Source organism: Protopterus annectens, chromosome 2.part1 (assembly GCF_019279795.1).
Source record: "Protopterus annectens isolate FY-2018-M chromosome 2.part1, PAN1.0, whole genome shotgun sequence".
Classification (NCBI taxonomy): Eukaryota; Metazoa; Chordata; order Ceratodontiformes; family Protopteridae; genus Protopterus; species Protopterus annectens.
The window spans coordinates 736,657,979-736,730,067 of record NC_056729.1 but is presented as its reverse complement, the minus strand read 5'-3'; positions in this window follow the sequence as shown (position 1 = coordinate 736,730,067).

The following is a 72,089-nucleotide window of genomic DNA, read 5'->3' as shown; positions in this document are numbered from 1 at the left end:
AAAAAAAAAATGTACTTTCTGTCACTGTTGCTGATGTAAGACTGCCTTGAAATCACTATCAGCAAGGGATTTTCAGCTAGTTGTACTGTCTATGGTAACACTGCACTTGTTGGTCTCTTGAACTGTGCTTTTGTATTAGGAGGACTGGGTTTGTTCATCCTGTGGTAGGAGGTTCCTACCTGGTCTACCTCAGTTGGGAAACACACAAAAGGGTTCATGTAGTCATTTTATTTTTATTTATTTATTTTTATTTTACATTTGTTGACCGGGATAGTCCGACTGGATGCATGTCCATTTTCAGCGGAGGCCCGGGGAGAAAAGCTCCAAGGGTAAGCAGATACAGCATTACATAATACCAGCATTACATATTACAAACAGACTATTTACAGAGATTACATAAGTAGGCAAGTTAAACAAGTTCCACAGGTTACAGTTAATCCTGAGCGCAAGTCAGGATTAAATTAAATTACACAGTAAACTGGTTAGCAGATTTTTACACATTCTAGAAAGAGTTAGCCAGGCTTGATATATTGACATAGCCAGTTAAGTGACAAACGTTGTTTGAGTCTAGTTTTAAATTGACCTAAGGTGGAAAGTAAGGTAATATCAGCTGGAAGAGAGTTCCAGGATCTACTTACAGAGTTTGCAAAGAGAGAATCACCGGCTGTGTTATCAATTTTGCTAGTCTGAATTAGTAGTTTGTTAGAGGATCGAAGCGGTCTAGGATTGTTATGGGGGGGTGATAATATTTTTAAGTGCAGGAGTATTGTCCGGATTATAGAGGATTTTATAGGCCATAATCAGTTGGTTATACTCGATTAGGCTGGGTAGTTCAAGCCACCCAAGCTGATTTAGATTGATGCAATGATGTGTCTTAAAAGGCAGCCCAGTGGCAAACCTGGCAATGTTGTTGTAGCAAATTGAGAGTTTGTTAAGGACAGTCTTGTTTAAATTTGAGAGTAGAGGGGATGCATACAGAAGGGTTGAAAGAAGGTGAGAGCGAGCTATGGCAATTTTAGCTGGAGAGGTTAGGAAGGCTTTTATTCTGTAAAGTGACCCTAGTTTTTTATTGATGGTTTTGATAGTTTGGTTAACATGTAGGTCAAATTTTAGATTATTGTCTATGATGACACCTAATAGTTTTGTAGAGGGGTTAGGGGAGATTATTGTGCCATCATTTGATTTTATGGTAAAGGTGAAAGCGGTAGACCGACGTGTTGGTGAAAATAACAGCATTTTAGTTTTTTTGGGATTTAGGATCAGACGATGTTAAGAAAGCCAGATTTCTATCGTATTAAAGGTGGTCTGGGTAGCTGACCATAACTCTACTGGAGATGTGGCTGAGCAAATCAGAGTAGAGTCATCAGCATATTGGATACAGCTGACTTTTGGGATGACAGTATAAAGGTCGTTAATGAAGATGGAGAACAGCAAGGGCCCTACTATAGAGCCTTGTGGTACTCCAAGGGTGTTAGGTAGAAGGTTAGAGAGTTTGTTCTGCCAGAGGACAGCTTGCTGTCGACCATTCAGGTAGGATTGAAACCATTGAAGGGCTCTAGTATCTAGACAGAATGTTTGCAGGGTGTGGATTAAAAGTTGGTGATCAACCATATCGAATGCCTTGGAAAGATCCAAGAAGAGGGCTGAGGATATATAATTATTGTTGCAATTATGGTTTATGGTGTTGGTAAAGGCTAGGAGGGCTGAAGTAGTGCTGTGATGAGGACGGAAGCCATGCTGAGTGTCTGCCATAAGGTGATTCTGGATTAGATGGTGCATGAGTGTGATAAGTAGAGGGGAACACTGATCTCTATTTCCCTAGATGACACACCTTTTGTGATGATGTGTACCACGTAGTCAGAGTACATGACCAGTGTGGCAATGTGATTATCAAAGGGGAGGCTACTGTCCTCCTGTGTCCCATGTTCCCTTATCACACCTTCGGTGTTAAGTCGACTACCACCTATGTGGTAGTTAATGGGTACAGTGTTCTGGCAAGAAGGGATGGCAACTGCAGTGTCAACACTGAGCTTCAGTCCATACCTTGGTCACCAGGCACCTGCCGCTGTATGTATGCCCCATGTCTCTCTCCCTCTATATATATATATATCTGCATATCTATATATACATGTCTATATATTTGTATATATCTGTATATATTTATATATATCTATATTATATCTATATATATATATATATATATATATATATATATATATATATATATATATACACACTCACACACACATACATATACACATACATATAAACATCCATTATTGTACATATAGATGTACATATAGGCACATATACAGTCCACTATTCATGGTAGGAATAGCACTTATGCGACAGTTGTGAGATATACAGTTATGTAATAATATTGCACAGTATTGTGCAGACTGCATTAAAGGTGTCCTCAGCCCATGTAGCTTTAGCAGGCCTCACTGGCTACAACACTGCATAAATGACAGAGCATACCCACAGCGTTTAACCACCACATGTCATATACCAGCACTGCATGCTATTGTCTTTTCCACACACTACAACCTATATAGACATATGCACATAACAACCTTCAACAACGTATATATGTACACTCTTCACAAACAGTTGCAGTATGTCCCTTGCCCTATGCACATGTACAGATACATAGAGATACGTCCTGCTGCCACATATGGATGATTCACAGTATGATGAGTACTCTTCATAAATATCTACTACATGCCAGCAAACACATATGTGTTACATACCTTTTGTTTGTATTGCTGTCTTCAGTTTGTTTTTAAAGGTTATGTTTTTTTTTTTCTTTTTTTTTCCTTTTGCTTTTCTCTGTCTGTTACTCTTTATTTTTCTGTGTTTCTCTGTCTGTCTGTCTGTGTCTCTGTCTCTGCCTCTGTCTCTATCTCTATCTATCTCTCGCTCTCTCTTGCTCTGTCTCTCTCTTGCTGCAATGAGATTATTGCATGTGTAGACAGCAGGTACAGCCTGCTTTTCTAGGTATCTGCACATGTGCATGTGATGGCCTCTGCACCAATTGGTGCCCACCATTCAGTAATTGCATGCAGCCTGCTGTGTGGTAATTGTACTACTCACTGTCTTAGCAGCCCACTGCTATAAAATGCTAGGTTAGGTAGGCATAGCCCTTTCAGCTTTCCAAAGTGGGGCCCATGCTTGTTTGCTCTGGACACCGTTGTGTCATCAGAAGGTTGGTATACTTCTTATCTATGAAGCTAGTGTTGTAGCCAGTGATTTGTTGTACTCAAACCTGAATGTTGCTGCTTCTAGTACACACTTGTCAGTGTAGACTTTTACTCACCCCTCCACATGCTTACACAAGATACATGGGAGTATGTACTTTCTTTTCTAATTCAACAATTAACTGCCATACAAAAGTAGTTATTGCAATGTGTTTCTCTGGCACATGAACTGTTTGTGAACTACTATACTGTAAATATGAATTACCTCACTTCTGAACAGTTTGTTGTTTATTTGTGTTGACATTAGCACAGGCTGCTCAAGACAGCTGGACACATTTCAGTACTGAGTATGCCTACCTACATCCTTGGTAGAGCCTGAATACACAGGTATATTGTTCTTTTGGGTAGGGGTGCAGAAGTACAGAGAGCATTATATATTATTGTGTGATGTTTATCTTGCTGAACATACAGGGTTGCTGTGTATCTGTTAGCCTAACAAGGCAAGTAGACTATCTGCGTAGCTCCCACTTATGGACATATCCAGATGGTAGCCAGAGGTTGGCCTATTATTCTTTGTCTGTGCACCACACCATTCTTTTCTGCACTGGAACAGTGGCATTGTCACAGTTGGTTGCTAACAGTACATGGCTACATCCTTTGATATTTCTGTGTTGTACTCCTATATAAGGGTATGCTTGTGGGACTCATTCCAAAGCTATTTGCAGAGTGTGTAACAGCAGACAAGCTGTAATGCCTGTGTGTTTATGCCTCTGCCAGGCCTCTGATACACTCAGGTATATATTTGAACAGCCTCACAGAAAAGTACATATAAGTGGAGTACACCTGTAATATATTACAGACATTAAGTTGAGACTGTGAGAGAATCAGAGCATATGTATTAATACACCTTTTCTAATGTGCATGCAGTGTGTACTATTACTTATTGACATTATTCATTAAGTGTAATTCCCCACTGTTCAGCCTACCGTCAGTACTTTTCAGAGGGATTCTGTGGGACAAAGCTAACATTTGTTTAGGAATCAGGGACATCCCTGAAAAGCAGTCACAGTTGGGAAGTATGGTCTCTGCCCTATTCAAATATGCCAGTGTTTATCCTGCTCTGATACTTTGTGGGGTTTGTAAAGTGCTACTGTAACATTATTTCCTGCTAGAATGGCTGGTTCTCTATTCACAGTCATGTCATGCAATTCCACAACAACTGCTGGTAAAGATCCACAGAACAAGATTTGTGTTAAGACATTCCTATTTTCCCTTTACATTCACTCATTGTAATGCATGATATATTTATTACAGCACCAACTTACTATAAATCTACTGTGGCTTAGTGGTACTTCATGCAGTCTAATGTGTCTAACGTCCGGGGTTCGAGACTGACAGATGTATTTTATTTTGCTGCTCAGCAGAACAAGGGCCCTGCCATGCAGAGTGAGTAAGGCACTTTTAAGCAGTTGTAAGCGGGTTTGCGCGATGCTTAGCGATACTTAGCTAAGCGCACACATGCGCACACTCGCTCAAACCCACTAACTACTGCTTAAAAGTGCTTACTCCCGCTAACCCCCATGATAATTTCTTTGAAAGAAAAGAAAATGGGGAGATAGGAAAGTGGTGAAAAAGGGGGCACAAAGAGTGGAAGACAGTAGGGAAACAAGCTCGGGATATGCAGGATGGGTGTAGGGAAGGTCCATAGCTGCCCATTTCTTTACCAGCAACAGCTGTGCATATGCAATAAATTTGGAGTGAAATTTGAAACCTTCCACCCCTGGGAGAGGGGTGAGGACAACAAAGTATGTTGTACTGCCAATTATAATTATCAGTTTACATGTCAAGCGGACATGTGTGCGAAATGGACAGCTATGTATGGGGCGTAATTTTTTTGTGGGTACAGATTGCCCTTTTTTTTTTTTTTTTCAGGAGAGAGTGGAAAATGAGGTAGAGGAAGTAGGTATATTTGGGGAGGTAGGTTGGGGAGGTAAACAGACAAGACAAACAAGACACATACAGGGGCGGTGTATGACACATGGGGTGGGTGAACACAATTGACGGGGACGGATGTTTGGAAATCGCAAGCACATGAGCCCAGAGATGGTAACAGTGGAACTGAGATCCCCACCCATGGGCAGTCACCACTGTACCTTCACAGCCCCGTGGGTGGCTGTGCTGGGGGCTGCGTAGGACAGGCAGGCTCACCCGTGAGATGCGCCACTCTCGCCTCGAGCTGGCGTAGGGGATCAGCGACTGAACGCTGGATTTCCCTACGCACCACAACCCGGACCCTTCGAAGGGTGACAGGTGGCCCTTCTCCACTCATGCTTGCATGGGGGGGATGAGCCACATTCCCTGCAGCGCTTCCACCCGAAGGTGGCACAGGACCAACGGAGGAGGGGAGCCCGGGCTGGGCACCAGACCTGCTGGTGCCAGGTGCAATCGCCAGCTGAGGAGGGACAGGTGTGTCCACTGGGACCGGCCTTCCCATACGTTCTGTGATTAGGTGTGTTTAATTACAACATAAACAACAGCATTCCAAATTAGTTGTAACAGCATGCAGTAATATTCCCATTAACCCAACACACCAAGGTTCCAACAGTTGAACAGCAAGCATAACACATGCATATATTGAATGACAGTGGACATTCCAACAGCATACAGGGATGATTGGTGGCAACAGGCCACCATGACTGTGGTGTTTGAACAGGGCACATGCATCAAAGTTAATGCAGATATTTATAGAACAATAGGACATATGTCCCAACAAATGTTTTGAGATTACACATACCCATTGAGGTGTGGAATTGCATTGTTTATGCACATACAGTAGGGTGTAGAAAGAAACCTCAATTAACATCTTATAAGTACTTTTAATCTACACTACATTCCTATTGACTGCAGGTGTATATCCCCTACATGTATTATTACACTTGCCAACATGCATTAGGTTGTGGAATGGGTTTGGCTAGTTCATTATATACCTGACTTATATCTGACATACTAACTGTCCAAGATGCAGATGTTACTGCTACATAGTTATTGATTTTATTTATATTTCTTTATCTACATATCTTGATGTGTTCACATGACATTATCAGTTAAATTTGTACAGAACCCTACATTTTGTGTAGCACACTCACATTTCTGGGGAACAAATTAACAAGCTACTCGTGTGCCAGATTTACTTATGCATGCCAGCCATTAACTGACTGTTGAGGACTGTATATATGCTTCACAGCTACTGGCACTTCCATCAACCACTTTAGATGGGACTGCCCAACTGTGGGTTGCCAGCACTTATTAATACAGTACTATTTGTATAATGCAAGGGTACAACAACATTTCAAAGTAAGTGACACAGACACACTCCAGGTTTTATACCTTTATTAATTACATTATACACTTTTCCACAGGCTCTCCCCTTTATTTGATATTACAGTGCATATGGAAGACATATTCAAGACATATTATACCTTTATTAATAGGTTAGAACACTCTATTTCAGGCTCGCTCACTTATTTTATATGACAGTACATGCAGAGATATTATTCTGGACATATTTTACCTTTCTTAATGAGTTACTACACTCTTTTTCTGGCTCTCTGACTTATTTTATATAACAGTACATGCAGAGGAATTATTCAGGGCATTTTATGGCTGTATTATTGGGCTACAGCACTTTCTTTCAGGCTCTCTCACCTATTTTATATAACAATACATGCAGAATAATTACTAACCTGCCTGGTGGCACAGCCTTAGCAGCCTATCTGCATAGGCTTGCTGATTCGCAGCATGGACACCTGCAGCTGTGAAGTAAATGAAGGGATATTGAGACATACCTATTCATTATATCGAATAAATTAGCATGTATTACATACTGCATTCCATGACTACCTACTCAGTAGTGGGGCATCTTGTATCCATTGGTTCAGTAGGTCTTGCTTCCATCTCTTCAGGTCTGCATGGTGGTGACGGACCTGCTCACCAGTCCCAGGAACGCCTGTGGCACTGGTGAGATCATGAGCTAACCGGTCCCAAGCCTCTGCTTTGTACTCCGTCCCTTGGAACTGGCCCTGCAGGAGTCTTGACTCATGACAGTGGACAAGGAGCCAAACCATGTATTTTGACTCCTCGATGCCCCAGCGTTGTGCTCGAAAGTGAGTACCCTCTCCAGCACCAGCCGTTCTAACTGCAGATGGGAGCTGCAGTCAGTTATGGCGAGTATTCCCGCCTATGGGGCTTAAATATGCTGCATTTCCCGCACTTTTTTGTGATTGGCCATTTTTGAAAATTCTCGGCTGACTGCAGACCTGCTTAGAAATGGTTAATCTACCATTTATAAGTATATGTATGTTAACAGTGGATGCTTATCCTAAGCTGTCATGGCTTAGTGGTTCAGTACTTTGATTATGGTGCACAGTGTCTTGGGTTCAAACCTTGTCATGGCTTTTTATTTTACTACTGTCCAGACAGGCTAGGGGGTGTGGTTGTGTTTAGACAACTTTGCTCTATTTTGCCCTACCAATACTTTGCCTTTATTGCACGGCACGCACCTCCGTGCAAACTGATTGCACTGGGTAAAGCGCTATTTAGCTATGGTCACCTCTATTGCGCTGGGTAAAGCACTGCTTAACTACAGGCAACTATATTGTGCTGGCTAAAGTGCTGCTTAACTACGGGCAACTATTTTGCACTGGCTAAAGTGCTGCTAAACTACGGGCAACTATATTGCGCTGGGTAAAGCGTTGCTTAACTGCGGGCAATTATATGTCAGGATCCTTTATAAATATACATTTTGTTCACTGATACATATGCCATTTCAATGCTTTTTAGTAAAATTTTAATCATATATGTCAGGAATTATTTCATATACTAATTTAAAACATAAAATAGAAAGGGGAGTGGTGGGACTCGAACCGTGAACGCTTCTTCTTTGTGCAAAGGCTCTACCACTATGCTATTGCTATTTGGCATAATTTGTATAAACATTCCTTATTATGCTCTTCCATGTCGAGTTTGCTAACTGCAGCTAAGCAATGGGCACACCCGTGCACACACGTGCAAATACGGGCAGCTATATCGGGAATTAGAAAAAAAAAATTAAAGTTTTACTTTTTATAACTGTGCTGGGGGTTTACAATGTCAGTGAGTGTAGTGTTGGGTACCTGGACATTTGAGCGGACACGATCTTGTGTGTTGACATTTTACAATTCAGACACTTGCAGGGGCATGGACCTTTGGACTGCTCGGCAGTCGGACACGCCCACTGCTTTCCTGCATGGTCCGTGTTAGACTTGGAGTGGAGTCAGCATGCCCTCATGAATTTGCATGGCACGCTGATGTCATACCATTCAACTGCAGTCTCCGAGTAAGACTTATTTAGTCTTACATGGAGGATTCGTGAATCCGGGGCTATGAATGCACTATTATCACTGTAAATAATACTTCATACTGATAACATTGCTATTTGTATAGTTCTAATAGCTTTTATTGTTCACAAAATATTTGCATTTGTTTGTCTTATGTTTATTATTCAGAAAATGCTCAGAAATTCAAGATGTGTGTAGGTTGATAGATGTGTGACAGTCCACAACACACAGGTGTGAATGACTAAATTTATATTTCTAATTGTTTTTTTTGTCTCAGGTCACCATTGAAAGAGTCCCTTTAATTGAAAGAATCCCTTGACCAGTTCATCTGCCTGTTTAACAACAGTAAATAACTATTTGAAAGCTGCTCAAAGCTTTGCATCCCAGCTTGTGTACCAGAAGTGTTTTATTTTTATCCAGTGCCATCTCAGCACAGATAAGTACTTTTGATTGCAAAATTGCATTTGCCTAAGTTATTTTGAGTGATTTCTGCATTTCACTGTATTTTTGCAAAAAAAAAAAATGTACTTTCTGTCACTGTTGCTGATGTAAGACTGCCTTGAAATCACTATCAGCAAGGGATTTTCAGCTAGTTGTACTGTCTATGGTAACACTGCACTTGTTGGTCTCTTGAACTGTGTTTTTGTATTAGGAGGACTGGGTTTGTTCATCCTGTGGTAGGAGGTTCCTACCTGGTCTACCTCAGTTGGGAAACACACAAAAGGGTTCATGTAGTCATTTTATTTTTATTTATTTATTTTTATTTTACATTTGTTGACCGGGATAGTCCGACTGGATGCATGTCCATTTTCAGCGGAGGCCCGGGGAGAAAAGCTCCAAGGGTGAGCAGATACAGCATTATATAATACCAGCATTACATATTACAAACAGACTATTTACAGAGATTACATAAGTAGGCAAGTTAAACAAGTTCCACAGGTTACAGTTAATCCTGAGCACAAGTCAGGATTAAATTAAATTAAAATCACCTCTTCTCCACGACAAAAGATTAAACCACAAGATAATACACCTCCGCAAGCATGTACAATGAAGGGTCTCCTCCAATAAACTCCAAGTAATAGTCGTACCACAAAAATAACTGAATCACGAAGAAGATATAAGTTGATTTATTAAAACCAAACGATAAAACAAACACAGTAGGATTGAGCGCGCTTTCATCTATCACATTCAGACTTCATCAGAATCCATCAAATAACCAACACACTGTCCTTAAATACATTTCCACTTAATTGGATAATTAACATAATGTGTATCCAATTATGTATACAATAAACGTTGTATGCATAAATACCATACAAAAATAACCATAAGTGGTGTGTTAAAAAACATGAACAATACAGTATATAAAATAAACAATGAATACATATTGCTCAAACACAAAATATGTAATGAAATCTTGTATGAAAACATGGCCCATTTTGTAACCCCCACTTCTATATCTATTGGTGAGATCTCTACTTTGTTCCTGATATGAGGACTCATTGGAACAAATCCTTTTCATTCTGATAAATTGTGATTTGGGTATATTCTTGGCAATATGTGGTGGGTGGAAACTGGAAGCATGTAGAATCGTATTATATTCTGGAGTTACAAAATGGGCCATGTTTTCGATGCCAGTAATAAGGTTGGTAAAATGAGCAGGGATGAGTTATTGTCCTACAAGGAACAGGACAACATGGCTTCACAACCAATCAGGTTTACCACTACTTATGGTAGGAATTCTGACAACCTCATACAGAGTATATACAGGCATTGGAACATCTTGCAATATGATCATGAAATATCTGACATTATTCCTAACAAATGCCTTTTTTCTTTTAGAAAAGGCAGGAATTTAAGTAGTTGCTTTAATCATTATAAACATACGCATGAGCATGGCAATTTGGAACCGATTCAGACTACACTCACAGGTAGTATTCCTTTAGGCTGTTACCCCTGTTGTCATTGTGTTTACTGTAATAAAATATGCAAAACAAAGCCATTTTCTACCAAAATTCTCCTATAGTGTATGATATTAGGTTTTTTGCTAATTGCAGTACAGATTGGGTTATTTACCTGGCTACATGCACATGTGGGGCATTTTATGTGGGACAAACGTTCAGACCATTAAGACTTAGGATTTCAGAACACATCAGTAATATTAAGAAGGGCAGAGTACATAATGCTCTATTCAAACATCAGGTAGTTCATCCAACTGCTAACTTTTTATTCACCATAATTGACATTATTAAGGGTAATAAACAAAACAAAACTGGCTGGCATTCTCTACTTAGTTCCAAAGAGAAAAAATGGATCATTAAGTTAGGTGGTTTATTTCCACCAGGACTAAATGAGTAGTTTTAAGCATAACCAATCACATTCTTTTGTTGGGTATTTAAATGACAGTTTTGGATTTATTTGTTTTACATTGAAGAAGGCTGTGTGTATTAACCAGCCGAAACCGGTCTGTGTGCTTTTGCTGTCTTTACTGGATGGATTTCATTCTCCAATAAATGGATTTATTCACCAGGATTCTGTCTGCTGGCTGTCTTTGAATTTTTGCTTTATTATAAAAATAACACCATCACTATAGATCCCAGAATCTTATAAGGCAATAATATAAATCTTTTCGGGTTCAGTGAAATAATAACCACTCCTACTAGGATCAGCAAACCCAACAATAAAGAAAGTATTCTTGATTGTATTCTTATCAATAGTCATCCCCACTTGTATAAATCTGGAACCCTCTCTGATGACCTAAGTGATCACGCTCTAACTTACATTATTAAGCATAAGGGAGAGAACTCCCATCAAACAACCTATAAAACAATCAGAAATACCAAGAACTTCAATCCTGTAAATTTCCAAAATGAACTTAACTCAATCAACTGGTCAATCCTAAAAGATATACCACTGGAAGAGGCAGCAGCATACTTTAATACTAAATTCCTAAGCATCCTTGACTCTCATGCCCCTGCACATACTATTAAAACTAAAACAAATACAGTACCATGGCTCACAAAGGAAACCAAACTAAAAATCAAACTTAGAAATAAATCCTGGGCCAGCTGGTGAGCAACTAAAGCCCCTCTCGACCAGTTTAGGAATGATACAAAAAAATCTATTCTGCTAGACAAAAAAAGCTACTACCAGAACCTGCTGCAAAAACACCAAAACAATCCCCAAATGTTCTGGGCAGGTATAAACCGGCTTCTTCATCCAGGACAATCTACCACTCCAACCCCATCAAACTACACCCAAAAACTCCCTGAGACAATTGCTAGTGCCTTTAATAATTTCTTCACTGAAACAATCCAGTCTCTTGCTAACCAACTCACTTCCATACACTCTAACTCCACCGCTAACACACCCACTACTCATTCCCCCTTTAACTTCCAACCTGTCTCTACCACTCTTATCTGATCACTAATCAAAAAATTGAAGCCCATCACCCTATCTGTTGACCTTCTCCCAGCAGAGTCCTTACACAAAGCTGCTGATGCCATAGCATTCCCCATATCGATCCTGATCAATAGGTCTTAGCAGTTGGTGCTATGCCCCCATATGGAAAATATCCCATGTTATCCCACTCCACAAAGGTGGAAGTTCAGCAGAATTGTCCAGTTACAGACCCGTCACCATTCTTTCACCACTGACCAAAATAATGAAAAAGTGTGTCCACAAACAAATTATGCACCATCTCATTCCGAACCAAATGTCGGCTGTCTCTCAGCATGGCTTTAGGCCACATCACAGCACCACCTCCACCCTCCTTTCCTTCAACAATGCCATATATCAAAACAAAAATAATAATATGCTATAATCAGCCCTCTTTTTAGACCTCTTAAAGGTCTTTGATATGGTCAACCACCAATTACTAATCCACTCTCTGAAATCTATTTCCCTGGACAAGTATACTATACAGTGGTTCCAATCCTATCTGAGTGGTAGACAACAAGCTGTATTATGGCAGGGCAAACTATCCACCCTGTTACCTGTCCCCCTTGGAGTTACTTAGGGCTCTATTTTAGATCCTCTTCTCTTTTCTATCTTTATCAATAACCTACACGCTGCCATCTCAAAAGCAACCTGCATCCAATACACAGATGACTCCACCCTGATCTGCACAGCCTCCTCCCCAACAGCCCTGCAAACCTTAACCCAGAATACATTTAACACAGTTGAAAACTGACTCTCGAAGCACCATCTTCTGTTGAATCCTAAAAAGACTAAACTGCTACTCTTTACCCTCATATGTAGGTCTATCCCACTTTCCTTTTCTATAATATCAAACAATGGTACCTCTAGTTCCCCGGATAACCATACTAAGCTCTTAGGGGTAATAGTAAATAATAATCTCAAGTTTGATCTGCATGTCAACAAAACTATCAAAACTATTGATAAGAAGCTTAGGTCATTATATATAGATAAACTTTTCTAACCCCAATAGCTAGGACCACAATTGCCCGCTCTCATCTTATCTCTACCCTTCTATATGCTTCCCCTATACTCTCTGACCTAAACAAATCAGAGCTTACTAAGCTCTCTCACTGTTACAACCATATTGCCAGATTCACCACCAGGTCCACATATAGGACACATCACTGCCAAAACCACAATCTCCTAGGGTGGCTAGAACTGCCAAGCTTACTTTGGTTCAATCAGCTAATAGTAGCACATAATATTCTCAACCAACCGAAAAACATCACTGCACTTAAAAATATCATAAAGCCATATAGTAACTCCAGACCATTACGCTCATCCAATAAGCTGTTAGTCCAAACACACAAAGCTAATAACTCAGCTGTAGACAGCATGTTTGCCAACTTTGTTGACAAAACTTGGAATTTACTTCCAACAAACCTTACCCCTGAACCTGATCTAAGTCTCTTCAAAAAAGGCCTCAAATAGTATTTTAAAATGCACTGGCTCTGTCCATGTACCAACTCTGATTAATCTCCATAACTACTCCCTAGCTTAACAGTACTGTATACACTTCTTGCCCACAAATGCTTGTTGTGACCTTCTTGTTCTGTATATTACCTTGTAAATCATAATTGTTGCTGTAATCCACTTGTTTTATATTCCATTACTCGTTGTTAAAATTGTGAATCTCTCTTGAGGGCCACACATTACAGACTTTGTAATATGCTTGGCATGTATGTATGTTTTTTAACTGTGTAACTGGAGCTTTTCTCCCTGGGCCTCAGCTGAAAATGGACATGTATCCAGTCGGACTATCCCAGTCAACAAATGTAAAATAAATTAATAAATATAAATGAATAAATAATTTAAAATCTGAGAAGTATACATTAACCAAAAGAAAAACATGATATGTAGACCATGTAATTCTAAAGGGCATTCATAGTCAGTCCAGGGAAATCCCTGTAGCAATTTAATAACCTCTCTAATTCAACCCATTGTTGAAAATAATGCTTTATCCTTTACAAAAACCCTCTCAAACATCATCCAATAAGATGGCTCCTTACCAGAAAAATCATAGTGTTAGAAAACTTGAAATATTCAGAAAGGCTTTGGGAAATGTTATTACATTTTATTTCTCACAGGTTACATAGAAGTGACCACTGCCTGGTCTGCAAGAAAATCTCTGATATTGTTCTATTTGAAAGTCCATGGTTGGAACACATAGCTTTAGGAGTTAACAATAGATTGGGGAACTTGTTAGCAAAATATATCAGTAATAGAAGAGATGCTTTACATAACACCATCTAAAATTATGGAATAAACTTCCTCTTAATATTTGAAGTCAGTCAATTACTATATATATATATATATATATATATATATATATATATATATATATATATATATATATATATATAAAAACAAACAAAATGTGGAGAACACAGACCATAAAACTGGTAACTAATAACTGAAAAAATGGTCTGGATGCACTGGAAAGCAATAAATAATTTATTCCACAGATAAATACAAGCGCTTTCACCCGATCGTAGTGCTGGTCTTTTTCAAGTAAAAACAAACACATACAAACACAGATCAGTATAAATACTCTTTCCCTTAAAAAAGGTGCCAATAATTCCTTAAAGGGACATTTACATTCATTGTTCTATAAATAAAATAGGATAGCAAAAAACACAAAATATATGTGAAAAGTATATAAAACATATAAATACATGTTTTTGAAATATTACACTATTTTCCATTCATAAAGCACATTAATACAGAATACCCAAGGTTATTTAAACCCATATTGTGGTTACCCAATAAGAATGGTGCAAATTTGTATGGGTGGCTAAAATCGTTTTGCTTTTTTGATTAGATAAGGTTTTATTGAAATATGATCATTGATCCCTGGGTAACTGGTTGTGTTCAATTTAATCTGCCAGTAGGTCTCCCTGCAACACAACCAGTTTTCCCAGTCCTCTCCCCTAGGGTCAATTACTACATGTTCCAAAATTCCAAACCTAAAACCATTATGTGTGGTTTGAGCTTGCAGGTGCCTGTAAAGTGCATTGTTCACATTTTTCTTTCTAATACTGTAAGCATGTTCATATATTCTTTTACTTAGTGCCCTCTCAGATTTACCTACATAAAAACAGGGGAAGTCCCTGCAAACAGCTAAGTAAACAATACCCCTAGTCTGACAATTACCCCTCACAAAAGTGATTCTACTCTTCATACTATTTTCTAAAATAATTTGCTCTTTGCCAATGATGTATCTACAATAAGAACACCTGCCACATTTCTTGGTGCCTACCCCTGAATCTTTAGTAACTACCTTTTTGTTTGTTTCAAACAATTTCTTCAAATTAGCCCCTGTTTTGTAAACAAAGCAGGGTGAACTACCTACTCTGTCCACAATTTCTTGATTGTGTTTTAAAATATTCCAGTTAGAGTCTACAATCCTTCTAACTTCACCAGAGAAACTGTTATACTGAACCACCAGTGCTTTCCCAAAGTTGTTTTCAGCATCATTTTTTGTTTTTGTTTTTGAAAGATGTTGGATGTTACCTAACAAAGGGACATATTTATCACCCCATCCATTAATAATTTCCAAGCCTGTTTCAACAATCAATTCTTCTGGATAACCTCTGTCCCTAAAGAAATCGCAAATCAATCTAATCTCATATAAAAAAAATCACATCTTTCTGTGGTCATTCTGGCTGCCCTGACCATCTGGCCCTTTAATATACTTCTTTTTTGCTTCCATAGGTGTGCACTCGAGTATGGGAGATATGAATTGCTAAAGGTGTCCTTACGGTATATTTTAGATTTTAACTTACCCTCAGATTTCTCTGTCCTAACATCCAAATAATCCATTTTATTGGAATCCATTTTGTAAGTGAACCTCAGAAATTCTGTGGTTGAATTTAAGTAATTAATAAAGGGAACCACAAGTTCCACAGGACCTTTCCATATGACAAAAATGTCATCAAGGAAACATCTGTAAAGTTTGATGTATTTCCAAAATTCCAAACTAAAAAAACATAACTAGTTTCCCATTTCAACAGTTGGCGTAGATGGGGGCACATGCTGCCCCCATAGCTACACCCTTGATCTGTTTAAATGTTTCCCCTTCAAAATAAATGAAATTATGTCCCAATACTACTCTCATAAGTTCCACAAGAGTGTCTACATCAACCTTACATGTAGACCGTTTCTCATCCAAAAGTCCCATAAACATGTCTAACCCTTATTCCACTGGGATACAGGAGAAAAGGTCAACTACGTCAATGGTCAAAAAATAATCCTCACAATTAACTGTGGTAAAAGTTAGACTATCCAAAAAATCCCAGGAATCTTTCAATAAATGTTCATAGCCTTTTGTTAAATGTTTTAAGGAAAATTCCAAGAAAGTAGCTATAGGGTAAGTTTTGGATTTCTCACCAGCTACTATGGGCCTATAAAGGGGGGGGGGGGTCCATAGTACTTTTATGAATCTTAGGAATGACAAAAAAGATGCTATCCTAGGTTTTTTGTTTTGCAAGATTCCACCTACCTTAGGATCAAAACTATTGTCTAGTAAAAGGCCTTCAATAATCATGTCAATTTTCCTGTAGGAAATATTAATCTCGTTAATAGAAACTGGAACATAGGTACTATTATCATACAGCATCTCTAGCATTTTACTTGAATAATCTAAGGCATTCACTAGTAAGACCCCTCCCCATTTGTCTGGTTTCATAATTCAAATTCCTTTGTCCCGACACAATTCATCTAAAATTTATTTTTCTCCTGAGGTCAAGCTTGGTGAATAACCAAATTTTTTCTTTCTTTTTTGTCCATACTCAGTTGGTAAATGTCAGAAATACATGCAGCTTCAAATACCTGTAAGGCTGGGTGCAAAGGTAGATTGTGTGTACTTGTCCATTTGAAATTCTCATCCCTAACAGTAGTTTTTATGTAGGTAAATCTGAGAGGGCACTAAGTAAATGAATATATGAACATGCTTACAGTATTAGAAAGAAAAATGTGAACAATGCACTTTACAGGCACCTGCAAGCTGAAACATCACACAATGGTTTTAGGTTTGGAATTTTGGAACATGTAGTAATTGACCCTAGGGGAGGGGACTGGGAAAACTGGTTGTGTTGCAGGGAGACCTACTGGCAGATCAAATTGAATGCAACCAGTTACCCAGGGATCAATGATCATATTTCAATAAAACCTTATCTAATCAAAAAAGCAAAATGATTTTAGCCACCCATACAAATTTGCACCGGCTTTATTGGATAACCACAACATGGGTTTAAATAACCTTGGGTATTCTGTATTAATGTACTTTATGAATGGAAAATAGTGTAATATTTCAAAAACATGTATTTATATGTTTTATATACTTTTCACATATATTTTGTGCTATGCAGTTTTATTTATCGAGCTTCTTCTTTCGGCTTTTCCTGGTTAGGGGTCGCCACAGTGGATCACCTGTCCGCTCATGATTGGCAGTACAGTTTTATGGTGCCCAGTTGCCAGCTTGGCGCCCAACCTTACACAGAAGGCACACACATGCATAGACTCATACCTAGGGCCAACTTAGAGTGTCCAATGCACCTACAGCATGTCTTTGGGATGTGGGAGGAAACTGGAGCACCCAGAGGAAACCCACGTGACCACAGGGAGGACATGCAGACTTTGCACAGAAGGCACCCCAGCCAAGGATCGAACTAGAGAACTCTTCCTGTGAGGCGACAACGCTAACCGCTGCACCACCATGGTAGCCCATGTTTTATTTATAGAGCAATGAATGTAAATGTCCCTTTAAGGGATTTTTGGAGCCTTTTTTTAAGGGAAAGAGTATTTATACTGATCAGTGTTTGTATGTGCTTGTTTTTACTTGAAAAACCCTAGCACTACGGCCGGGTGAAAGCGCTTGTATTTATCCATGGAATAAATGATTTATTGCTTTCCGGTGCATCCAGACCATTTTTTCAGTTACTAGATATATATATATATATATATATATATATATATATATATATATATATATATATATATATATATAAAAATAAAAAAAAATAGCATCAGTGTAAGACTGTCAGACTTTAAGAATATGCCATTAGATCATAAGCTTGACTTTCAAACTTTTGAATCTATGCACCTATGAATCGACAATCCTATGAGTATCAAAAGTTTACAATATGGTAAGAAAAAAATGTTTGTCTTTCTGTCTGTATCTGTAACTCACTGAGCAAATCATCTGGTGATCCTTCCTACAAAAATAATCATGTAAATTATGTGCAAACTGCACTTACAGTTAACTGGTATAGTTAAATACTTTGTACTTCAGCAATGTGGATTTAGTATTTTCAAAATGTGTGTTTATTTACTTATTTATTAATTTATTTATTTCTATGTGTCAAGTGGGATAGTCCTGCAGAGCCAAAGTCCATTTCACAGCAGAATCAGAGGGAAAAGCTCCAACATTAAGATACACTGTTGTCAAGTGACAACATTTGTGTATGCTTATTGATTTGAGTCATAGTTGAAGTTCTTAAATCTGCTCACTCATCTTGGTCACAAAGTTTAGTTAGTAAGTAAAGAAATAAATAAATGAATACCCCACATGTCTGATAACTGTAGCTGCGCTTTCAGTTAGGCATGGTAAAAGGTCACTTCTGTTACTGCTCCTGCTTTCTAGGGCATGTTTAGCAGTACTCTGACAGGTAAAATGCATTCTGATTTTTTGGGGGTACTATTATTTCTTCTATGTGTGTTCTTACATACTGTGTGGCCATTTTCTTTCATTCCAATGAGACTAATTATATACTGTAATTCACATTAATAATGCAGTATGTGCTACACAAAGTTTTATTTTACCTTTAGTTACCTCATACAGTAACAGTAATTTTCATTTTTATCACTGTAAATTTGTTCAGTATTTACAAGAGAAAGCCTCTGCTCTTGAGAAGCCACAGTATTTTTGTAAGTTTTCTATTGAACAGAATCTAGTTCCCATATTCCAGGGTTTGATTCTCTTGGTATCCATTTGCCTGCTATATGACTATGATACTTATACTTTTACGTTGTGTTACTAAAGCAGGCAGTGCTGTGGTGAAATTGGATCACTCTCATCAGTTACTTCCTGTAGCTCACTACCTATGAACCTACATTGTGCAGCTGGTATCATTCTGGTTATCAGATTTTAATCCGGAGATACATTTATGTGATATGGACCATAACTCACAGTGAGGGGGTATACACTTATACTAATCATTGCATGGGCAGGCTGTTAAGTACTTGCATAAATAATATTTAATGAACCTTTTTTGCATTGTAATTTCTGTGGTATTGCACAGAATTAGCAATTTTGTTGCAGTAGTTTTCTAATTTCTTGAACTGAATTATTTGGCTGGGATAGAGAGAAGAAATGCATTTTCTACAGTGTTCAATCAGAGGGAGTTTCTACTCTTTACAAGACCAACTGTTTCTGTTTTTTATCCATTAGCTAGATGTGTTCATCAAAATTTTCAAATTTTTGTCTATGGTAAGATCTAAAAATGTTAATAAATTATATCAGTGTGAGCCCCATTTACAGGGCATATGCAGAGGTCATTAGTGGAAGAATGATGAGCTTGTGAGTTTAATAGCCTTAGAAGATAGATAGATAGACAGACAGACAGACAGACAGACAGACAGATAGATAGATAGATAGATAGCTATGACATTCACATTTAGAAACAATTAGTGAGCTATAAGTCTACTCTGTTGGAGGTGATTAGAGTAGTGTTAGATTCTTTTATAGATTTAGCAGAACATAGTACAGCAGAATTTTTCACATACTGGATAAGGTTGGTAAGCTATGAAGGTATGTACATATCATTGGTGAAATGTTAAAAAAGCTTTAGTATAGAACCTTGTGAACCACATATTACTGTAAATTCTGGAGTTAAAACAGTATCTGAAGAGTGAACTAGTTCCAGTCTTTAGATAGCTACTAAAGTATTCAAGAGTTCTAGTGCCTCTACTGGAGCATTCTAGAGTATTAGGGTGGAAGTGAAGGTTCCAAAGTTGTGAGAGAAGGCTCAGGTATGATATCATGTCAATTACTTTTCAAACATGAAGGAGGAGACATGCTATAGTTTCACAACGCTTACATTTACTTCTTATTTAGTTATTGGCCATGAATGTTAGAAAGTTTTCTATATTATATTCTGCTCAAAAGCCATATTGACCACGTGAGAAATGGTTGATTTTCAATATGCATATAATTAGCTGTTTGTACATGTACTTTTTCAATAACTGGATTAGGATAGAGCAAGCAGTCTGTAGCTTGTCAGCTCTATGGAGGCAGAGGTGTAGTAAGCATATTTAATTTTGTACTCACAGGCTCTTAGTGTTACCCCCCTTGGACACATATCACTTAAAATTGGACACATCTCTCAAAATGTTGCCCCCTAAGCACTTAATAAATCTAAATAACATTTTCAGATGTTCCAGCTAAAATTATTAAGGATATTGTTTTTAGATTATCAATATTGCACCTGTTGTTAAAGATATTCATTTAGACAACTGCAGACATAATATGACCAGAAAAAAAGCCATGTTGATGTGATGCTCAGAAAAAAATATACTCAGTACAGTACAAAGAGGATGCCGGTCTATTAACTTGTATGAAGGAACCTCATTTGTGGCAGGAGCAAAGTGCAAGGCTTTCTTGTTTTGTATACATTATATATTTTTTTATTCTTATACTTATTAGCACTGATACTAGGTAGGAAATGCTTACTTGTATTAACTACTGATGTGATATGAAGTATTAGCTACATACATACTCAGTTGCTTGAGTACGTACATTTAAAGCTATGGTTTAAAACTAATTCCAAGAGGTAAATAGTCTGCATATCTCTAGAGACACAATAATTTCATTTAAACTTTATTTTTCCCATATATATGCTGTTTGCTGCTATGGGTAATGTGGGTATTCATTTACTCTGTTTCTTATTGCAGAAATCTTTATAATGCTGAATGAATGTACTGTTTACATTTGTGGAATGCAGTTTACAATGCTTCTCAATTCTATCTACCACGTACTGTACAGTTGCAGGTATCACAAATGCAGTTATCACTGGGCACTGTCAGAATCTTAGCTGTTTGGCAGCTAACCCTGTAGTCTTTTGAGCAACACCTGAATATTAAGAAAAATATAGGCAATGCATTTTACATGATCAAACATAACAAAAGTAAATACATGCATACATAAATGAACAAATGCATAATATATATATATATATATATATATATATATATATATATATATATATATATATATATATATATCTGTGTGTGTGTGTGTGTGTACAAATGCACACACACACACACACACACACACACACACACACACACACACACACACACACACACACACACACACACACACCCACACACACAGACACACACATATACAGTGGATATAAAAAACGTACACACCCGTATTAAAATGCCAGGTTTTTGTGATATAAAAAAAATGAGACCACAATAAATCATTTCAAAACTTTTCCCACCTTTAATGTGACCTCTAGCCTGTATAATTCAATTGAAAAATAAACAAATCTGTAAAGGGAATAAATATAAAAAAAGAAAAAAAAACACACAGAAAGCTGGTTGCATAAGTGTGCACACCCTTAAACTAATACTTTGTTGAAGCAGCTTTTTGATTTAATTACATCATTCATTCTTCTTGGGTAGGAGTCTATCAGCATGGCACATCTTGACTTGGCCATATTTACCCACTCTTCCTTGCAAAAGTACTCCAAATCTGTCAGATTGTCAGGTCATCTCTTGTGCACAACCCTCTTTAAGTCACCCCACATATTTTCTATTGGATTTAGTTCTGGGCTCTGGGTGGGCCATTCCAAAACTTTAATTTTCTTCTGTGAAACCATTCTTTTGTTGATTTGGATGTATGCTTGCGGTCATCGTCATGCTGAAAGGTGAAATTCCCCTTTATCTTCAGCTTTCTAGCAGATGGCTGAAGGTTTTGGGCCAAAAGTGACTGGTATTTGGAACTGTTCATAATTCCCTCCACCTTGACTAAAGCCACAGTTCCTGCTGAAGAAAAGCAACCCCAAAGCATGATATTGCCACCACCATGTCTCACCATGGGGATGGGGTTCTTTTGGTGATGTGAAGTGTTGTTTATGCAACAAATGTACCTTTTGGAATTGTGGCCAAAAAGTTCAACCTTGATCTCATCAGACCATAACACATTTTCCCACATGCTTTTGGGAGACTTGATGCATTGTTTTGTAAATTTTAGCTGGGCCTTGATGTTTTTCTGTGCAAGAAAAGGCTTCCATCTTGCAACTCTACCCCATAGCCCAGACATATGGAGAATATGGGAGATTGTTGCCACATGTTGGACACAACCAGTACTTGCCAGAAATTCCTGCAGATCCTTCAGTGTTGCTGTAGGTCTCTTGGCAGCTTCCCTGACCAGTTTTCATCTTGTCTTTTCATCAATTTAGGAGGGGCGTCCAGTTCTTTGCAATGTCAATGCTGTCCCATATTTTCTCCACTTTTGATGACTGTCTTCACTGTGTTCCATAGTATATCCAATGCTGTGGAAATTTTTTTGTACCCTTTTCCTGACTGATACCTTTCAACAATGAGATCCCTTTGGTGGTTTGTAAGCTGTCTCCAAACCATGGCTTTTGCTGTAGCAGGCAACTGTGTAAACATCAGGAAAATCCTACTAGGACAGCTGAACTTTATTTGGGGTTAATCAGAGTCTCTTTAATTGATGGCAGGAGAGTACCCAAGAAGACTGAATGCTGTAATTAAATCAAAAGGTACTTCAACAAAGTATCAGTTTAAGGTTGTGTGCACTTGTGCAACCAGCTTATTATACTTTTTTTATTCTTTATATTTATTCCCCTAACAGATTTGTTTGTTTTTCAATTAAATTGTACAGGTTATAGGTCACATAAGGTGGGAAAACTTTTGAAATTATTTATTGCAGTCTCATTTTTATAAATCACAAAAACCTGGCATATTAACAGGGGTGTGTACAGTTTTTATATCAACTGAGTGTGTGTGTGTGTGTGTGTGTGTGTGTGTGTGTGTGTGTGTGTGTGTGTGTGTGTGTGTGTGTATGGGTCTAGGACACATGCTCGACTAGCATATGTCCGAATCACAAAACATTGAACGCACATACACGAAAGCGCTTAACATCGAAAAGCGCTTCCGTGTATGTGTAGTTCAAAAAAAAATCTACATTTCCATACTCCCCTACTTTATTATTCTCACTCCAAGATCACACTACAGTGGGGAAAAGGGAATTTTACCTTACCCGCACTGTAGTCCAATCTACGAAAGAGGCACACCATACGTGGAAGCGCTTGTCGATGTTAAGCGCTTTCATGTATGTGTGTTCAATGTTTTGTGATTCGGACATATGCTAGTCGAGCATGTGTCTGGATCCCATATATAGATATATATATATATATATATATATATATATATATATATAGAGAGAGAGAGATAGATGTATCTCTCTCTTTCTCTCTCTCTCTATACATATATATATATATATATATATATATATATATATATATATATATCAGCAACTACAAAGTCAGTATGTGTATGTTTATATGTATATGTACACATTTATTTTTTCTTATAATTAGGCATTTGCATTTTAATATAATTTTTTACCTCTACAAGTTGGGATTTTGATCCTTTATTTATGATTTATGTGTGTTAAATGCGTTGTTGGTGTTTAGCACTTTCATATTAATTGGTGTTTGTTTCTTTAATATACATGTATTTAAGATTATAGGAAATACATGCCTATACTACACTGATGTCACTATTGCGAAACCAATCTGTTGCTTGTCACATTGGTTGGAAGAATTGAAAATATACATTTGTATTGGTTTTTCACATTAAACTGATTTTTTGCTTCTATATGTGTGTGTGTGTGTGTATATATATATATATATATATATATATATATATATATATATATATATATATATACACACACACAACACACGCACACACACACACACACACACACACACACACACACACACACACATACATACATACAAAGACAAATAAATAAATAAATAGTACCACTGGACAGAGCCCACGGCTTGGAAATAGTCCAGTTGGGTCAAAGGGTTGTTACCAATATATTTTTCTTTGCACAGCATGGTAAATCTGAAGTTAATTATATGTTTTTTTTTAATCAGACAATTATACCTTCCGCTAGTTTTTTTGAACAAAAATGTCTTTATTTGGTGCAATCACACAGTTACTCACATTTTGGCAGAAAACCACAGCGGCTGTCTTCTGGACTACTCCATTTTCTCATAATCTGTTGATAGCTTCCTGCTACTTTTAGTACCAGACAGCTGCAGGTGTTCATATCATATGAAGAGGTACATGTTCCTAGTGCCTTCATATGCACCTCTCTTTTTGGTGACTCTGAAGGAGATTAGTTCAAATACCCCAACCTGAAGCAATTTAATGCTCTCATTACCAAGGAAATGTTTGTTGAAAACAGTAATCTCCTACATATTATACCTTAACCAGTTTTAATATATTTGCAATGCTCCTGTTTGGCAGCATAGCAAATAAAATTGTAACTCCATTAGGTCATACAAGTCTAAAGCATAAAAATTGGCAGGAACACCACAGCTTCACAAAATAAAAGTATTTGTAATAAAGGACCAGATAAGCGCTTTCATGTTGTAAAACCAATGCTTCTAGATCATAAAAACACAAAATCACAGCTTAGTTTAAAAACAGTTAGATGTTCAATCAGCTATGTTAATTCATCACTTCATGAAGCCAATTTCCTCCCTTTCAGTACAGTTTTTTAAAGAGACACAAGCATTAATACCAGGATGTTTATCAGGCTGTAGCCTCAAGATCCATTTATGTTCTACTGTTTCAGTATAGTTACTGAGATCACACCCCCCCTCCCTCCGGTGACCCACATGCACTATTTGTAGTTCTCTAAAAACAAACTCATTTCCAACATTTTCTTTAATATGTTTAGCTAGTGCATTGTTCATATTGCAAGTCCTAATCTCATAAGAATGAATAAAAATTATATTTTTTAATCTCTTATTGGTCTTACCAACATAAAATCCAATACAGGACTTGCATGTGGCTAAATACATCACATTTGCTATACTACAGTCTGCATAGAATCTGGGACTAAAAATATATTTCATCTGTGGATTTTTAAGCACTTGTTCTGTGAAATATATGTAAGGCTCTGCAGTGCCTGCAACTGTATGTACCAAGTCTTGCAGATAGCAGGTTACTTGACCTAGTATTACAATTTCCTGTGCACAGTTGTCTTTTCAAATTTAAACAGTTTTTATACATAAAAGATAGACTGTTCCCAACTATTTCAGCTGTAATAATAGGTCAAGTAACCTGCTATCTGCCAGACTTGGTACATACATTTGCAGACATTGCAAAGCCTTACATATATTTCACAGGAACAAGTGTTTAAACATCTACAGATGAAATATATATTTTAGTCCCATATTCTATGCAGACTGTAGTATAGCAAATGTGATTTATTTAGCCACATGCAAGTCCTGTACAGGATTCTATGTTGGTAAGGCCAATAAGAGATTAAAAGATAGAATTTTTATTCATTCTTATGAGATTAGGACTTGCAATATGAACAATGCACTAACTAAAAATATTTAAAAAATGTTGGACATGAGTTTGTTTTTAGAGTACCTCAAATAGTGCAGGTGGGTCACCGGGTGGGGGGTTGATCTCACTAACTATACTGAAACAGTAGAACTTAAATGGATCTTGAGGCTACAGCCTGATAAACATCCTGGTATTAATGTTTGTGTCTCTTTAAAACCTGTATTGAAAGGGAAGAAATTGGTTTAATGAAGTGATGAATTAACATAGCTGATTGAACATCTAACTGTTTTAAACTGAAGTGTGATTTTGTGTTTTTATGAACTGAAGAAGCATTGGTTTTACAATGTGAAAGGGGTTATCTGGTCCATTTTTACAGATAAATAGTTTTATTGTGTGAAGCGGTGATGTTTCCGCCAATTTTTATGCTTTGGATTTTCGGTGTTTATTTGGCAGTTATCTTTATCAGTGGCTGGGACTTGGTTTTTGGGTTTGCCTAGGTCATACAAGTTGACATCTCCAAATGGTTTTAGAAATCATCATGAAGTAGACAACAGAGTGTTGGACTAGGTAAGATGCCCTATTATTGTGCTATTTATTTATATATTTATCTGTCAGCCAAGTAAGCAAACCAATCATTCCTGGACTCTTTTCAACTGCAACCCAACCACAATGCAAGGTTAAACATAATATGGACATAATATCTTTCATTCATATATGTGTGCATATGTATAAATCTACAGTATCTCTAAATGTATACATATATGTGTGTGTATGTTTGTGTGTGTGCAAATGACAGTATATTGATATTAGTAATGCACAGAGACAGTTGAGACACATTTTATTGAAATAAATGGTTATATTTACCTTTCCAGAGCAAAACTCATTTCTCAGGTGGCATAGAGTGATAAGGCCAAGACTAATTTGTTTTTGCTTTCCTGCATTTTGTACTGTTTCATTGCCTTCTCTTATTTTGTATATTGTGATATATTTTCTTTACATTGTGTTTTATTTGTATTCTGCTTTTAATTGCATATTTAAACGAGGAAAGAGACCACAGCTGTGTCTCCTGTGAGTCACACAGAGATTAGAACAGGTCAATGTGAAATGAAGGTGAAGCTAGGAACTAAACCTTCTATTTAAGCAGTAAAATAAAACATTTCAAAGATATATAGGTTCATAGGTTCATAGGTAGGTACTAGACTATCTGCCCAAGGGCATTTATAAGTCTAGCCAGAGTGTGTCTGCTTTTGCCACCCCATTGATTTATTAACTGATCCTCTGTCAAGCAGAGCCAATGAAGTGATCCCAGGGGTGTATTTTCTATTGCCCATCCACTCGTCAAGGTTTATCTTGAAGAGTGTTAGTGAGGGGCTCTGCCTGATGTAATTTGGAATTTTGTTCCAAAGCATGGGGAGTCTCTGTGACAGGAATCTATCCCTCCAGCATGTTCTATTTATTGTTGTGGCGAGGTTAACTCACTAGAGTGTGTGGCCCGCAGTGACTTAGATTACTTTAGGTGGAGCATGTCCATCAATTCTGAGCTGGACATGGCTTTGTAAGTCAGGCAGAGATCACCTCTGAGTAAGCGATATACCACTGAATACAGCCAGAGTTTTTTCAGTCGGGCTGCATAGGACATATGTTTGAGGCCAGTAATCCTCTTGGTGAGGTACTTTTGTGGTCTTTCTAACTGTTTGAAGTGTCTTGTGAGGTACATCCCAAATGGGGCATTGTACTCTATGATGGGTCTAATGAGTGATACGTAGAGGGGCACTATAACCTCTCTATTTCTAGATGTGAATCCTTTAGTAATTAGATGGGCCACATAGAAGGATTTCCTAACTACTTTGGCAATATGATTGTCAAAGGAGAGATTACTATCTACCTGGGTCCCCAGATCTCTTATTACTTCTTCTGTATTAAGGGGGCTGCCAACTATGTGGTAATTTGTGGGTGTTTTGCTTTTCCCAAATGGTAAGACTATGCATTTTTGGCATTTAGCTTGAGGCCATGACTTTGACACCAGGTATCCGTCTCAGTAAGGCCCTTTTAGAGGATGTCCGTGTCAGCCGGAGAGTCAATTATGGCTCCCAGTTTGCAGTCATCGGTGAACTTGGTTAGCCATAGTCCTCATGTATTTGCCTGTACTTCTGAGAAGTATATGCTGAACAGTAGGATTCCCAGGACCGAGACTTGTGGGACACTACTTGTGACTGGTTTAGAGTCGGACCTGGAGCCTGCTATTCTTACCATGTGACTTCTGTCTGTAAGCCAGTTGGCAACCCATCTCATGACGTAGTGGTTTATGTTCAGGCTGGTGAGTTTTTCTGTAATACCCGAGTGGAGAATGGTGTCGAAAGCCTTGGCAAAGTCAAGGTAGGCTGTGTGAACCACCTTTCCCTTGTCTATGGCCTTGATAACTGTCTCGAAGAAGTCAACCAGGTTTAGTATGCATGATCTGCCCTTAACAAAGCCGAACTGGGCCGGGTCAAGTGTTTGGAGGTTCCCAATGTCTTTGTTAATGAGTTCCATGATGATGTGCTCCATACACTTGCAGACCAGGCTAGTTAGGCTTATGTGGCAATAGTTACCAGGGTCAGTTGTGGCCCCTCCTTTGTGGACAGGAATAACCATTGCTGTGCACCATTCTATGGGCACATAGCTTCTGGAGAGGCTGAGGTTGAACAGCGTGTTTAGGTGGGGGGGGTTAGTTCATTCTGTAGTTCGTGCAAGATGCAGCCTGGGACACCATCTGGTCCCATTGATGCTGTGTTTTTGGCTTTTGAAAGGGCTGTTTTCACCTGTGTGTCCGCGATTTTTGGGACACTACACTTTTCCGGTATTCTTGTTGGCCCTTTTGGAGGTGAGAGGGGGGTGAAGTTTGCACTGAATCTATCTGCCAGAATGTTGGCAATATCAGGTAGGTTCAGTATATTTTGTGCTATTTTGCACTAAGTCAGTGCATATCTGCGAGTTGCCACTTAGATTCTTAACATAGCTAAAGAAGGCTTTGTGGTTATCTTTTGAATCCTTGGCTATTTTTCTTTCGAAGCTGGCCTTGGATGATTTCATGAGGGACCTTATTTTCTTACTGATACTGATCAGGGATGTCTTTCCTTCTTGGGATTTGTGTTTTTTCTGAACTAGCTTCCTCCTTTTATTGTACAGCCTGTTTATTGCAGGGGTCCACCAAACTGGTGTCCTTCTCTTAGAGGAGTGAGTTTTGGTTTTGCTTGGGATGGCACAATCCATACATCCTTGGAGGTGCCCATAGAGTGCATTTGTAAAGGTTTCTGCATCTTGGGCAGCGTTATCCTTTAGCTTGGGGGCTGTGAAACTTACCACCTCTGTCTTAAGTAAGGTGAAGTTTGCTTTAGAAAAGTTTTCTACTGTGGTTTCCTTAGTTGGGGGTGGTGGCGGGATGTAGACATCCAGAGTGATTAGTTTATGATCTGATCTAACCAGTGATGGGTTGACCTCCGGTGTGGAACACCTGTTGCCCATGTTGGTGATGACCAGGTCCAATATGTTTTCACCTCTGGTAGGGGAGTTTACCAGCTGATCCAGGGCATTTGAGTTGATGAATTCCAGGAAGCGCTGGGCCTGGGAATTTGTACTCTAGTAGTTTTCCCAGTGAATGGTAGGGTAATTGAAATTGCCCAATATCAGCATGCTCGGTAGGACCTTCATGCTTTCCAGTGTTTCCAGAAAGGTGGAGTGGTGGTCCTGGGTCATGGAGGGTGATCTGTAGAAGGCCACAATTTGCATTGCAGATTTGCTCGATGTTAGTTGCACATGGATGATCTCAGAGGTATCATGCTGCATCACCAACCTGGAGGTGTAGGTATCCTTGATGAATATGGATACACCCCCTCCTTTTGTGTTTCGGTCCATGTTCTGTGGTCAAAACATGTTGTATGAGTTGTAGCCCAGTAGTGCTGGGGTGATCTCTGGAGCTTTGAACCAGGTTTCAGTTACTGCACAGATGTCGATGTTCTCCATACTGAGGAGTGCTTCGAGCATGTGCATTTTGAGATTTTAAACTCCTGGCGTTGAATAGCATAACCCTGTTTTTTGTTAATTGTGCTGTTTATGGAGGTGGGTTTGACTTTTGAGCCTTGCCTAAAAAATGCACTATGGGGGCAGCAAGAGCGTTGGCCAATATTCAAAAGCCTAGGGGTGACAGGTACAAACCATCTCTTGCGAAGCAATGCGGCTTGTCGAGCATGTTGTCCCAGGCTAAAATAAAAAAGCCCTCAAGCCGAAGCTGCCAAAACAGTTTAACGCTCTTTATTGGAAACGAAACGTTTTCGCCCCTGCTATGCAGAAAGCTTCATCAGAAACATGAGTAAAAGGAAACAGCACTTTTTAAATAAGTGAGACATGATGTCATTTCCTTAACAACAGTGTATCAATCACGCCAACAATAAAAAGTAAAAACATTTAACAAAAGATGTCATACTTAAAAATACTATAAAAATACATTACATATGAAATATCTAAATTAAAAATAAAGGTCTAAAAACCGGGGTATCATGGTAAAAATACCAAAGTCTGTACCTTATGTTGTCCCAGGCTGACAGACACTGGATCCCCTTTGAATGACACCAGAAGCTTAGCCAATTGTTGAAATTTATCATTTTTTCTTTATACTGCGGTATCATTCTTGGTGAGGGCAGGATGCTACTCAGTGTCAGTGTCATACCAGCCTGGGCTGCATGATCAGAGAGATCTTCCATGTCTCTTTTCATGAAGTCCAGGGAGGTACGTCTCAGGTCATTCACACCAACATGAACAATGACAGAGTCATATCTGTTACTTGTTCTGGAGTGATCTGAGTGCTTGTGTTATGTGGCAGATTCTGACTCCCGACAGGCAGCTAACAGTAACCTACTGCTTGTCCAGTCTAGTGTGTGGGATGTCAGTGTGCCTGACTATAGAGTCACCTATTACTAGTGCGTTAGGTATGTTATTTCGCCTTAAGGGCTGTGATTGTGTGGCACACTGATTTTTGTGTTTTATGTGCTGTCTGGTTTGTGACGGGAAGTGACGGTTATTTGGGTGTCTGCTTTGGAGGTCTCTGATGCTTTTTCAGGTTTTTATTTAGAGCCTCCGAGTATGGCTTTGTGTATTTATGTGTATTTTTTGCCAGTGCTGTTTTAGTAGGTCTGTGTGCAGCTGGAGGTTTGGTGCAAGTGTTAGCCTTCTCTTCTTGACTGTCTGTTCCAGTCTTGGGTGGAGACAGCTTAGCTTCCAGTTTGACTGTATAATTGCATCTCTCGCATATGTTAGTGTTTTGTGGTAGGAGGAGAGGGTTGTATGTGTACATGAAGCAGTTGTAACATTGCCTCAGGATACCCAGATTCACCAGCTGGACTGGAGAGTGCACCTAAAGTTGCCCCTTGGTCATGCCTGAATAGTAGGGTGAGTCTCACCCATACTCTGCCACAACTTGCTGGAAGGGAAAAGTTAGTTTGTTTTTGCTTTCTTTTATTTTGTATTGCTTTATTGTCTTCTATTCTGTACATTGTTATTTTTTTACATCATGTTTTATTTGTATTTTGCTTTTGATTGCATATTTAAACAAGGAAAGAGACCACAGCTGTGTCTCTTGTGAGTCAGACAGAAATTAGAACAGGTCAGTTAACATTAAATACATGTGAACTATGGGTGGAGCTAAGATCTAAATCTTTTCTTCAAGGGGTGAAATAAAGCATTTCAAGGCTTTACTGGAAAAGCTCACCCAGACTCTGTCAAAACTTGCTGTGAGGGAAAGGTTAGTTTGTTTTTGCTTTCTTGTATTTTGTAATGCTTCATTGCCTTGTTTTATTTTGTATATTGTAATTTATTTTCTTTAGACTGTCTTTTATTTGTATTCTGCTTTTAATTGCATATGTAAACTAGGAAAGAGACCAGAGCTGTCTCTCTTATGAGTCACACACATAAATTAAGTTTTCCCCACTGTACCAAGCCAGTTCAGTGAGTGTAGGATGTGCAGTGGTGAGTAGAATGTGTAGCATTTGTTGCAAACATGGCAGTTTTGTTATAACAGGTTTCAAGCTTTGCTTTTAGGGTGGAGAACAGGTTAGTAAGTGAAAGAGCACCACAGGTGAGAGAGAGAGAAGTTGATAAATGGTAGCAAGGGCCTATTTAGTGCAAGGGCTAAGGAAGCGTTTGTGCTTGCAAAGAATGTCTAGTGTTTGGTGTGTTTTACTGGTGGTATGTTTTATGCGCAGGTCACATTTTAGGCTTTCATCTTTTATTACTCCTAGAATTTTAGTTTGATTAACAACATGAATTCTAGCATTAATCTGAGAAAGTATAGTGAACTGAGTTTTGTTTATGGGGATATTTTTCTTAGGGATAAATAAAATAAATTAGATTTTTTTAAGGTTAAGAGACAAATGATTATTGTATAATTAGGTCTCAATGGATGTAATTTGTTTTAGATCTGATGTAGAGTCAGCAGAAAATATAATAGTAGAGTTACCTGTGTATCGTATGAGAGACCCATGACTGAAAGAAGACTGAAGATTATTAATAAAGATGATGAATAGGAGTGGTCCTAATATAGAGCCTTGGGGAACACTGATAGAGGTGTGAAGATATGGAGATAGGGAGTTTTGTTATTTAACTACTTGTCTTCTCTCTGGCATGTAGCAGGAAAACCAGCTAAGAGAGGAAGGCAAGAGACCCTAATTTGAAAGCTGATTCAGAAGAAGTGAGTGAGAGACTGTATCAAAAGCATACCTTTAAAATGTATCAAATTCCTCATTAAATACCAGTTTTGAGAGCAAAATATTGGAGTTCCACGAATTCTCAAGTGGCCCCTTTTATTTTTGAATTTCCCAGGTTTTTATTTTTTTGCATGAGTTTTTCCTGACATCATCACATGCAGGGCATGTGCGATGATGTCAGCTTCAACAGCCTGTTGGAATGCCGAGCCATAATTTAACTTTCACAGTGCACAGCAGCACATAGCACATATTTCTTCCTCCAGGTAGATTTAGTTGTACTTAATTCTTTTATGTAAGCTGAACAGCATTTGTACTTAGTGCTCAGCAGTTAACAGATTTATTTGTACTTAGTTCTGCATTTGTGCTCTAACTCGGCAGTCTGCATTTACAGATTTATTGGTACTTGTGTGTTGCTTTTTTGGCAGTTAACAGATTTATATGTAACTTAGTTCTTTTAAGTAAGCTGAATGGCATTTAGTGTGTATGTGTGTGTGTGTGTGTGTGTGTGTGTGTGTGTGTTTGTGTGTGTGAGAGATTTGTGCTCCAACTTGGCAGTCTGCATTTACAGATTTATTGGCACGTGTGTGTTTTAGCTCACACTTGTGGTCTGTTCCACCTAAAATTTATGGTTTCCTGGCAAATCAGTGAGAACTGAATTCACTAAATAATGATAGACATTTAAGTTTCAATCTTCCTATCTTTCAGGATGTGCATGGTAACACAAAATATTTTATTCTAGCAACTTTTCTAAGATTATACAAGCAATATTTAAAATGTGTCCCTGGTTTTGGGCCTTTGCCCCCCCCCCCCCCATAAATGTTGGCTTTTTCCAGATTTCATGTGCTGTATAGCTCTTAAGGGGAAGAGAAGTTTAGTGCTGCTTATGCCAAGTCAGTTTGTATTTGCTGTTAGTAGCACAACTGGTAGAATGCTTGCTTTTGATGCAGAAGTATGTGGCTTCTACTCCTACAGTATGTAGCTGTATTGCTATATTTTTAAACAGGATGGATGCTGCAGTCCTGAGAATGTCCTGTTAGGTAGAGATACCTCGTAACTATGAACCTGTTATCAGTTTGCCATCCATTCCCTATTGCCATATTACTAGCTTATTTCTAAATGTAACATAGGCAATTTATTCCTCAAGGGCAACAGGCACTTTATGAAACAATGAAATAAAAAGTTGTTTTCTAGCAGCAACATCTTATTAGTTACAGATCTCTTTAATGTGAAATTATTTAGATGACCTTTACTTCTGCAGTAATTGTGCATATTTACCGATACTGATGGGTTGTAGAAGTTTGAGTAGACTTTTATGACGGAAATGTGCTGAATTGAGCAATTTTGTCATTACTGCTTTATGCATTTTGTTTCATTGCTTAATGGAAGAATGTTCAAAACAATACATTTAAAACTCGCTCTAACAAGTGTCCTGTATTATACAAGGAATATCATTTAATAGAATCAGGAAGGTGTATCAAAGAACAAGTGTATGTTTCATGTGCAAGGGACCTATGATTTGAAAACAGCCCAAAGGTAATCTTTATCCACCACTGGCCAGATGAAGTTTCTTTGAATGTGTGTTTCAATGCTGTTTCAATGAATGTGACTTTCAAGGAGAGAGAAGTGTTAATGCTAAGTCTATTTTTATTGTGAGACTGTATTGCTTTGTTTAGCAGATGTCTATTAGAGTTTGTGCTATAAAAGTAAAATTAAATCCAAATAATCATTGTAGAAGTAAAGCAGTATGCACATTACAGCATTTATGGTAAATGAGACGAAATAGCCAAGTAATGGGACATTGGAATGGCTGCTAGAGGGAGGGCTGTGTATGGGGGGGTCCCATTCATCCATGATTTTGTGAGGTGGTAAGGGCAGCAAACTCAAAGACAGACCCAGGTGGCAAACACTCTAGCTATGAAACTGATCAGTAGGCCACAGAGAATGATTTAGCAACCTATAATATTTTTTTTCTTAGATTAGAATATTGCCTACCAGTAAATGCCCTACTTTTACCATAAAACTCACATAATGCAAGTTACCAAAAACAAAATCCTAAGGTTCATCATCTTCTGCCTTCCCAGTAAGCATCATTGCTACACATTCCAAAAAATGGTTACCATTTACTACAGGGTCTGTGGGGCCATATTTTGGTTGGCTGTTCTTCAGTTTGCATTTGAAAGTTGGTATCCCACAATTCAACTGGAGTGGACGGGGTTACATAATTATGTATGCCCATTTTGTGTTAATCAGTGGAGATTTTAGTTGGATCTGCAACCAGTATCCATTTAGGGTGGAACCATTGTTAGAATTCCTATTAAATATAGACGGTGTGGTGATAAACGAGTGAAATTAAATAGGTTAATATTTAAGGATGGGAGTTTAGAACAAAAAATTAACCAGTTGATATTAAAATCCCCCCAGAATGATGGTTTTGTTATTGATTGTGCTACAGACCCAAGACAGTATATCTTCTAGAATTGGTATGTTGTTGCCTGGGGGATTGTATAGAACAATGATACACAACTTTTTGACTTATTTATATTTAGGGATGAAATGAGAATTTCAGCATTAGAGAACTGGGGAGTGGTATCTTTGTATGCACTAGTTTGCAGTGACAAGCACTGCCCCCAGAGTTTCAAACAGGATACTCCAGACATTACTTTATATTCTCACTCCAACTGTCTAGTCAATAAAACATGTTTGTTGCCATGGATATGAAGTTTCTGAGTATCTCCATTACCAGCTTGGTGGACTTGGGAATTCTGAGGCAATGCAGAATTTGCTTTATGTGTACTGACAACCAGTTAATTCTCGAACAAACTGATATGTTATGTGAGAGATGTATTTATACACTGCCACTGGAGACAAAGATCTCACATAAAAGCAGTCTTGCTATCAATAAGGTTGTCAGTAGTACACATTCTGCACCCATCACACACATTTCAAAGCACAAATATAGACCCATATATGCTGAGGCACTTAAATGTAACCTTTCTAAACCCCAAAGACCTCCTAGATGAAGTGCACATAGAAAATACCCTCAGCAGCCACAAATGCACTGTTTCAAAACAACACCCACATCAACACATACAACCTCATGGAGCCTCTACTTCTAAGCCATAAGGTAAGCCACCACACAGTCAAACATTCTAGTTGTTGGAGACTCCATTGTGAGCCATACTGATGTCCTTTCACCAGGCTGAGTAAGGAGAAAGTCATGGTCAGTTGCTTATCAGGGGCCAGGATCCACCACATTTTGCATGCACTCAGGTCGTTGGATCAAAAGTTCCAGTATGACTCAGTCATAGTCCATGTGGGTGCAAATGACCTAAGTCATACTTCCTTAGACTATATGAAGAGAGACATCATAGAGATCTTTGAATATGTGTCCCAGGCTAGTATGAGCCTAGCATTGAACAGCATTTTACCTTCTCCAAAGATGATGCCACAGTACAAACAAAAGACTTTAACAATTGGTTTAGTTTCTGGTGTCATTTTAAGGGGATGCAATATTTTTCAGCATGGAAGGAGATAATCAACAGACCATGCAGCTTTACCAGGGATGGTCTGTACCTATCATCTCTAGGCTTTCCAATATTAGTTAAAATATTGTCCTTCACAATAGTGCTTTTTTTAGACAATGCCAAACTGAATGTACTTCCAACATAGCAGAGCAAAACCAAGAAAATCAAAATGTGTTACTGCTCCAAGCTATGAGCCTAAAACAAAAAACTCCACTTCCTAGAAGATCACTTCTCCCTAGATAATGCTGTGTGTTGTCACTGAGACATGGTTGAAAGCTGTGGACAGTACACTGACAGTGCAAGGTTATAATGCTTTCCATACATTTAGACCAGCAACCGCACAGAGAGGGATTAAAAGTGGAGGTGTCTCAATTTACATAAAAAATACCTCCAGGCTGGTCAAACAGGACAATGTACTTGAGTTTCTCCATGTTTAAATCTCCATAGGCAAAATCCAATACCACTTCTTTGCACGTTATAGCTCCCCCTTTTTCAGCCAGGAAACCCATACCATGTATTTAAACTTATTGGAAAAACTCAGCATCCAACCCAATACCATTTTCATGGGTAACATTAATTATCTCACTATTGACTGGGAATCATATATGACACCAAACATACAGACACAGAGATTCCTAGATTTTGTAAAATCAAACTCGCTGGACCAGATTGTCAATACACCAAACAACCAGGACTGTAACCATACTGGATTTGGTCCTCATTAATATGGGAGAGTGCTGCACACTCCCCAGTGTAATTTCTTCTCTGTTAAGGTCAGACCATAAAATGATCTACTTTGAAGAAAAAAATAAAACCTGGACCCCAGCAAGCCTTGGAATATTCAAGAAAAATCTAAGGCTAACTTCCTACCATGAAGTGATAACATGGCAGAAGTTCAAGCCCCCCCCCCCCCATAAACCCAGAGAACACTGCTGCCCATGCAGAACTGTTCACAGAAACATGTTAATAGCTGCATAGAGGCAGCTGTAGCCACCAGGAAGAAGTACAGAACTAACTAAAAAAAAACAAGCCACCCCAGTGGAATCCCAACATCAATAAGCTGTGCTGTATAACAGAAGAAAGAAAATCATGGCAAATATTAGGAGGTGCAACACCTAGTAGGATAAACATACTCTCATCAAACTAAAAAAAATATTTCTCTTTGGGCAAAACAACATGTACCCATGAATTACCACATGGGTGGCAGTACACTACACACTGAAAGTGTGATAAGAGACTTAGGAACACAGGTGGACAGTGGTCTCACCTTCGATAACCACATCGTCACAACAGTGGACAGTGGTCTCACCTTCAATAACCACATTGTCACAACAGTCAGGAAATCATTCTATGTGGCACACCTCATCACTAAGGGCTTTTCATCCAGAAAAAAGGAGGTCATTGTCCCACTGTACTCATCCCTCATTAGATCCATCATAAAGTACAATGCCCTGTTTGGTATGTACCTCACAAGACATCTGCAACAACTGGAAAGGCCACAGAAACACCTCAATAAAAGAATCACAGGCCTAAAGCAGATGCCCTATGCTGACCAACTAAAAAAACTCCAGCTATACTCTGTCACATATTGTCTACTCAGAGGCGATCTCTGCTTAACATACAAGGCCATGTCAAACCCAGAGCTGTTGGACATGCTACACTTAAATAAATCCCAATCCATCAGAGCCACACACTCCAGGGACTTAAACCTTGTCATCACAATGAATAAAACATGCTGGAGGGATAGGTTCCTGACCGAGAGACTCCCCATACTCCAGACTAGAGTTTCCATACATGTCAAGCAGAGCGCCTCCTCGGCCCTCTTCAAAAGGAACCTTGACGACTGGATGGGAGATAGGAAATGGGGATCACATCAGTCGCCCTGCATGACAGCGGTCCAGGGAAGTAAATATTGTGGGAAGAAATAGCCAGGGAATTGTTATTGCTTGGCTTGTATAGGCCCTAGGGCCAATAGCCTAGTACCAACCTATAAACAGCTCAGCAGACAAATAAAGTCTACCAAAGCCATATTTGATGTAAATTTGGCCTCCCAGGCCAAGGACAGCCACAAAGAATTCTTTAGGTATGCCCACAACCTCAAAGGCAATTCACAATTGTTTGCAGAGCTCATTGTAAATGGAGCCACCTATACTGAGTCAGAAGACATAGCAAACCTCCTGGCTGATAAATTCAGCTCCAACATTACCCCTCTCTCCCTCTCAGCCTTCCCTCAGGACATATCATCAAATATAACTCCCCCTACTATCATTAGGGGAACAAGTCCCTAATGCTCTCTCTAAGACTAAGAACACTGCATCAGTGGGCCCAAACGATATCCCAGGATGCCTTCTAAGTAGCATGAAACATGACTTATCAGGACCTTGGAATTACTATTTAACTGTAGCCTCCAAACAGGCTTCATGCCTCATAAAATCAAGAAAGGCAACAGTCATCCCTCTGCACAAAGGTGGGCCATCTACAGACCCTGTAAACTACACACTGATAATTCTCACTAGTCTTATGTGTAAAGCCATGGAAAGAATTATCATGGAGATGATCAACAGAAATATAGTAAACCTCCAGAGACTGGACCCAACCCAGTTTGGTTTCGCCAAGGGCAGATCATGCCTGCTCACCCTGATGGACTTCTTTGAGAAGGTCACCAGAGCAATGGATGAGTGCAAAATTGTTCGCCTTGCCTACCTTGACCTGGCTAAGGCATTTGACACAATACCACACTCAGGCATTATTGACAAGCTCAAGAGGTTAGGTACAAACCCATATGTTACCCAGTAGATAGCCAACTGGCTCACAGACAGGACCTAGGAAGTTAGAACTGGAGAGTCCACCTCTACAAAGAGGCCAGTCGCAAGTGGAGTTCCTCAGGGATCAGTCCTTGGACAGCTCCTTTTTGGCATTTACTTCTTAGAAGTCCAGGCCAATATCAATAGTCTCTGGCTGACTAAATTTGCAGATGACTGCAAATTAGGAGCTGTCACTGAGTCTCATATTGAGACAAATATTCTCCAGGAGGGGCTGATGCAGACAAACAACTGATGTCAGAGTCATGGTCTAAAACTAAATGCCAAGAAATCCTTAATAGTATCCTTTGCAAAGTCATCCATCCCTGGTACTAACATATTGACAACACACCCCTTAGAGTTGACCCAGTAGTCAAGGATTTAGGGACACATATAGATAATAATCTAACATTTGACCATCATGTGTCTACAGTGGTGAGGAAATCATTCTATATTGCACAACTTATAAACAAAGGTATGACATTCAAGTCCAAGGAAGTCATTGTTCCACTGTATTTGGCATTCATCAGATTTGTCAATGAGTACAATGCCCCCTTTGGTATGTACCTAACCAGGCTTATCCAACAATTGGAATGTCCACAGAGGTTCTTCACTAAAAGAATACAGGGCATAAGTAAAATGTCCTATGCTGACCGCCTGAAGGTACTATCCCTATATTCTGTCTCCTATAGACTTTTGATGGAAGATCTATGCCTGGCATACCGGGCATTGTCAGACCCCAATCTTATGGTCCTCCTGCATATCCCCAAAACAAACAGCACTAGAATTACCTGTTCTAAAGACTTAAACCTTACCTGTGATATAAATAGGTCCTGCTAGATAGATAGGTATGTATCCCAAAAACTACCCCGCCATCTATGGAACAGGCTCCCCATCCATGTAAAGCAGAGTTCCTCCCTAACCTAATTCAAGTGAAACTTGGACAATTAGATGGGAAAACAAACATTTACCCTGGTTTGGCACCTATGTCTCTAATAGATACAGGTAACCTGTAAATGGTTCATCTCCCAAATCCCTGCTTATACTTATCAAGGGTATCCGAACTTGACAGAGATTTGGGATGCATGGCTAGGCATAAAAAGGCCCTTGTAGTCATTAGCCTAATAAAACACATATGAACTTGAAAAAATCCATAAACCAGTTTAGGAAAATTTCACAGTATTCAAAAACTTAAAATGTATAAACTTCCCAATGATTCGGTGATAACATCAAGGAATACGTAGGCTAACTATGGATGGTTTTAACCAAATAAAGCCAATATTACAACTCTTTCAGAAACTTTAGGTTAATGTCTCAGTGGATCAGGCAGATACCATGAATAAGGGAATAGAAAGACAATAAACTTCAACTTCTTTGAGCTGCAGGTCAATGAACCAAGGCATGTAAGAATTTCAGAAACTTTACCTTAATGTTTTATTGGGGGATGGGCAGATACAAAGAACAGGGAACAACATTTGCTACAATGCAATTTTAAGCAGGTAAATGATAAACAGGATATAAAACTGTAAGTGCAAAACTGGATTATCAATACTTTAAAAGTAATGAAGCATAACTCCTGAAACAGGAAAAAAAACAATAAGTATTGAAATTCTAATAGTGTTTAACACATCAGATTATGCAGAAAATTTCCAGGAGCACTGTCTATGGAAAAATGGAGTAATAAATAAGGTTCATATCTGGCAGTAGTACACAGTTCTGCCACAACTGTGAATGCAACTGCAAGACTAAGGCCCAACAGGGTTTTAAATACAGCCAGCTTTTACAAGGAATTCAACTTGTGGAGACAGAAGTGCAGTATAATGAAGAAGTACAGTCTTCCCACAACTTCAAATTAAGCTGCAACACTAAGATCCTAGAACAAACTAAAAATGCAAACACATAAAATTTGGGGCTAAAACATGGGAAAAAAAACAAAAAGTAAAAATAAACATCACCTCACAGGTCATTATAAGTGCAAATTAAATTATTAAGCAGAACTGAAATAAAAATATTTCATTTTTGATGAAAAGCTTGTTACTCACACTTCAGGGTTTTCTACTCCTCTCCAAGTCTTGCATAAAAGACCCTAGGTGAGGGTTAGCAGTGCTAGATATAGCAGGTTAGCCAAAGAGACGTGCAATCAAAGAAAGGCAATACTGGAGCTCTTTCTGAAACTTTAGGTAAATGTCTTAGTGGGTGTGTGGGGGGTATGCACAAAAAATAGGAGAACAGACATGCAATAGAATGCAACTTCTCGGAGTTACAAGTCAATGACCCCAGACAGGTTATAATTTCAGAAACTTTTGCTTGATGTCTCAGTGGAGATGGAACAGTAGACACTAAAATGCATCTTGAAGCAGGTAAATGATGAGCAAAATATAAAACAATAGGAGCAAAACTGGAATATTAACACTGAAAAAGCATTGAAGCCCAAATCATCCAAATGATGAACAATCCTCTCACTATGGAAATTCTACTACAGTTTAATGCACCAGACTATGCAGAAATTTAACAGGTGCACTGATTATGGAAAATGCCGTAACAAATAACTAAATAAGGATCAAATCTGGCAATAGTATATAATTATACCACAGCTATAAATAAAACTGCAAGACTAAGATCAAACATGGTTTAAAATGCAGGTAGCTTTTACAAGTAATTCTGCTTATGGAGGTAGAAGTACAATATTATGTAGTAACACAAAGTTCCTACAACCACAAGTTAACCCAGAAGATGAAGGTCCCAGAAATAACTAAAAATGCAAACCAATACATTTTTGGGCTGAAATACAGAACACCCCCCCCCCCGAGAAAAGTATGACAAAGTGTCACAGCACAAGTCATTATAACTGCAACTCAAATATTGAAGCAGAATTGAAGTAAACTACCTCTAACCTCCAGAAGTATTTGTAACCCACCCACCTTTAAATGATCCCACAAAGAGTACTTTACAAAATCATGGACCTTCTCCTATGTCAATCCTGGCTGAATTTACTATACTTCACTCACCCTCTTTAACCAAAGTCATAGCACGCAACCCTCTCCAACCTCCTACTCCACTCCTTTCTCCTGTTTTTCCTACTACCTTACCTTATCCACTTCATCTCTGCAGACCTTTCCTTACCTCTTTCTCTTTCCTCCCAACTCAACTAAGCTACCTGCAAACACCCTACCTTGCACTCTTCTTATAATCTCCTTTTCTCACCATCCTTTTTCCTTCTATAACCATAATATGAACAGCATCTCTCATACTAAGACATCATTCAATGTCCTCTAATTATCTCTAATATCCCTTTTAAATATCTTATTAGAATTGTTCAGTCTCAGGTCTCATTTATCACACAGGTAACAAATCATATGACTAATTTTTCTTCACATATTTTCTCCAATTCATGTTATTGCACTTTACTATTAAACATATGTTCTCTGTTTGTTTTTTCTTATTACAAAATGTTTTTCACTCCTATGTTTTGTAGTATAACATGGTACTTTGTGGTTTAAAATATCTGTAAAGGATTTTTGAAAGATTGTGATTGTGGAGATTTTCTCCCTGGGTCTCAACTGAAAATGAACACGTTCTGGCCCAATCAGACTTTAACAGTAAACAAATGTCAAATAAATAAAAAAGTTGTTTTCTCTCTCTTTACTTTTTAATGAAAAAAAACTGTTACTGATAGTTTAGGGATTTCAACAGTCCAAGTCTTGTATACAAACCTTTGACTGGGGTAGCCCTGCTCTGTATATAGCATGCTAGCTAGACAGAGATCCAATTAGTTAAAGTCAGTACTAGAGCTCTTTCAGAAACTTTAATGCCTCAGTGGGGGACTGGTGCAGAAACAAAGAAGAGGGGAATGAAAAGGGACTTGATCACAATGTCTCTGAGCTACAAGCCTAGGACCCCAGGCAGATTAGAATATCACAAACTTTAGCTTAATGTCTGAGTAGGGTATAGGGCAGACACAAAAAAAATGTGGCACAGAAGGCACTAGAATGCAATTTTAAGCAGATAAATTATAAAAAGAATATACAACTGAAGGAGCAAAACAGGAATATCAACACTGTAAAAGGAGTGAAGCACAATTCCTGCAGAAAGAAATACTCTGATTGTTGAAATTCTGCTACAGTTTAAGGCACCAGACTATACAGAAATTTAAAAGGAACACTCTTTATGGAAAAAGTGCAGAAATGAATGACCAATTAAGGTTGAAATCTGGCAGTAGTTCTCAGTTCTGCCACAACTGTGAATGAAACTACAAAGCTAAGATCCAGCAGGGTTTAAAATATAGTTAGCTTTTGCAAGCAATTCTACTTGTGGAGATAAAAGTCCAGTTAAAAAAAGAAACATAACCTTCCCACAGCAGCAAATTAAGCTACAAGACTAAGGTCTTCAAAAAAGCTAAACATGCAAACAGCTAATTTTGTCTAAAACAGAACAAAACACAGAAAAGTACAAAGAAGTATCACAACATAGGTCAATATAAGTGTGACTTAAATATTTAAGAAGTTGCTGTTGTTGCTGTGTCTTTCGGCTTTTCCCGGTTAGGGATCACCACAGCGGAACTCCGGTCTGCTAATGATTGCTAGTTGATTTTTACGTGCCAAGTTACCAGCCCTGATGCACAACCTTCAACAAAGGTATGCCCATTCACACATGTCTCCACGCAGAAGACACTCTAGCTGAGAAATCGAACTGGACAGCGTCTTACTGTGAGGCGACAACGCTACCGCAGCACCACCACCGCTGGTATGACTTAAATATTTAAGAAGAATTAAAATAAAAGCTCTTTTTCCTTAATTTTTTAATGTAAAGCTTGTTGAGGGCTTTCCAAATATGTCCAAGTCTTGTATAAAAGACCCTGGTTGGGTGTAGCTATGTGCTGGATATATCAGGCTAGCTAATGAAGGAACCAATCAAATAAAGCCAACCTTGGAGCTCTTTCAGAAACATTAGTGGGGCAGACACAAAGAACATGGGAACAGATCACAATGGATTGCAACTTAAAGCAGGTAAATCATAAATAGAACAACAAAACAGTTGGAGCAAATCTGGAACATCAACACTGTAAAAGGAATGATGCAGAAATCCTGGAGCAGAAAAAAGCAATACTCTGACTACTGTAATTCTAATGCAGAGTAAGGCACCAGAGTATGGAAAAATTTACCAGGAGCACAGTTTATGGAAAGATGCAGTGATAAATGACTAAATAAAGCCAACAATCAAGAAGAAATGGCATGTGTCCATGCAGCTAATACAAGCAGTAACACAAATATCTCACATAGCATTAGTCCCTAGTGAACTCACCCATCACAGATAAATATCTAGAGAAGATCTCCACCAAACTGATGCTAAATAAATCTGACACAACAAAGAAGTGTCAAGAAAGCTTGTTTTAATCTGTCAGTTGCAAGGTAAAACAACGTAAGTACATCAAAATGGTGCATAAAGAGGTTTAGTGCTTTCATCCTATAAACTTCAGGACTTCATCAGAATTTTATTTTCATCAGACAGTTTAAATACAATTATTCACAATTAAAAATTGTATAATGTGATCAATATCAGCCTATCATTTTAAAGCAGTTAAAAATGTATTAAAATGTATAAAACACATCAGACTACAATATCAAAATGTATGAAAAATCACTTTGCTCACACTATAAACTAAAAAGATTAAAGATCTTTTTAATTTTATTTTATTTTATTATGATTTTAAATTTAATGCATGCAATTTCAAAGCGAGGGCAATAGAAATGTGCTTGTTTAGACCAAGCAGATTGGTCATGTTTAACTTTGATTGTCATCATAGTTCTTTAAGGTCCAAACACATATCCCACTGTCCCCCTCTGTCAGCCTTTTGTATTATTTCAACAATACCAAAGTTGAATTTCTTAAAGTTACTACATTTAAAACTGTGTTTGTATAAAGTGTTGTTAATATTTCTCCTATTGATATCGTAAATGTGCTCATAAATCTTTTTTTCTGAACTTGCTTTTGTTTTTTCCAGTATAAAAACTGCTGCAGCTAGAAAAATGTCTGATGCAAACTAGACCTTTAGTGTTGCAGTTCCCTGTGGCCAGTTTAATTCTGATCATCCCAAGTTGAATGTGTTCATCTTTACATATAACAGAGCATTGACTATAGTACCACAAGCATGAGTGCCTAAGGTTGAAACATCAATAAAACTTCTTAGTCCATTCTCTAGAACAGCTTTTCATTTTCTCACTGTTTTATATGTAAAAAGGGGCTTCGACCCAACTACTATTTTCTATAATGTCTCTTACCTGCTTGAAATTATTGCCATGTTTATCATGTTTAATAACTAGGGAGTTGTTAAAATTTGAAATCCGAACATTAGAGGTACTGTTCCTTTGTCTAATAGTATTTATTAGGTCTTCCTTTGCTCCCAAAAGCGGTCTGAATTTTGTTTCTCAGCCATTAGTAAGTTTTCCTTCTATTTTGTGAAGCAGGTTGGGAGGATAGCCTCTCTACTATTTACAAAAAAAGAAACTTTCTCTAATACATATCTTCACTATTATAGTTGCCACCCCTTTCACTGCACGAAAAATGTGTATAAAGGCCAGATAGTGAAAGCAGCAAGAATGTGTTTCAACATAAAATTATACTATGATAAACACAGAAAGATCACTGAGATGTTTATAGATAGAGGCTACCCTCACAACCTGTTTCACAAAATAGGAGCAGAAGTTACTAATGGTTGGAGAACAAAATTCAGACCACTTCTGGGAGCAAAGAAATGCCTAATAAATACTACTGGACAAAGTAACAGTACAGATGATGTTCAGATTTCAACTCACTAGTTATTAAATATGGTAATAATTTCAAGCAGATAAGAGACATTATAAAAAACAATTGAAGTATTCTTAAAATTGACATGGAAATATTCAGAGTAGTTGGGTCAAAACCTCTTTTTACATATAAAACAGGTAGAAATTTAAAAGCTGTTCTCAAGAACAGACTAACAAGTTCTATTGCTGTTTAAACCTTAGGCACTTATGCTTATAGTAAATGTAGTCAATGCTCTTTTACATGTAATAATGAACCCCGGGATTCAATAAACTCCATGTAGCTTCCATGTAGAACCTGCAAAAAAATGTATCTGTGTACATGGCCGCAAAGTGATGTTGGTTGCCTGCAATGTATATTCATGATACACATCGCGCCTAAGTGAGGGTTCATGGTGTGTCCCAGTTGTATTGGCCGTGAAACCTTGTAGAAGTACACGGATAATGAATCCGTTTAAACACCAGTGGTCCACCCCCCATCATGCACCTTCTGAAGAGCATAACTTCTTAAATGTAAATACCATGCATAATTATTTCCATCCATCCCGAATGATAATCTGAAAATCACAAATTTTATGGGGAACACCGAACAAATATAAGCTATAACCCCGTGAAACTTGCCAGATGTAGTTATATCTGTATATTCTGGCTTTTCTTTCTTTTTTTTTTTGTTTTGTTTTTGTTTTCCCAATATCTGCATGATCTGCCATGACGTTTGATGATGCTTTCTGCATTTCTGCAGGGGGTCCACTCATGTATCAGACATGACCCAGACATTTAAAAATAGAAACTGGATGCATTCAGTATCACTGCACAATGCTGTGCATTGAACAAACCCAGTAAGCAGCACTGCACTACACTCATACCATGAAGTTAACAATGACTACTAAAACTACATTGATCATATCACTACCCTCATGGCAACATGGGTTAAGTACTGGATGGTCCTGGCTTATTCTCCAGGGTATGTAAACTTTTTTTTTTATTTTGGTTTGACATTGCAGCTTATCCAAATTAGGTGGTACTGTTAGGGAGTAACTGTGGAATTGTATTGGCTGAGTGTTTATGTTGATAGATTTGAAAAAGTTGCACGCTGCTTAGCATCACACAATAATAGGTTTGCACACTGGTAAGCAGCATGTAACTTGTTCAAATGTACCAAAATCCAGACAGAGCACACTCTCAGTAATGACAATTGGAGGGGAAACATGGCATTTAAAAGGAATTACCAGGAATTGAACTTTATATATTGAGGTTTGACTTGTGCAGTAATGTCTGGTGCAGGTGAAGCTATGCATTTTAGATCACAGCACTGGGGTATCCAGGAATCCAAGATTTTTATTGGGCTCCTGGTTAGGGATCATGGCCCATTCCTGTTGCAGAAAGACTATACTGGCTCCCAATACAAATCTGAAGCCTGGGATAGTTTGGCAAGGGCTCTTCCCAGTGTGACTGTATTCCCTGCAATGGTGAACAATGTTGTCACCACTATGATGAACTCCATAGGAAAATATGGGATACCAGTGGATCAGGGACTGCCAGGCAGGGCACACCCCAGTGATATGTAAGTATGATTTACATGTATTACCTGAAAATACTCAAGATGACTATGGTAAACACTGGTATTCATGATGCTTTTCCATTTCCCTTTTCCCACAGCTGCAGAAGAGAGGGCCTCAAATGTGAGGTCCCATGCTAGGCAATTGGTGAGGATGAGAGAAGTATGTGGTAGGGAAGAATAATTATATAATAATTATATAAAGCACTCTTGTTGCAGCCTTAACAGTTATAGATGGATTAGTTGCTATATCATAAATTGTTATGAATTTGGAAATGCATATCTGAATAGTAAAAGCAAGTATGCATGCATAGCTTTTAATACTACTTCTATCTGCTGAAAACCCAGATTTAAGAATCATTGCTTTGCTCTAGTCATTGTTGGATTCACTGTTGTCTGGTAATTACTTTATATTGAAGTCAATAAATAAATGAGTGCTGAAATGTTATGTTAACACAAATCCTATAAAACTATCCATGTGTATAATAGCAATATTTGAAATATGTTCCTAATTATGGGTTCTTGTGCACCCAATATTTATGATATGTCAATATATCCTTGTCTAAAAGGTGGAAAGGTGTGGTTTGAAAAACAAATCAACAGTTTCACATTCCCAGATAAGTGTAAGATGAAAGAGAGTTTGGATTACATTGTATTCAAATGGAAAAGTATAGTATTACAGTAGACACTGCTTGTGGGTTCTAATACCACAGTCCCCAAATATAAAAAACATCTTATTATAATCCTGTGTTAGCTTTCATCAATAAACATACAGTACTCTTATGTAATCATCATTACAGCATGTGAAGTGCAGCCCTCTAGACCTGTGGCTGCAATGTCCTGCTGTCACGTGTAAGCACTGTACATGTAGTCCAAGTTACAGAGGAATTTCTTAGAAGTTGTTATTGTTTAAAGTAGACTGTAACCGAATACAATAAAGTTACTTTTGAAAACTTGTTGTATAATGTGTGAAGTTGCTAATGTTCTCCTTTTTTTTCTCTCACCCCACCCCATATCTTATTTTATTTCTGGATTACTTATTTTTATTATAATTTCTTTGTTATAATTATTATTATTATATTATTTATGTAATCATATTTCACCTTATTATGTAATTTGTTATTATATTATTTCTTATATTTTGTTTATTATGTATAATTGTATCTTCTGTTGTTGTTAAATACTTTTCTATTTTTATTTTATTATTTATGGTGAAATGAGGAGCAAGTGGGGGGAAAACAAAGTGAAAGGAAGGTAGGAATGTGCAGGAAGGGTGTAGGGAAGAACCATTACTTCAACAGTAACAACTGATCACATGTATACATTTTTAGCTGTATTGGAACTGTCTCCTCCAGAGAGAGGGGTAACAACAACATAATTGCATTGGGAAGACAATTGGACCAAATTAGGTGGGTCAAGTAGACACATCTGTGAAATGGACAACTATTTATGGGACTATATATATATTTTTTTTTTTTTTTTAAAGAAGAGAGTGGAATGTTGGGGAAGGGACATAGGCATATCTGGGACAGGTAAGTTGGGAAGGTGATGAAGCATTTGCAGACAGACAAGACATACAAGGCAAGGACAGGGTTGGTGAAGGACACAGGAGGGGGTGAGCACCTTGGTTGGGCTGGGGATTTGGGAATCATGAGCCTATGGATGTCATGTTTGGTGACAGTGATAATCAAGTCCCCACCCAATGGACTGTCATCACTGTCATCTCACTGTGCCGATGGCTCATGTGTCTGATGTCTGCATCTTCTTGCATTAAATATGACAATGGAGAGCAGTGACTCCACTCACTGTATGAGTGCACCAATTGTGTAGAGCACAATCCTATACACAAAACCTGGCAGTTCAACTGGGGTGACAAAAATCACCTCTTGCCTCTGCTCCCAGAGGGAACCACACACCTATCATCTGGGGCAGAGCTACCTGAGATTACAGAAAGGACAGGAGTAGTGGGGGGGGGGTGGCCAGGCTGCAGCCCAGAAGTGCTGGGCCTTAGTGCAGTAGCTGGTGGAGGGAGTGTAGGAATTCCAGGGGGAACTGTGTAACCCTGCTGTGCTGTAGTAATAACAGATAAAATTAAAATCCAATAATGAAATAAACATAACACAAAATAATGTACAAAATAACATTTACATAAAAAAAAACATAAGTAAAACAAAATAATTGTTAAATTGGTAAATATGATTAGATACATAATATAATGATAAAAAAAGCGGTGGAGTGAGAGAAAAAAAATTAGTAACTGCACAGATAAGATACAAAGATTTCTACAATTAATGTACTATATTCTATTACAATTTACTTTTAACAATAACAAATGCTAATAAATACCTTTATTACAGTGAATAATTGTCTGTTCCTAACACAGACACACTATACTACTGATCAGATTGCATTCAGCGATCATACATGATTGCATATATTAAACATATGTATGTTGCATGTACAATGGTTACATTTTACAGCGGGCCATCTGAGGCACAGGTATATAGGTCTGCACTTCCACGGCTATCATTATGAATACATAACATTACTAAATTTTATTGATGGTAAGCTGAAATATTACTTTAAATAGCTGCCCTTAAATTTGGGGAGTGTGTTATTCAAACTCACAAGCAGTGACTAATGCAATATTGCACTTTCCAATGTGGAATGTAGCATAATACCAGCATTCTCTTCTTTTACATTTTTATAGGTACAGGTTCACTGTCCTAATGATAACAAACTACAGCCTGCTCTTGGTGTCCCTGGTGTAGAGGTCATAATGCATATTGGAATATTTATGTCAACTTAAACATGTACTGTATAGGTAGGAGGTGTGGTTTTCTAAATGACAGCCCCTATCTACTCTGTAATACTGGACTGTTACTAAACATACTAATGCATGCATTAAAATGTACAAATGGATACTCAAACAGATACAGGTGCTTAGCACAATAAGCTGTATAATAAAAAATAAGCTGTGTTTACTCCCAATGCTAAAATATCAGTACTGTTTTGAAGTATACATACCACTTGCATCTCTCATCTTTCTCAATCTTCCTTCATAAGCTCATACATTTAGTGTTCTTTCTGCATTAGCTGTGGGAAAAATAAAAAAAAATATTAAGATCAGCAATCAGAAACAGATGCAGCTGCTTCACAATTCAAGCAGAGCCGGTAAGTGTTACTCACACATGTGTGGAGTGCTGTCAGTCCTACATTCATTAATCCAACAATCGAGGATATCCTTCTTTCTCATCCTGAGGTGTTAATAGTGATTTCTACACTGTTTGTCAGTGCAGGGGATGCCAGTAATAGTGGACAAATCCTGGGTCAAACTATTACATGCAACCGATTTGTAATCTGATCCATGATAGTACTCCTGCAACAGCTGGGGACCATAATGATTCACTAGCCATCCAACAAACACTTTGTTCTCCTGCACACCCCACTTTTGAGAATGAAATCTCAAAACTTCACCCTGAATACCAGCCATGTGTAATGCAGAAGAACACCAATGTATAATGCATTTTCCTAACAACTGCAGTTATAACAGATACTGAGAATGCAAAACGTTGAAATCTGCAACATTTGAAAATGGTATGCACTGCTTAGCGTCTTGCAAACACAATCTGTTTACATGAAGCTAAATAACATAATATGTGAAATTCTACAGATATGAATAAAAAACTGCACAACTGACATAATATGACTGTGTCATCCATCAGGGCAATAATTATGATATAGGAATTACTAGGTATCATGTGAAGTGGAACAACCATTAAAAAGGACATGATTCTGCAGTATTAGAACCAAGGACCTTAGCTGTCTCAGGCCTACACTGACAGTTGTTCCCACAACAAGAATGAAGACACATGTCTCTTTATTGCATTGCTAACTTCAACAAGGACACATTACAAAAAGAACAAGGCTACAATACTTGTATTCAAACTCAGGACCATCTAAAAGTGACAGAACACCTTGCACCACAGGAGAAGTATCACAAGGTGTGGATACATTTGTATTCAGTGAAAGGCTCATACAGGCTCAAAATGTAAAGAAAAAAGTGCTAACATGCAGAAAAAGAAATCAATATATGGTATATGCAGTGCAATTTGTAAGTACTCAGGGAATATGCCTACATATGTGTGCAGTCCAAATCAACATGCAATATAGATTCTGAGCAATGGATGGGTGCCTTACAGCTGTTGTTCACACATACACCTCTGTAACAAGCAGTAGCTATCATTTAGCACACAAGCAACTTTAACAGGGAATGTACATGTATATTAAAATAGTACATTTTAGATGTACAGTTAGTGAAATGTTTAACTTGGAAAATGCTGCACGTACTCCTTAGACAGGCTGCTACGATTTCTCTTTTCAATTAGACAACACTGTCCTAACATGCTGTGTTCCTTAGTCAGTCAGCAATCATCTGACCAGTACTGTTGTACAGCGTGTGTGTTAAAACAATTCTATATTATTGCCTTTACAATGTTGAAGCATATTAACAGGGAATATGTTATGCAGTTGACAAATAAATAAAGCCGGGTTGGCTAGCATAAACAAGAATTGACTGTTATTTTGTGAGTGGGGAGAAAAAGCATCCACCCCTATGTGAGCCTGTTTGATATCCCCCAGAGCACACATCTGGAGCATTTGAGAGATGGGGCACATATGGAATTCATGTTAACTGGCAGGTTTGCCAGCACACATTTGACAGATGATACACATGTCGTTAAACATGACTTGGCAATTTGAGTTGTACACCTCATGGTTAATGTAGACCCTACCCTGTTCTCCATTTCTTGCTGTCATGTGTACATGACTCTAATGTAAGGCACACATTAATTTAAGATAATACAATACATGATACAACTGTAGCATTCTTCTGAAAATATACTCAGAACTAATGTTTGCATTTGCCATGTTGTAGCATACCATGCAGTGATGTTTTGAAGATCCTGGAAGGTTATGCCTGTAACTCATCAAACATCACCCCTCCTAGTCTGTGAAATGTCCCAGTGACTAGAAATAGTGTATAAACACACACCTTAATTACTACTAGGATAGTTTCCTGCACTTGTCTCTGTTTCTGAGTAAATGCTAAGACAGGTCGCTCAGTTCCCCCAGTGCCTGTGTGTCCTGGAAACATTTCACCTTCTCTGTGTATGGCTATTGCCGGCACCAGTGTCTTTAGCCAGTATTATAGACAGATTTATTCAATAAGCAGCAGCTAATAACAATCTCTTTGTGTCTACTTTGTGTCTGTACTCCAGTATTTTCTCAATCCACATTTCTTCTGATTCACATAGGAGTATTGTACTCTGTCAGGTATGTATCCATCTTGTAACCTAAATAATCCATATGCTGGAATATAGATAACAATAAAAGTGAAGTACATCTGTATGCATTTGTTAGAAACAGACTCATTACATGGCCTTCTTTTCCACCAATGTGAGAGGTACAGAGGATGTACAGTAGGCAAAAAGTATAATGCTGTATGATAACTATGTAAACATGTCAAATGGAAAGATCCTTTGACTTTTAATATTTCACCATTGTTTGGTTAACAACATTGTTCCTTACCGAGTTATTTATTGTTTTTTTTGTTTGTTTTTTTTTGGGGGGGTGAATGATATCCTGCTATGGCACAAACTAGGGTGGACTGTTATGTTGGGTGGGTATATGATAGGGGACAATGAGGAATATGTTGCTCTTGTTACTCTCTTTGTTTTGGAACCACCCTTTTTATTTACTGGCCACTGTTGATTGGTTACAGTTTAATCCACTGCTGAATATTGGGAGCCTTCTATTACTTCATTATCTGTACAACAATTTATTTGCATTGTACTTATGTGATCCTTATATGTGCTTTGATTATTTTGTCTTTCAGTAAATGATATGCCCCTAGATGTCGGCCACCATTCTCTGAGGCCAAAAATGAGCTGATTATAAATGCACTCACACAACGCCATGAAGTCCTGCCATCAAGATGGTGGACAAGAATTGACAAAAGCGAGGAACTCTGGCATGACCCTGCCCAAAATATCAACAGGCTGGGCCAAAAGAGTCACATGTATGAGCAGGTGAGTCACAGAGATACAGATATGATCCATGCAGCCAGGAGGCATGCAGCTGAAGTGGCACGCAATCATCCAGTCACCGTTGGTGGGCCTGCAGCAGAAGAATCCCACAGCACCACCAAGGACTTCCTGGCAAATATTGCCACTAAGGAAATTTCCCAGCAGTCTGATAGCCTGTATGTCTTTGATGGTGGTGTCACTGCTGTGTCTCAAAAGGAGTTTGCAGGTAGCCTTTGTCAGATCATTGGTAGAATATAGTTGTATTCATTCTACAATATTGTAAATAGTAAATATTGTAAATAGTTCTAATGTGTAGCAGACTGCATTTTTGCTGGGGAGTAATTAAGATAGTTGCACTGTTCAGGTCCTTTAACTGCTACAGCAGAATTCCTAGCACACATCTCCAAACAGGAGAGCTCCCATCAGTCCTTGAGCCAATATGTTCTGGATGTGGATGTCACTCTTGCATCACATGAAGAGCTGCCAGGTATGCTTTGATACATCATCATTACAATAGTGCTGCATTTTGTCATAAGTGTATATAGATGTGTCCAGCTGTATGGGTGCTGGTTGGGGGTATTTCAGGTAGCTGCAATTTTATGCTTATTTTAAGGTTGTCAGACACATTCCTGATAAAATTTATTTGACCGTACATATTAGATGACTAAAAGCATTAATTCCTGTTGTACTGTTAAATGTGTGTTGCTGTTGCCATTATGCCTTCTTTTAGTTTTCCAAGAACTGTCAGGAATTTACCGGGCAAGGCCTAAAACAGTTGGTAAGTGGAATAATTGTTTGTCTGTATTTTATATATATATATATATATATATATATATATATATATATATATATGTGTGTGTCTTTCGGCTTTTCCTGGTTAGGGGTCACCACAGCGGAACTCCGGTCTGATAATGATTGGTAGTTGATTTTTACATGCCGAGTTACCAGCCCTGACACACAACCTTCAACAAAGGTACACCCATTCACACATATCTCCACGCAGAAGACGCTCTAACTGAGAATCAAACCAGACAGTGTCTTACTGTGAGGCGACAATGCTACCGCAGCACCACCACTGTGGACTATGCACACTGGTGGCAAGAGTGTGCAGTTACAACTTGTCTGATTGAAGACTGCTGGAATGGGGCACAGTTTTTAGTTTTTTATTGGTAAAATTGTTTAAATCAGTTTGAGCATTTTCTACTGTTATAATAAAAAAATAGACTTTATGCATCGCCGCTTATCTAGGGCTAAACTAAAGTCTGTTCTTCAAATTTCCCCTTAGAACTAGCAGGTTTTTAGTTTTAGCACTCAAATCTGTTTTTTTGAGCTCAGCACTTGTTCAAAACTCATTGTAAGCACTAAATAAGCTACAAATTACTACAGCACTTAACTTTCCTCACTTGTCTAGAGGAAAACAGTTTTTAGTACTTGATGAATAAGCACCTATCCAGGCATGTCTAAGGGTAAGCTCTCGGTGTTTTCTCCTGTCTACCTGATGAATCTGGACATCTTGGGGCAATGCAGCAATTGCCTCATGTACACAGACAACCCTCTCCTCCTACCACCCAACACTGCAACCTGTGAGAGATGCACTTATATAGCCAAATTGGAAGCAAAGCTCTCTTCACCCAAGCCTGGACTAGACAGTCAAGAGGAGAAAGTAAACCCTTGCACCACACCACACTCATCACATAGTCCCTCAAAACCTATACCACCAAAGCACACACATAAAAATACAAAATACACACCTACATTCATGGAGGCTCTCAGTTAAAATCTGCACAAGCAACAGAGACCTCCAAAGTAGAAACACAAACAACCACCACTCCCCAACACAACTCAAATGAAACATAGCCCACAAGCTCAGTGTGCCACTCAACCACAGCCCATAAGGCATAACAACATACCCAACACTCTAGTCATAGGTGACTCTATAGACAGGCACGCTGATGTTCCACTCACCAGGCTAAACAAGGACAAAGTTACTGCCAGCGGCCTGTTGGGTGCCAGGATCTGCCACATAACGCATGCACTCAGTTCACTCCACAACAAGTACAAATATGACTCTGTCATCATCCATGTTGGTGTGAATGACCTGAAATGTACCTCCCTGGACTACATGAAAAGAGACATGAAGGAGCTCACCAATCTTGTAGCCCAGGCAGGTATGACCCTAGCCTGAGTAGCATCCTATCATCACCTAGAATGATGCCACAGGACAGGGACAAAATGATTGACTTCAACAATTGGCTAAGCTTCTGGTGTCATTCTAAAGGGATCCAGTATCTGCCTGCCTGGGATGCCATGATCGACATACCATAATGCTTTGCCAGAGATGGCCTGCACCTGTCGCTCTTTGGATTCCAGATACTGGGTGAGGCTCTTGCCATCCCTATAGTGCCTTTTTAGGCAAGGTTCAAATGACAAATTCACCACAGTAAAAGGTACAGGCAAGCAAAATCTGAGGGTAATGCTACTCAATGCTAGAAGTCTAAACCACAAAATGAACTCACTTAAGGCACTCCTTAAAATGGAGAACATAGACATCTGTGGAGTGACAGAGACCTGGTTCAAGGCTTCAGAGAACACCCCTGCATTATCAGGCTATAATTCATACCACACCTTTCGGTCACCTAACCTAGACCGAAACACTAAATGTGGAGGCATGTCCCTATTCATTAAGGATATCCACACCTAGTTGCTCAGCATAATGCATCCAAGATTATCCAAGTGCAACTAACTCTGGGCAAGATTGCAATTCAAATTGTAGCTTGCTACAGATCTCTCACCATGCCCCAGGATTCCCACTCCTCATTTCTTGATACACTGGAAAATATTAGGGTACAACGCAACACCCTAATAATGGGTGATTTCAACTATCCCACTATTAACTGGGAAAACTACTCATATACCAACTCTTTTGCTCAATGTTTTCTGGAATTCATAAATTCCAATGCCTTGGATCAACTTATCCACACCCCCACCAGGGGCAGCAATATCCTAGACCTGGTCATTACCAACATGGGTGACCAATGTACCACACCAGAGGTCATTTCCTCGTTGGTCAGATCTGACCACAAACTAATCACCCTAGACATACATATCCTGCCCCCACCCCTCACTAGGGAAACCACTGTAAAAAATGTCTCCAAACCCAACTTCACGCTTCTTAAGACAGAAGTGACAAACTTCACAACACTCATGCAGATGGACAATAGAGGTATGACTGCTGAATCCTACACGAATGCACTTTATAAGCACTTACACAAGTGCATGGATCACGCTATCCCTAACAGAACCAAGATGCTATCCTCCAAAAAAAGGAAGCAAATCTGGTGGTCCCCTGCCATAAACAAACTCTACAACAGAAGAAAGAAACTGTTTCAAAAAAGAGTAAAATCCCATGACTGGAGAAACTCATTGGTCAGGCTCAGTAAGAAGCTAAGATCCCTCATAAAATCTGCCCAAGGTAGTTACGAAAACAAAATCACCACTGATTCTAAAGACAACCACAAACCATTCTATAGCTATGTCAAGAATCTCGATGGCAACACTCAGATCTTCTCTTGAGTTACAGCACAATGGCACTAAATATACAGAACCAACTGATATTGCCAACATCCTGGCAGATAGGTTTAGTTCTAACTTTACCCCCCTCTCACTCCTGAAAGGTTCCATCTCTGTAGAAGAAGAAGAATGCAAAGTTCCTGTAATCATGGCTGCACAGGTAAAAAACACACTCTCCAAAGCCAAGAACACAGCCTCCATGGGACCTGACAGCATCCCAGGCTGCATTCTACATGAACTACAGAACGTACTGGCACCCCACCTAAGTACCATGCTCAATCATAGCCTCACCTCAGGCTTTTTGCCCACTGAATGGCGCACAGTGATGATTATCCCACTCCACAAAGGGGGAGCCACCATGGACCTTGGGAACTACCACCCCATTAGCCTGATGAGCCTGGTCTGCAAGGCCATGGAATGTATCATCATGGAACTTATAAACAAAGAGATTGGTAGTCTCAAAACTCTGGACCCCACCCAGTTCGGGTTTGTAAAAGGCAGATCATGTCTCCTAAACCTGAATGACTTCTTTGAAGCAGTCAGCAAAGTGGTAGACGAGGGTAAGATGGTTCACACAGCCTATCTAGATCTCGCCAAGGCTTTCAACACCATCCCCTACTCTGAAATTATAGATGAACTAGCTAAACTAGGTATAAATCCCTGTGTCACAAGGTGGGTTGCCAACTGGCTCATTGACAGAACCCACACTGTGAAAGTAGCAGACTCCAAATCTGACTTTAGACCAGTGACTTGTGGAGTACCACAGGGCTCAGTCATGGGTCCTCTCCTGTTTGGTATCTACTTCTCTGAAGTACAGGCTAACACAGAAGGTCTTTGACTAATGAAGTTTGCAGATGACTTGCAAACTAGGAGCCATAATTGAACCTCCTAACAATGTGGACATCCTGCTAAAGAGCCTCACTGAGACAGATGCCTGGTGTCAAAGCTATGGCCTCAAGCTCAATGCCAAAAAGTGCATTGTCATCCCCTTTGGTAAAAACATTGTACCAATGAACTACCACATAGGCGGTAGTCTACTTAACACCGAAAGTGTGATAAGAGACCTAGGGAGACAGGTGGACAGTAGTCTCTCCTTTGATAATCACATCACCACAGTAGTCAGGAAATCCTTCTATGTGGCACACATCATCACAAAAAGTTTCTCATCCAGGAAAAAAGAGGTCATTATTCCCCTCAACTCATCACTCATTAGACCCTTTATAGAGTACAATGCCGCTTTTGGTATGTACCTCGCAAGATATCTACAACAACTAGAAAGGCCACAGAAATACCTTACAAAGATGATTACCGGTCTCAAACAGATGCCCTATCCAGACAAAAAACCTCCAGCTTTACTCCGTTGCATATCGCCTACTCAGAGGCGATACCTGCCTAACATACAAAGCTATGTCAAACCCAGAGCTGTTGGACATGCTCCACTTAAAGAAATCCCAATCCCTCCGAGCTATACGCTCTAGGGACCTAAACCTTGTCACCACAATAAATAGAACATGCTGGAGGAATAGATTCCTGTCCCAGAGACTTCCCATACTCTGGAACAAACTACCTGTCTATATCAAACAAAGCTCCTCATTAGCACTTTTCAAGAAAAATCTAAATGATTTGATCGGAAATTGGAATTTCACCCCGGGGATTACTTCTGTGGCTCTGCCCGACAGGGGCACAGGAAAATAATTTTCTTGGGTGCTGAAAGCCAGGGGACTTTTTTGGCTAGGTTTATATAGGCCCTAGGGCCAATAGCCTAGTACCTACCTATGAAACCTATTTCGACATTTGCTAGCATAATAATTCCTCTACTTTCTAGTTGATACTTTTGTAAGGCTTGTGAAGTTAGTCAATGACATGTGTCTCATTAGTATATCTAACATTCTCTTCAAGAATTGTTTAGTGCAAACTATGTGTGCACATCCAAAGTCAACACATCAGATTTTTAACTCTGGATTGTATGTCAGCACTGCAGAAAACCTCATTGAGAAAGTAATACAGTATAATGTTTTGCTTTTTTTCATGGACATCACCACAGGTTCTGAGGTTAATAGGCTGTGACAAGGGTATTGGCCTTATGGTGTTTAGAAACATAACTGATACATAACAACATAATATGCAATGGCAGATATAACGCAGTGCCATGATTCTTACAGAAAGGATTTTCTCATGTCCATGAGAGACTCAGCAGTGATCCATGGGAGATTATATTTTCACATCAAGTCAGTCACCCTGTGCTTACACAGGTTAATGGATGCATTGTGCCTGACATGGATTTGTAGCCTAATGCAGGGAACTGACACCCATTGAGAGATATATCTGTCTCTCCAGCATGTCCAATGATGTCATGGTGTAGATTGAGGTTCCTGGAACAGATGACTGTGGTCTCATTATGTGCAGGATGTTCATCCCATTTGGGACAAAGACAGCCATGTAATGCATACATAATCTGCCTCAAAACTATGTATATGATACTGCATACAGTGACAGCTGCATTATTCTGCCCACAGAGGTCACATGTTGGAGACCCTCTGATGTTTTATTACTCAGAGATGTCTGAGGTCTGTCAGCTTGCTGCAGGCGTCTGGGAAAATACATATCAAAGGGAGGATTATGTTCATTAAAGGAAAACTGCACTCCAGAACTTAAAAAAAATGTTTTTTTCACTCTATCTTCTTTTCCTGACCTATTTTAACATCTCAAAATCACTCTAGGTGCTTTATTTGTAATTTTAGCCAGTTTTCCACAACATGGTTACTGATGTGGCTTAATGTAGCAACGTGATCTTGTACACCCTCAACCCCTTTTCTTTCTTCTTTGGCTTAGACCTTGTTTTACACAATACTTAGAAGTTTTCCAGCTACAGCCAGAAAATTAACTAAATTGCAGGTCTTTGTTCAGTGTTTTGTTTTGTAGTCTGAAGAGTTGATTCTGCAAGGGTCTCTCAGTGCAGTGACAGTTTTAGCACCTCTACAGTAGTGTGGGGGAGGGGACTGTCAATTCCTCTTTAACTACAAAAGAAAACACTGAACAAAGACCTACAATTTAGTTACTTTTCTGGATGTAGCTGGATAAACTCTAAGTATAGTGTAAAACGGGGTCTGAACTAAGCATAAATGAGGGTGATTAGAGACAGAAAGAAGAAATCCTTTTACAGAAGCTAAAGAAAATAACAGTGACCCTCCTAAGTCCCATTATATGTCAATGGCATGGGAATTCAGAGTTACTTCCTTATGTCTGGCATGAGTCATACAAAATATTATGAGAAAGAGAAAGGGTTGAGGGAGTACAAGATCATGTTGATACAGCAAACCCCATTGGTAGCCATGTTGTGGAAAACAGGCTAAAATTAGAAATAAAGCACTTAGAGTGGTTGTGAGGTTTTAAAATAGGTCAGGAAACAAACGCAGAGTGATTTTTTTTTTCTTTTAGTTCTAGGGTGGAGTTTTCCCTTAATAGGGCTGATGATGGATGAGTATGGGAAATTGATAACATTAATTGTTGTGATACCTCACAACCTTATAGAGTAAGAAATCTGGACATAGCCATGAATAATAGAGGACAAATGCCCCAAAATAGGGGCACTTTTCAAATACTGATCTTACAAACTTTGAAAATTGATAGAATAACACGTTTTGCATTAGCATGGATTTTCTTAGTAATATAAAACTTGAAACTCAAATGTCTGTCATTATTTTCTGACTTTAACCCTCAATGTTTTGCCAGTGATTTGCGAGAAAAAACGCAATTTTATCTGTAATGGTCTAAAAATATGGGGCAAAAATCTGGACATTCTGTGAAAATCTGTACAGTTAAGAGGTATGATTGTAGATGTAATGTCTTTGCTAATTGGATGTAAGATGTAGAATGCCTTCCTCCCCACAGTACACACAAGTTGCAGTCGACATGTGTTCCAATGCATATTGATACAGAATCGGGGAATGCTATACTCTGGGTTATTTTTTTAATAAGCAGGAACATTTATTACTACAGGGTATAATGATGCATGTTTGCACAGTTATTATAACACCCATGGCTTTGTCAGCAGGTATTAGTGGCCCACAGATGTTTTGCCACACATCCTCTGTTTTGTTTTGGACTTTTGATAAGTATATGTCAAACAAGAGGGGAGACAGCACTGACACATCTGTTACTACACAGATGACAAGTCTGCTAAACTCTCCCACCTTGACTGAGTGTTGTTTGTCTGTGATCCCATTTGCATCCCACTTGATAACACAAGATGTGATATTCACCTTGGTTAATTTCTCATTGAGACCGAATGTTGGATTGTGTTTAAGGGCTTGGTCAAGTCTAGATAGGAAAAGTGCACAGCTTTATCTATGTCTCTGCTCACAGTCTTGAATTGCCACAGGTTGTGAAGGCACAAGCTACCCTTGAGAACAGCTAACTGCAACAGATCTACTGTTTGGAGGTCACCTATATCCTTTTGTCTGAGATGCATACAAATTGTTTCCCTTGCCTTACAGCAAAGGTTGAATACAGTTATGGTTCTATAATTCCACTTGTATGTTGCCTATCCTCCATTGTGTGGGTGGGAAATGGTCACTGTATTCCATTCAGTGTGGACAGAAGCACTACTCAGACTGTGGTTGAATATGATGCCTAGTGGAGTAGCTTGCTGTGGCAGCTCATGAAGAACACAGCCCGGAATGTCATCTGGTCCCATGAAGACTGTGCTTCTAGTATTGTAGAGAGCAGTGATAACTTGCTGTTTGTAAATAACACACTTTGGAGGCGATGATGCACAAATGTACTAAGCTTGGTGTTGTGATGGGGGCCCTTTACAGCCACCTGTGTCTGCTAGCAGGTTTGGAATTTACAGTGGGTCAGTGTGTGCAGTACCATTCAGAATTAGTTCAAAATACATCTGAGTGATATATATCAGTTTGAAGATATAAGTAAAGACAGGTTTATGGTTATCCCTGGATACGTGTCATAAATTATAAGCTTAGTTGCTATATGAGGGTTTTTCAGGGTGTCTCATTTGACTGGGTACATTGAGGTGAGTGGTATTCTAGGACTGATTTATATATGTTGCATTTGTAAAGAGCAGCTTCTTTCACTTACTGTAGAATGTAGTAATGACAGACATCCACTAGTATGGATTGTATTTCCCATCAGATCTGTCTTTAAGCACACCAGGCACAGCTGTGTGTACAGTTGTGTAGATGGGTAGACAGGGAACCAGGGTGTAACTTACTACAGCTGTCACTGTCCTTTGTGGAAACATGAGCTTGGAAGTTTATTATACCATCCCTTAGGAGGGTGTAGTTACCTTGTATGATGTTTTTCATCCTGAGACCTCCTTTAGGGAGTTCATTAGGTATTCCAAATTCTGCACATACTGTTCTATGGTTGGATTATTAGTGCAGGCACTACACATGTGCCATTACATTGTTCACTCATATTGTTAAGGAACAGGTCTGACATATTACAGACCCTTGTGTGGTGCATTATTTTTTCAATGGCATTTCAGTTTGAAAAAAAACAGTTATATTTGCGCAAGTGAGTTTGTCCTCCTATAAGTATCAAGGTGAGGCATTATATGCACTGAGTAAAAAGCTAAAAGGAGGGGTATATGTGATATGAGTGGTATTTTCAGGGGAGTAACCTATGGATTGTACATTAGGAGGCCCTCCATAAGGTGGCTGTATAGTTCTGTAAGTGAATGGTAAGTGGTTTAATTGCTGATTGTTATGTAACAGAAGGTATGACAGACAGTCAAAGATGTTGAGGATCTCCTCTGTTACATAGTAGCAGATGATTGTAGTGGAAAATAAGTGTGTTGGCATTTCTGTATGTATGAGGTCAAAGGGTTAAGGCCTCTGCATATCCACAAGAACAAAGCAGGTAATACAAGGAAACACTGTTAAAACTCACACTGGGTCCAGAAACACTAATCTTCAAATAAATACTCCTACTGTATATGCCTGCCACAAGTGTACAGTTTGGGAGTTTTCCAATAAAATGTCATCCTAATCTTCCTATTCTTTTGGTGACTACCATCATAGGTCACCACAACATATCATCTGCTTCCAGTTCCTCCTTTCCTCTGCATCTTGTTCTGTCACACCAACCATCTGTATGTTCTTGGTCAGCACGTATGTGAACCTTATCTTAGGCCTTCCTCTTTTCCTCTTACCTGCCAGCTCCATCCTTAGCATGCATGTCCATGTATACCTAGTATCGCTCTTAAGCACATGTCCAAAGCAATGCATTTTCACCTCTCTTGCCTTGTCTCCAAGCCGTACAACCTGAGCTGACACTCTAATATACTTATTACTAATCCTGTCCTTCTTCAGCACATCCAATGCAAATCCTAATATCTGAAATACACCCATGCAGATGGGAACTGAAAGTTTGACTGCTGAGTCCTACACTAAGGCACTGTATGACCACATCCACTCATGCATGAATCGTGCCATCCCAAATAGAACCAAGATGCTCTCCTCCAAAAAAAGGAAGCCAATCTGGTGGTCCCCTGCCATAAACAAACTTTACAACCAAAGGAAGAAACTGTTGCAGAAAAGAGGAAAATCCCAGGATGCAAAACCTCCCTTACCAGCCTCAGTAAGAAGCTGAGATCCCTCATAAAATCCTCCAAAGCTAGTTACAAAAATAAAATTGCCAAAGATTCCAAAGACAACCAGAAGGCATTCTATAATTATGTCAAGAATCTAAATGGCAATGCTCAGATCTGCTCTGAGCTACAACAGAATGGCATTAAATATACTGATCCCAAGGATATTGCCAATATCCTAGAAGATCGATTCAGTGCCAACTTCACCCCCCTCTCACCCCCTAAATGGCCCATCTAAATACCGGAAGATTGCCAAATTCTGGTAATAACTGCCACACAGGTAAAAAATGCACTCTCCAAAGATAAGAATACAGCATCCATGGGACCAGATGACATCCCGGGCTGTGTACTACATGAACTACAAAATGAACTGGCACCTCATCTAAGTGTCATGTTTAATCATACCCTCACCTCAGGCTTCATGCCCACTGAGTAGTGCTACAGTTACCCCACTCCACAAGGGGGATCCACCTTGGATCCCGGGAACTACTGCCCCATCAGTCTGACGAGCCTGATCTGCAAGGCCATGGAACGTATTATCATGGAACTTATAAACAAAGACATTGGCAACCTTAAAAAACTGGACCCCAACCAGTTCGGGGTTGTGAAGGGCTGATCTTGTCTCCTGAACCTGATTGACTTCTTTGAATCAGTCTCCAGAGCCATGGATGAGGATAAGACAGTCCACACAGCCTATCTCGACCTTGCCAAGGCCTTTGACACCATCCCCCACTCTGGAATCATAGATAAACTTACTAAGCTGGACATTAATCCCTACGTCACTCGATGGGTTGCCAACTGGCTTACTGACAGAACACACACTGTAAAAGTAGCTGACTCCAAATCCAGCTCCAGACACATGACACGTGGAATACCTCAGGGTTCAGTCCTGGGACCTTTCTTGTTTGGCATCTACTTCTCTGAAGTACAGGCCAACACTAAGGGACTCTGGCTAACAAAGTACATAGATGACTGCAAACTGGGAGCCATTATTGAATCCCCAAATGATGTTGATAGTCTACAAAAGGGCCTTACAGAAACAGATGCTTGGTGCCAGAGCCATGGGCTCAAGCTCGATGCCAAGAAATGTATAGTTATCCCCTTTAGGAAAAAACATGTACCCATGAATTGCCACATAGGAGACAGTACACTAAACACTGAAAGTGTGATAAGAGACTTATGGACACAGGTGGACAGTGGTCTCACCTTCAATAACAACATCGCCACAACAGTCAGGAAATCCTATGTGGCACACCTCATCACTAAGGGCTTTTCATCCAGAAAAAAGGAGGTCATTGTCCCACTATACTCATCCCTCATTAGACCCATTATAGAATACAATGCCCCATTTGGTATGTACCTCTCAAGACATCTGCAACAACTGGAAAGGCCACAGAAATACCTCACTAAAAGAATCACAGGCCTAAAGCAGGTGCCCTATGCTGACCGTCTTAAAAAACTCCAGCTATATTCTGTCGCATATCGTCTACTCCGAGGCAATCTCTGCTTAACATACAGGGGCATGTCAAACCCAGAGCTGTTGGACATGCTACACTTAAAAAATTCCCAATCCCTCAGAGCCACATGCTCCAGGGATCTAAACCTTGTCATCACAATAAACAAAACATGCTGGAGGGATAGGTTCCTGACCCAGAGACTCCCCAAACTCTGGAATAGACTGCCCATACATGTCAAGCAGAGCACCTTTTTGGCCATCTTCAAAAGGAACCTTGATGACTGGATGGGAGAAAGGAAATTCACCCCAGGGATCATGTCAGTCACCCTGCTAGACAGGGGTCGAGGGAAGTAAATAGTGTGGGAAGAAATAGCCAGGGAATTGTTATGGCTGGGCTTATATAGACCCTAGGGCTGATAGCCGAGTACCAACCTATGAACATATATACCAATGAACCTATGAAACTCTGCCAGCTACTGTTATGATTCTTGTATTTTTGTCAGTGCCACTATCTTCAAACCATATAACATAGCTTTTCTTACTACCATCTTGTTGACCATCTCTTTCAGTGTTATTGGCACCCATCTGTCACAAATCACTCCTGACACTCTTCTATACCCACTCCACCCTGCATGGACTGTCTTCTTCATCTCTCTTCCATACTTACCATTACTATGAACTTTTGATCCCAAGTATTTAAAATCATACACCTTCACCAGCTCTACTTCCTGCAGTCTCAACATTCCTCTATCCTCCATGTCATTCACACACATATATTCTGTCTTAGTCATTATGCCCTTCATTACTCTCCTCTATATAGCATAAGCTCATTCTACAGGGTCTCCTAAACATGCTCTGTACTCTCAATACAGGTCACAATATCATCTGCAAACATTAGAGTCCTTGGGGACTCCTGTGTGATCTCATGTCAACCTGTCCATCATCATTGCAAAGAGATGTCATAATGTTTCTTCATACAATAAAAGGAATGCCACTGTTGTCTGTCTATTATTGGATAAGGTGACATCTACCTGTCTGTCAGGCCAGTGTGTGTCCATGGCCTGATGTGATGAATACATATCCAATAATCTGATACAGCTGATGAGATCAGCAGTGTCTATTGAAGACATGAGGACAGTGATCCACAGGCTGCTGTAAAGTGCTCTATATAATGTCCACCAACAGCTCACACACACACACACACACACACACACACACACACACACACACACACACACACACACACACCAAGTTGACTACGCTGAGATTAGAACCCCTACCTATCTAAGTTCACAGACTACAGAACCCAGTACTGAATGCATGCACCACACCACACATTGACTTTAGGAGGACTCAGGTGTTCTTGTAGTAGATTATATCAACAGGCCCTGTGGGGGAAAAGAGGTTGCAGGGCTGCTAAAAACAGGATGATTTTGCAAGCACAAAAGCACTGCAAAACCATGCCATTTGCCAAGGAAGTGTTGGATACAGACTCCCACTCTTCTTCCTGCACTCTCCTCCATGGAGACAAACATACATCAAGGTGGCTGCAGTGAGATTAGAACCCCTACCTATCTAAGTTTATAGACTAGAGAACACAGTAATTAATGCATATACCATTGCACAGGTCTGACTTTAACAGGACTGCAGGTGATCTTATAGTAGATGACACCAGTGGGCCCTGTGGGAGACAAGAGGTTGCAGGCCATTACAAGTGGATGATTTTGCAATCACAAAAACACTGAAAAACATGCCATTTGCTAAGGAAGTGTTGGATACACACTCCCTCTCTTCTTCATGGAGAAAAACACACACACACACACACACACACACACACACACACACACACACACACACACACACACACACCAAACTGACTACAGTGAGATTAGAACCCCTTCCTACCTAAGTTTACAGGTTAGGGAACACAGTACTTAACACACCCACACACCACAAGACAAGCCTGACAGGACTGTAGGTAATTTTGTAGTAGATCACATCAGTAAGCCCTGTGGGGACAAGAGGTCAGAGGACACAGAGCACAAAAAAATGCAAAAAGCATGCCATTTGACAAGGCAGTGTTGGATACATACTACCATGCTTTTTTATAGAGACAGATATACTCTCACACACATACAGCAAATTGATTGCAGTATAATTAAAACCCTTACCTGTCTAAGTTTTCAGACTAGAGAACACAGTATTTAATGCATGCACCATGGCACAAGCCTGACTTTAACAGGACTGCAGGTGATCTTATAGTAGAAGGTATCAGCAGGTCCTTTGGGGGACAAGAGGTTGGAGGACTGCTAGACACGGATGTTTTTGCAAGCACAAAAACACTGCAAAAAACATGCCATTTGACAAGGCATTGCTGGATGCACACTCCCACTCTACTTTATGGTGACAAACACACAGAGACACACACACACACACACACACTACTGCAGTGAGAACCAAACCCTGACTAAGTGCACAGAATACAGAACAGATTTTAATACAAGCATCACTACACAAGTCTGATTTTAACAAGATTGCATGGAACTTACAGTAGATGGCATCGTCAAAGGATGTAGGGAGCACCAGCTTGGAAGGCCTGCATAGGCACATCGCTCCTTAGTGTCATCTGAGGCTAGTACACTAACAGTAGTATACTATTTAGAACACATAGCTGTGTAATAACCAAGTCCCTTATTGAGCATATCTGGATCTTTGACTTTGGCAGAACAAGCCTGTGAGCACAACTGTATGACCATGTCCATGAGGGAGCACACAATATTATATGTTATACCTTTGTTTTGTGTTAGATGTATGTGCTGTAGAATTAACTCATTCACTCCAATGGAGCTCAGGAAGTCTGCACTTCCTATGGGTGGAACCTACGCTTTTCACAAAAATCAAATTATGTCCCTCACATTTCAAACAAATGTCCATATCTTTGAAACCTTGTGGATTATTAAAGAAGTTTAAATGGCAAATTCTTCAGCACAAACGATTTTTTATAGTGGCAGTATTCTTTAGGTTTTAAGTCTTAAACCGAATTTTATAAGTCACAATAAACACAGTTAACTATTATGTTTGTAATATTTTGTAAACAACTTACAATATCTCAACAACCACTAAAGTTACATTCATACTGTCAGCAGAATTTTATTCATCTAGGTGAAAGCTTTCATATGAGGCTAAGGAGTTCTGTCTGCGTTACTTGGTTGTTGGGATATTTAGAAAATTAAGTATATCTATATAAATTAATATCATAAAAACAAGAGTTAATATCTGTTTACCTGCACTAGACAGCAGTCACATATTATTGCAGGTATGTTTGCTACTGTGTAAGCTTTAAGATGAAATCTTTAAAACCTTTTTACATAGCATAGTTTCAGAATTATTAATGCAAATATGAACAAGCAATATTTGGCACCCTGAGGCATCAGTAGGAGTTAACTGTAGATGCACCTGGAGGGGTCACTCAGATGTAATGAGTTAAGGAGATCCCATGGTTGTACTGATTGTTGTTGAGCTTAGTTGAGAGGAAACACATGGATGGTTATTAAGTTTCCATACAGATAGTAATACTGCAATGTTTCCACATGTAGGTGACACAAATCAGTAGGAAATATAGAACAGTACGAATACAGATATATGTATGTGATATAATAGTTAGCATACTTCTCAACCTTTTAGAGCAAGAAATCTGCACAAAGCCATAATTAATGTAGGTATAAAGCAGCAAAAATAGGGTGAATGTTTAAATGTTGCCCTTACAAACCTAGAATGTTGATGGAATAACAGGTTTTAAATTAGCATGAATTTTCTGAAGGGTATGACAGCCACAAATGAAATGTGTGTCATTTTCTGACTTAATTCTCAATGATTTAACAATTCTTTTATATGGAGAACAAACTAAAAATACTATGTAAAAATATGGACATTCTATATAAATTTGGACAGTTGAACTATGGTAATTAGGCATAGAAAAAATGCAATGATTATTGCACTAAGTGTACACATATGCATGTTTCCCACTTTTACCTGTTTGCACATAGGTAAGCAGTGCACACACGCAAGGTGCATTGCTAACATCCAGGCTTCCTATTATATAATGTATATATCCCACTGTAGCTCACTCCTTAAACTACTCCAGGCATTGATTTCACAATTGATATGGCCAATATTTGAATGTATGCAGTGTCTGCTATTACCAGTCTGACATAACTGATCTGCTTTTTTCCTTTTTCTGTCGTTTTGCACTTTGTGCAAAATATTTAAGCATTATTAACACTGTTTTAAGCATGTGATGCATCACACAAATGTGTACTAAAAATATAAAGATTAAAACATTATGGGACACAGAGTCACAGTCTGAAAAAAATCACTATCTATTGCAAAAAACACCTCCAAAACATTAACTTACATCAGGATTTGAACCCTAAACACCATTAAAGCTTCATCAAGCAGGATGGCTACCTTACCCCTTTTGGCCATAGAAGCTGCTTTCCAAAACTGGAGTTATTCCTCATACAACCAACTTCATAAAAATGTGCACTGCTATCAAACCATGCACTGTATATTGTATAAGTACTTATATGACTTGTATTTGGACAAAGACCAGTTAGTAGACAACTCCTGTCTTAAATATGATTATAACTATACATTTCTCTATCCTACAATCGTGTTTTTGTGAGTGGGAAAAGCACATTTATTGTTAGGCTACAAACTAGCCTGAAGTCAGAAACTGCAATAGACTTGAGTTACTTCCTAACTTCTGTCTTGCATGATGTAACAATATTCAGCTGTGGTTGGTCTGTGTGAGTGTTTCATGCCGGATGCATAAAAAATACATATGATAGCATTATAGTAATGTAAGTGTGTGTGTACTCAAGTTAACTTACATTCTTTACAAAAACATCACTATATACTTGCATACTTTAACAAGGTAAGTCATATACAAGGATATGTCATAATAGCATACAACAATACAGTCTAGATTCAGGTCTTACCTTGCAAATCCGGCAGCTCACACAGTATTAGTTCAGGGCTGACTCTGTCTGATGTAAGCAGTACACAGCCAATACATGTCTAAATAAAGGTTGTGTGAGTTGCCTGGCATCAATTTTAATATATTTATGTGAGCAGGAGGAAGGTATTAGACTCTAGGTGGTCAGTGAATCTGCTAGGCTCTGTCTCTTAGCCAAAGCAAGAGAATACTGAGTATGCCTATGTCTACCTACAGGGACAGCAGCTGGGGTTTCCTCCTCTGAGTCTTCCTGTGACTGGGGCTGTGATGACCTAGGCATTGGTGGGGGGATGTCCGCCCATTCCACTTGCTGATCCTGCTGCAACTGTTTCCACAGGATCAGATTGTGCAGCATAGTACAAACTGTGTTTATTTGTGTACATGTACATAGAGTATACTGCAAGGCTCCACCAGATATATCTGGGCACTGGAAGCATGACTTCAGAAGCCCAAACCCGCACTCTTTGATGTTCCTAGCTTGTACGTGTGACTCATTATGGCATTCTTCCTTGGGTGTGTGTGTGTGCATTTCTGATGGGTGTTATTATCCATAATTAGGACCACCATCTGGTATTGGCTACTTTAAATACTATTTACCTGCTTAGGTTATAATTAAAAAGATTAAAAACTCCTGCTGAAGTGTGCAGTATTGCACTCTGTGCACCAATGAGCAGCAGAGTGCAGCTGTGCATAATGATATCAAATAATAATATGCTAAATACTGATAGTTGCACTTCATTTCAATGACCTACATTGTCAGCACAGTATGATAAAATTTGACATACCCTGTGTTTGAACCCAAGACTATCTGCACCCTAGTCCAACACCCAGCAGGTATTGCCACAGGAGCATTCAAGAAAAGGCTTCTAACTAGAAGGAATTAGTAGAGAGTAGCCCCACTTTACAAGTTTGTGTGATGCCCAAACAGTCTCACTAATATTGACTGAATGCATCCAGTTTCTATTTTTGGATGTCTTGCTCATGTCTGGTGCAAGGGTGGTCTGCTCACACAAATAAAAAGTGCATAATCATTGCCATTTGCGTGAAGTGGCACACTGTGTGCAGACCCACACAAACACACACACACACACACACACACACACACACACACACACACACACACACACACAAAAGACCTCATAACATAACAGCAAAGTTACCTGACATACCCCACACTGATGTTATCAATATCCATGGAAAACATACACACAGTGTAAGAGAGTGGAAATCCCTACACATTCCCTGCTTTTCTGATTCAACAAGTCCACTGCTTATTAACATAATTTACATAATAATCAAGCTGACAGCCTGGAAAGTAGCCATGTAACCTGGGCAACAGCACTGGAGCATGGAGTTACATACACAATGCAGGGTATTACTTTACCTGTTGTGGTAGTGTATCATACCCATCTTTTAAATCACATTTCTATTATTCATTTTCAAACGTTTTGCATGCAGTGGCACACTACGCAAAATTGTGCTAAAATAAAATTTATACAATTTATAGTAATCTGACACAAACCCCTGATTGATTTGAACATCCTTGGGCATAAAATGTGTGGTTTTAGCTTTTTATGGGCATTCTGTCCATATTTCAGGACTTCTATGTGCCCTTGCTTTTGTGTAGGTTCCTGTACTCAGAAAATTTCTGTGTATACTTCCAACATAGACAGGGAGCCTACACAGTTGTTTGTAGGGTTGGTGGATCACTCCACCATGGTGGTTTGCTTCATTAGCACAAAACTGAGGTACTTATGCTGAAAATTGCATCCCAAGAAACTTTGCGTTAATCGATGTGAATGCACGTGATTACACGCCACTACACAGACTTTACTGAATCTAAAACTTGCTGCTCCTATGTTCACATCATGCCGTGATGTGAACATGGAAAAAATGACCGCGTAAGCTTTATTGAGTTTGCACCAAACACTTTCAACTAGGGATGAACAGAATTGAACTGACCAAGGAAAACTGCAACACTAAAGGTCTAGTTTACATTGCACTTTGTTTTATCTGCAACAGTTTTTATATAGGAAAAGAAAATAAAAAAAAAAGTTGAAATAAGGATTTATGAGCACATCTATGACATCAGTAGGGAAACTATTAACAACACTTTATATAAACACAGTTTGAAATGTAATAACTTTAAGAAATTCAACTTTGACATTGTTGAAGTAAAACAAGAGACTGGCAGACGGGGACAGTGGGATATATTTCTAGAGCTTAAAGAATTATGGTGGCAATTG